We start from the raw sequence: 72089 nt of genomic DNA on the forward strand, positions 1-72089 counted from the left end.
CAAGATGCTCAAACTGGTGCAGCATATCAGAATTTGAATTCTAATTTTTCTACTTATTTACTCCATGGCTCCCCATGGCGTAGTCAAATCCTAAAAGCAGTAAAAGATATATACATACCTCTTGGACAGCCCGGCAAGCTACCGAGAGTATCCTGCCTGCATGGCAGAGCCTGGCAAGCTATCCAACGTGTATTCGATATGCCAAAACCAGTAACAATAGGTTTCATTCCCTTGGCCCTGAAAGAGCCTCCAATTGTTGGGAAAGATGAGTAAGGAGAGGCTGCTAAAATCTCAGGACTGAGTGTAATAGAGATGTTACTGGTGCCTGCTCGAGTAAATTGATGAACAATGGGATGTCAGCAATACAGAGATTCACTCAATAACCTCATTCAAGTAAACTATGCTTTCTTAAGTTCCCTTATCTATGAAAAAGAATAGTAGGTCAGAATTGACCTGCAAGTCAATAATGCTTATATTTCAAGTGGTAAATATTTAACAAAAATACTTAGATGCGTGGGGCTGGAGTGATAGCACAGTGGCTAGGGCATTTGCCTTGTACGTGGCGGACCCGGGTTTGATTCCCAGCATCCTATATGGTCCCCTGAGCACCACTAGGAGTAATTCCTGAGTGCAAAGCCAGGAGTAACCCCTGTGCATTGCTGGGTATGACCCAAAAAAGAAAAAAAAAGTTTAGGCGAACAACTATATTTTATGTTAGTCAAACTGGAACTGATTTTGAGAATATCTTGAATTGATCATTTTGTCAGAAATAAGGACTGTGGCCTCCAAAGCAACAATAATCAAAAGTCCATCTCTGGGGCTGAAGAGAGAGCTCAATGGGTTGAGCACATGCTTCACTTGCAGGAAGCCTGGGTCTGATCCTGGCACTAGTCCCCAGAGCACTGCTGGGGCCCACCTGCTGAGCACCAATCTTCGGGAGTTGGGATGGGGGGTGAGAGATAAGATCAAACGTAAACAAAGATAAATGTCTTCCAACATTTCATTATGAAAATATGCAAACACAGAAAAGAAAATCTGAGGAATATAATAATTGTATCACGACTGCTAGACCTAATTATTAACATTGATATATTTGTTGCATCTGGGTAGACAGATGTAAATGGGTGCATAAACATAAAAATTATATTGATATACCATTGATATCAACCCCTTATCTGATGGGTATTGTGTAAATATCCTTTCCCATTCTGTGGATAGTCTTTGGATTCTGGTCACTGTATCTCTTGCGGTGCAGAAGCTTTTTAGTTTAATGTAGTCCCATTTGTTGATCTCTGTTTTTACTAGATTGCTTAGTTCCGTGTCACCTTTGAAGATACCTTTATCTTCAATATCGTGGAGGGTTTCGCCGACCTTGTCTTCAATGTACCTTATGGTTTGTGGTCTAATGTTGAGGTCTTTAATCCATTTTGATCTGACTTTTGTGCATGGTGTCAGGTCAAGGTCTAAACCCATTTTTTTGCATGTGGTTGTCCAGTTGTGCCAGCACCATTTGTTAAAGAGGCTTTCTTTGCTCCACTTCACATCTCTTGCTCCCTTATCAAAGATTAGATGATCATACATTTGGGGTTGTGTGTAGGGATATTCCACCCTGTTCCATTGGTCTACGGCTCTGCCTTTGTTCCAGTACCATGCTGTTTTAATTGTTACTGCTTTGTAGTAAAGATTGAGGTTGGGGAGGGTGATGCCTCCCATCATCTTTTTCCCAAGAATTGTTTTAGCTATCCTTGGACGTTTGTTATTCCATATGAATTTTAGGATTGCTTGATCCATTTCTTTGAAGAATGTCATGGGTATACTTATAGGGATCGCATTGAATCTGTATAATGCTTTAGGGAGTATTGCCATTTTGACAACATTGATTCTCCCTATCCACGAGCAGGGTATATGTTTCCATTTCCTCATGTCCTCTTTGATTTCATGGAGTAGCGTTTTGTAGTTTTCTTTGTAAAGGTCTTTTACTTCCTTGGTTAAGCTGATTCCGAGGTACTTGATTTTCTGGGGCACGATTGTGAATGGGATTGCTTTTTTCATGTCCCTTTCCTCTGCCTCATTGTTTGCATATATGAAGGCCATGGATTTTTGGGTATTGATTTTGTAGCCTGCAACTTTACTGTATAAGTCTATTGTTTCTAAGAGCTACAAGAAGAAAACATCCAACCCCATCAAAAAATGGGGCGAAGAAATGAACAGAAACTTTACCAAGGAAGAAATACGAATGGCCAAAAGGCACATGAAAAAGTGCTCTGCATCACTAATCATCAGAGAGATGCAGATCAAAACAATCATGAGATACCACCTCACACCACAGAGATTAGCACACATCCAAAAGAACAAAAGCAACCGCTGTTGGAGAGGATGTGGGGAGAAAGGGACCCTTCTTCACTGCTGGTGGGAATGCCGACTGGTTCAGCCCTTCTGGAAAACAATTTGGACGATTCTCAAAAAATTAGATATTGAATTCCCATTTGACCCAGCAATACCACTGCTGGGAATATATCCCAGAGAGGCAAAAAAGTACAATCGAAACAACATCTGCACATGTATTTTCATTGCAGCACTGTTTACAATAGCCAGAATCTGGAAAAAACCCGAATGCCCCAAAACGGATGACTGGTTGAGGAAACTTTGGTACATCTATACAATGGAATACTATGCAGCTGTTAGAAAAAAGGAAGTCAAGAATTTTGTAGTTAAGTGGATGGGCATGAAAAGTTTCATGCTGAGTGAAATGAGTCAGAAAGAGAGAGACAGACATAGAAAGACTGCACTCATCTATGGTATATAGAATAACAGAGTGGGAGACTAACACCCAAGAACTGTAGAAATAAGTACCAGGAGGTTGACTCCATGGCTTCGAGGCTGGCCTCACGTTCCGGGGAAAGGTCAACTCAGAGAAGCGATCACCAACTACATTGTAGTCGAAGGCCATGTGGGGGAAGGGAGTTGCGGGCTGAATGAGGGCTAGAGACTGAGCACAGCGGCCACTCAACACCTTTATTGCAAACCACAACAGCTAATTAGAGAGAGAGAACAGAAGGGAATGCCCTGCCACAGTGGCAGGGTGGGTTGGGGGGGAGATGGGATTGGGGAGGGTGGGAGGGACGCTGGGTTTACAGGTGGTGGAGAATGGGCACTGGTGAAGGAATGGGTTTCCGAACTTTGTATGAGGGAAGTATAAGCACAAAAGTGTATAAATCTGTAACTGTACCCTCACGGTGATTCTCTAATTAAAAATAAATAAATTATTAAAAAAAAATAAAAAAAAATAATAACTTAATGTCATTGTCTTTAAACTCTTCCTGTAGTAGCAATAATTTTAATATTTTAAATGTATTTTATGATATAAAGACATTATATAAGACCCTCCAAAATAATATAGTTTTAAAATAAACAACCCAAACATAATTTATACTTTGTAATAAAACTATAGTAAAAAAAAATTATATTGATATATGTGAAATATTTGAAAGTATGTTGTTGCTTAAAAATGCATCCCAAATAACTTCAGCACAGAGTTACTAAAAATAATTGCAATACCACATTAGACCTTAGAAAACTAATAATTTTCTTATAGGCAGATTATACATAGACTTTAATTAGAGAATCTAGTTTTTTAGTAAATTGAAAAATTTAGATAGTTTCCAGTGTCCTCTTCCTTGGACACTGGGCCCTTCTGCCTCTCACTGTGGAAGAGTCTAGTGTTGTACTGTGTTTCTTGCTGAATCAAGTCTTTAAACACTCAGGAGTCCAGCCAAGGTTTTGGTGATTGACTGAAACTCATATCACATTCCTGGTCTTCCACATCACATTCCCACATGCATTTATGTAACATTTCTTGGTGTTCCCACCTTCCACTCAGGCTTCAGAGGTGCCCTGATTGGTCTTCGAATTATTTTCCAAGGGCTCAGAGGATGAGCCTTTGCAGGGAACTGCAAGAGTGAGGGAATAGCCTGAAGAGAAGTTTATATAGCTCCCAGTTTCCGCACTACCATCAAGAGAAATTACTGTTATCTATTGCTTCAAAAATGATTTTACGAGCCAGAGCAGTAGCTCACCAATATGGAGCACTGCTTTTCAGGCAGAAGGCCAGGCTTCAGTCCCTGGTACCAAATAGTTCTCCAAATATTGCCAAGAGTAGCCCCTAAATAATGCTGGATGTGTCCCCATAAACCAAAAGTCCATTTTCTTAAGGGAATTTTTTAAAAGTCATTAATTAAATTCAATAATAATAATTTAACAAAAGAAATGGAACCAGTATAATGACTCAATTTACTCATCAATATAAAAGACACATTGGGGAAATGCATTTACTCCAGGTTTATTTTGCTCCACATGTCCCTGCCTTTGGAAAGACCCAGCCTGTGTGACAGGCCCCTGAAGCTCCCTGCCTCATACTGCTCCGGTAATAAATAAACAGCAGTTATGTTTTTGCCCATTAACTTGCCCCACAGCTGCTCTCCTAGAACTTTTTTTTTTGTTGCTTTTTGGTCACACCTGGCAATGCTCAGGGGTTACTCCTGACTCTGCACTCAGGACTCATTCCTGGCAGTGCTCAGGGGATCATTTGGAATGCTGGGAATCGAACCTGAGTTGGTGGCGTGCAAGGCAAACACTCTAACTGCTGTGCTATCACTTCAAGAGAGCACTAGTAATCTCAAAAGGAGGCAAAACTAAAGCTCAAATAATGAGACCAATAAAAGACTCCACGTTATAAAAGTCAAATGTATGCATTCAGACTTAAAAAGTTCTACATTTGACTTTTATAACGTGGAGTCTTTTTTTGGTCTCATTATTTGAGTTTTAGTTTTTCCTCCTTTGAGATTACTGTGCTCTCTTGAAAGTCAGGAGAGCAACTTAGACTTTTAATCTAGTCCATGGAAACATTTATAGTGGCCACTCATAGATTAAGGACTTTGTACCAGGCTACAGGTAAGTGCTTTAGAGCAGCTTTTCTCAACTTTTTCTTTTCTGACTTTGGCCCTCTTCTAAGCTGTCAACTGCCTCCCCCTACCCCTCACTCCCACCCCAAACCTACTAGTTGGCTGTGTAGTCTCATGCCACAGCCCTCCATTTATGCAGTTTTCACCTGTGGCCACTTTGGGATAATTGGGGGCTGACAGGGATCCATACAGCTCTGGCTTAGAAAGGCTGCTTTGGGGAACATAAGGATGAAAACCTTGCTTGAGAGGCCCAATTTCACTGAGGAAATATATAAAGAAACATTTTTTTCTTGACATATATATGCATATATATATGTCAAGGAAAATGCTAAGAGAAAAAGCAACAGGAAAGACTGGTTAAGTTCCTGTTTTCATTTTCTATCCACCATGAAGCATAGGAGACATTATCCAGTGGTTGACTAAGGGAAAATTTCCCTCTGTCACAGGTTTGCTGAGCCAAGACTCAACTTGCTCCTCATCTCCCCCACACTACACACACAAAAGAAATCCAGAAGTGCTTATTTTCTAAGAACAAATCTCAAAATGACATGTCTTCTTGGGGTTCTTATTGTATCTGCAGCAAAGCTCTCAGAACACAGTAGCTGCTTAGCAGTCCCCAGTTAAATGAAACTCATGGGACTTGGTTTTAGCTGAGCAAACCAGGTTTTTAAAAGTGTCATTCTTTACTAATTTCTTGAATAAAATCCTGTCAAACAGAATAGATGCAGAGACTGTGGAGGTGGCTCACTGGGATGCATGCCGCATGCAGGATGATTGGATTTAATCTCAGGTACTTCAAGGTCTCCTGAGCACACTGCGATGGAATCCACATGCATCATTGCCTACCTGCACTAACCTGGGTGCAGTTCCTCAGCATCAATGGGTGTGCCCCAAATAAAAATTTTTTTTAAATGAAAGAATTAAATATACTGATTTAGAGTTTCCTAATAAAAGTGCTCAACAATTTCACAGGAAAAAGGGAGTGTTTTATTTTTTTTCCAAAACTACATCCAATCTAATGGGGGGTTCAATCTCAGTTCTGAGACTTTTTGGCCTGAAGCCACCAGATTTCTAGCCTCCACTCCCTGAAAATTCTGTTCTATTTGTTGAATAGTTCAAATTCCACAGACATTTGTGTGATAGGCTGGAGTCACTTACTACTAGAAGATATCAGTGCAAGAACCAGAAAAAGTGGCTCAGGATCAATTGTTGCTTAAAAGTACAGCCGAATATCAATCATGCCAAGGCAAAAACAGTTATTATTATTATTTTTTATTCAGTAAATCTCCCCCCTACCCCAGCCCCCCCAGCTCCCCACCCCGCCTGTGTAGCTGATAAATTTCACTTTACTTTCACTTTACTTTGATTACATTCAATATTTCAACAAAAAACTCACTATTATTGCTTGGAGTTTCTTCCAGCAAAGTCAGACCTGCTGAAAAGGAAGCATTTGATAATTTGTTTTCCATTCCTGAGAATGAAGAAATATGAGCACACTGGGATCGAATCCATATCCCTCATTGCCTGGCTGCACTAACCTGGGTGCAGTTCCTCAGGATCAACGGGTGTGCCTCAAACCAAACATTTTTATATTTTTCTCTGCTACTTTATATTCCACATATGAGTGCGATCTTTCTATGTTTGTCTCTTTCTTTCTGACTCATTTCATTCAACATGATACTTTCCATGTTGATCCACTTATGTGCAAATTTCATGACTTGATCTTTTCTAACAGCTGCATAGTATTCCATTCTATAGATGTACCAAAGTTTCTTAACTAGTCATCTGTTTTTGGGCACTCTGCTTTTTTCCAGATTGTGGCTATTGTAAACAGTGCTGCAATGAACATAGAAATGCAGATGTCATTTCTACTATACCTTTTTGCCTCTCTGGGATATATTCCCAGGAGTGGTATTGCTGGGTCAAATGGAAGCTCAATTTCTAATTTTTTGAGAATCGTCCATATTACTTTCCAAAAGAGCTGAACCGGTCGGCATTCCCACCAGCAGTGAAGAAGAGTCCCTTTCTCCCCACATCCACACCAACACCGGTTGCTTTTGAAAAACAGTTATTTTTATAAGCACCTTATAGCAACTACGTGAATAAAACTTTTAAAAATGTGAGTGAATACAAGCAAGGTCCAGGTATGTGGGTTCCAGAACTAAGTCTCCAAACCACATGATGGCAGCAGAGCTGGGCAGTCCCTCCCCAGATCCCCCCACTCCCCTTCCTGATGTCATGCCCACAACCCGCCTCCAGGTGTCATCTTGGTGTACCAGCAGCCTGGGTCCAAAAAATCCCAATTGAGTCCTAAAATGGATTAGCTCCCTACAGAGATGTCTCTGGAACCCAACCATTTATAATCTTAGAATTTCAGAAGCATGTGGCCGTTTTTGTAGCCGCTCGGTCACTAATGATCTGCAAAATGAACAATGGAAAATAAATGATCTAGCGTCTGCCCCAAGAGGGACGGAGGAATTCCTCCATCCCTCTTAGAGAGCCTGGCAAGCTACCCAAGAGTATCTTGCTCGCACGGCAGAACCTGGCAAGCTACCAGTGGCGTATTTGACATGCCCAAAACAGTAACAAGTCTCACAATGGAGACGTTACTGGTGCCCGCTTGAGCAAACTGATGAACAATGGGATGACAGTGATACAGTGACAGCATCTGCCCCTGGCAGGCAGGCTTGAATGGTGGTGGGAAAATTCGAGCAAACTATAATGCCCAAATGTAGAGAGAGAGTAGTGGGGAAAGAAATTGTTTGCCATAGAGGCAAGGTGAGGACTGGGGTGGGGGAGGGGGGATAATGGGGACATGGAAAGTTTGCACTGGTGGAGGAATGGGTGTATGATCATTGTATGGCTGAATCTCAAACTTGAAAGCTTTGTAACTGTATCTCATGGTGGTTCAATTAAAAAAAGGTGAGTGAATAAATTATTTTCTGTGGCCTTGTTGGTGACTATTCTCAGAATGAATCCATGAGAGAAATTTTGTAAAAAGTTTACTGTAGAATAATGGTAGGTCTGCCCTTCCTCCCTGACTGCTGGTAGTCTGTGTTTGTTGAGTGCCTCCCAACCTGTCAATTACCTTTGTCTCCTGATCAGACTCTGACTTGTAAATATTGTCTTTCTCTTCACCTTTATGTCCTTTTCATAGTTAGCTATTTCAGAGCAATTTCTTTTTGTATAGATACAGGAAGACAGTTAAAAAGACAAGTGTGTGGCTTGGGAGTTGATTGACTCAAGATAGTATTACTTCCTGGATATCTGCTCTCTCGACTAAAGCCTCAGTTGCCATTACTTCCTAGATCCCCCAAAGCAGGGTCACGGCAAGGGACTGGATGGACCCAGGGCAAGCAGTAGCCACCCTGGCATTGAAATGGGCCAGGCCAACGTGCCATAATGCTTAACTGTAAGTTAAGAGCTTGGTCATGGACAAATTCCTCCATGATCCAAAAGTAGATATGGACCCTGCTGGGGTTAGGAATGATTGATCTGACCTGAGCACTACAGTCTGAGTCTGTGGTGAGATGTCCCGAGGAGAATCACCCTACAAGCCTAAAAGTGTCTATTACTGTGTCCATGGTAAATATAGGAAGGAGAATTAAAGATGTTAATCAAGTTGCAGGTCTAAGGAGAAGAGAAACACACCTTAAGGGCTGTTTTGCCCCTGTGGGATGCAGGTGGTCGAAGACCAGAAAAACATTTTGATTTGCATTTCCTGTGGGGAGGTGTGGTTGGGGGAAGAGTGGTGAGAGAAGAAAAAGAAGGTTGCTGCTGCAGGGATAGAGAGAGGCAGGAGAGATAGTGGAGATGGATGCAGCATGAGGAAAGACAGACGGTTACAGAGAGACAGAAGGGAACAGGAGACTGCAAGAGACACTGAGTTAGAGAGAAGGCTGAGAGCTGTGAGTAAGAGTCGCTGGGGAGATTGGAGAGGAATCACGGAGAGAGTTGTAGAGATAGTTAGAGAGAGGGCTGGAGAGAGCTGGGAGTGACTAGAGATTTAACAAATGGCAACTAATCAGCAACCAGCTTGGCCCTTGTTCTTCTGCTGTCCATCCAAGGCAACAGCCGTTGGGGGTGAGGAAGCAGTTTGAAAGCACCGAACACGGGTGGAGAACACGGGTGGCGAGAGAGAGCACCCTCCCCCCCCCAGTATGCGAACATCCTTTAATGTGTAATCCCTGAGCGAAGGAGTTCACACAGCTCTGCGAGAGGGGTTTTCACAGCCTGAGAGTGGGGAATTTTACAATTTACCATGAAGAGTTTAGTATTTGGTAATGGTTTGCAAATATTTATTTTCACAAATGAATATTAATGTTGGCTTCCTTCTCACTAGACTTCAAGTACTTAAGAGCTGGGACAGTGACCTTACTACCTTACTACCACTGTATTTCAACACTTTGCAAATGTCCAGCATTTTGATATTCAGTATATTTTGGATGAATGGATGAACCTGGAAGACAGACTTTGGCACAATGCTAAAGTGCTTTACTTTTCCCCAAGAAATATACTTATGAAAAGTCAAGAGGGATGCACATAAGAAAGCCTCATCAAGTTTCCAGAAGGGTTTCAGAAAATAGAGAAAACTGTAGGTTGAACCACAAGGAATTGCTGTTTTTTGAATACTTGAAAGGAAGAATAGGCATTTCATGTAATTCAACCTCACATAAACATTTTGAAGTTATCTTCTCTGATTTCTCAATCATCTAACATTATGAGAGAAATTCTCTCTTAAAAAAGTGTTTGGTAGGAATGTCATCTGGTTCAACCTCTATGGAAAGCAATATGGAGGTCTCTCAAAAAAGTAGGGACAGGGGCTGGAGTGAGATAGGGCATTCGCCTTGCACGCAGCTGACTCGGGTTCGATTCCCGGCATCCCATATGGTTCCCCCAGCACCGCCAGGAGTAATTACTGAGTGCATGAGCCAGGAGTAACCCCTATGCATTGCTGGTGTGACCCAAAAAACAAAACAAAACAAAAAGTAGGGACAAAAATTTCATATGACCCAGTGATAGCACTTCTGGGCATCTATCCACCAAATACAAAAATATTAATTCAAAAAATATATGCATACCTGCTTATGCATAATCCATTGCTTAGTAGATAGCCAAGAATCAAAAACCACCCTAATATCCCACTAGAGATGAATGGATCAAGAAGTTGTGGTATATGTCCGTAATAGAATACACTGATGCCTAAGACAGGACAGAGTCATGAAATTTTCTATAATGCACAAAACTAGAGGGTATTATGATAAATGAAGTCAGAAGGAGATAAATACAGAATGACCTCATATATTGGGCTTGCTTAAAGATACACAGAAAGATAGCAGCAGGGGACCAAAGACAATAAAACTGGAAAGGAGGTTCACAGAACTGTTTTTGCGGTTGGGGAGACAGCTTGAAAAAGAGGGACCTTTGGGACTTTGGGGGAAGGAAGTATGTTCTCTGGTGATGGGTGTTGCATTGGAATGATGTATGCACTAACAATCATTAATACTATTGTAAATCACAGTATCTCTATAAAGGTATTTGTAAAAAACGGTCTAGGACCTATGATCATAATTATAAGGAGGAGTGAGAGAAAATGAGACATATCTGAGGGAATGCAATAGGTAATGGTGTTGCCATACATTTGAGGGACAACTGAAGGGAAAATATGAAGAACGTTAATCTAGAAAGATGACACAAATCAGTGCAATTTTATTTAAAGAAAAGTGGAGTCGGGGCTAATCTTAGAATATACAGATTGAACATGTTGTCACAAGAACAATACCACAACCACAGAAAAAGTTCTTGCAGTTGAACCACACCCACATTCCGCCGTCACCACCATGTAAACTCATCTACCGGCCCTGCTCCAGAGACTCATAATTAAATCTCAAAAGAGATCGGCTAGCTGCAAAAAATTTCTCGGATACGCAGGACCCCAGCTGAGACCTTTGGGATGATCTGGGGAGGGGGGCAGGCTAAGTTCCTGCCGTGCCAAAGCCCTGGCAGCTGCATGCACACCCAATCAGCTGCTGCCACACCTACCAGGAGACTCCACCATCTCACAACTGAGCTCTACAGAGATGCAAACTGCCAAAATTTCAGGTAGACCAGGGTTGTTGGGTTTTGTTTTGTTTTGTTTTTTTTTGTTTTGTCTAAAAACTCCATGTCCCTATACTTCTGGAAGCCCTGGCAATCTCCCCCATGTTCCACCACTGTCCCCATGTAAGCTCACTGTCAGTTAAATATTCTAGATTTTCTGGAATGACACCCCCAAACTCTATAATACTAATATCTCAATAGGAGCACATTAGATTGACTAGATAGGATGGAAATTTAATATAGAGGCCAACTAAGCTCAACTAAAAAAATATTAACACAGAAGGTTTAACTAGCAACAACAGCTTAGTGAACCCTCAGGCAAGGACTTAATATCCCCATGGTAAGATACAACAATTTTCACAATTTTTCTTTTACTGAAGTATTTTTTTAATCATTCCATTAAGCATTTAACGGTAACAACACAAAATGAATTACTGTGAGCCTACTACATGGGCATAAGGGGTAGTTGGAAAGTGGAGACATATGAAGGGAAGGTCATAGTGGTAGTGGAGTTGGTGTTGAAATACCATTCAATATAACAAATGCATCTGAACAATTTGTAAACCCCACGGTTTAAACAAAGTGAGGGGAAAAGTTCTTAAAATTAATGCTTAAAATTAACTAAAATTAATGCTATTGGTTGGTCCCAGAGAGAGACAGTAGAGGGGTTAGGGTACTTGCCTTACACATGGTGTACCTCAGTTTAATCCCAGTGATTGCATATGGGTCCCCAAGCTCAGCCAGGTATGACCCAAAAAAAAAACAAATAAAAAGTTATCATACTAGCTATTTTAAAAGCTTTAGCTCACACTATGACTTATATGTTAGAGCTCCACCAGCCAATAGCTTACTTGGAAGCCATATATAGCAGTGGTCTGTCATGATTTTGGGTCTTCCATACCTATTAGGTCTCTACTATATGTCATAAGAGGTTGAGACCATGTTACTCCATATTGTGAGGACTACTTCATAAACACTTGTGTCATATAACATTTATAAAATCCTATAAAGAAGAATTTTATTGAATTTCCAACCGATGGGAATTCTAAGATATATAAAATAAGGATCAAGCAACTTCTCATGGTCATATGGATGCTAACAAAACATGATTTGAATACAGGTGGTTTGTTTTTACAAGATATAAACTTAAGTATTATATAACATTCCCTTTTAATGGAAATGAAGGACAATTCTTCCTTTTTCATTGATCCACTTTGACCTAGGCTGACGGCCTGTGATACACACATGACATATACTCATCAGAGCATACCTTCACGGTCTATTTGTATTCATGCAATTTCAACTCAATCGGCATTTATGGGAAAAGGATAGTGTTATAGATACTGCACTAGTTGGTTTTATAGTGGCTCTTATTCAGTCCTAACAGCTTGGTCAACTGATATTATCTCTATTTTAAGAATGAGAAAACTGAGAGGCAGAAGTTAAATGACCTGCCTAGCTTCATATAATTAGTAAAAAATAGTGCAGAGATCTAATCTCAGGCCTCATCATTTTAAGTCCTGTGCTTTCAGTAGGCTCATAAATGTCATTTACAAAAGTGTTGTGAGTTTTTAATATAATCCAAAAGATTAAGTAACCATCACCACCATTCCAGGACACTTTCATCATCCCCTCAAAGAAACTCCATATAACTGTCATTCCCTAGTCTTTCTTCCCTCAACCCCTGACAACCATAATTGTACTTTTAGTTAAAGCAAATTTTCCCATGTTGTATTTCATATAGGAGTTATGTGTTTTCTGTGTATGCTGTCTTTCACTTACTGCGATGTTATCAAGGTAAATTCATGTGGTATCAGTACTTTATTCCTTTCCATAAATGAATAATAAATATTATGTTGTGCAAATGTACTCTCTTATCTACTCATCAGTTAATGGACATCTGAATTATTTTCACATTTGGTTATTAATGTTATGAACATCTCTGTACAAGTTTTTATATGAACATGTTTTCATTTCTCTACAGCATATACATGAAAATGGAACTGATGAGTGGGAGCTGGAATGATAGTACAGAGGGTAGACACATACCTTTTACGCAACTGACCCGGGTTCAATTCCTGGCACCCCATATGGTCTCCTGAGCCTGCTAAGAGTGAGTCCTGAGTGCAGAGACAGGAGTAAGCTCTGAGCATCACCAGGTGATGCTCTCCAATACAAAAATAAAACAAAAGTGGAATTGGTGGGTTTTATGGTAAATTTAAATTTTTGAGGTGCTTCCAGAAGACATTTCCCCACCCCACCCCCCAAGAGAATATACCAAATTATCATCCTACTTGTGGTGAATAAAGGTTCCAGTTTCTCCATTTCCTCTCCAACACTTGCTATATCCCTACCCTTTATATTTGACTTTCCTAGTGGGGCTCAGAGGTCTAGAGGCAAACCTGTGATTCTTGGCTAATGTGATACTTCTCAGCCCTGCACTTTTTGGGATACCCCAGACACCCTGGGCTAGAGGCCTCCAGGGCTGCACCCAGCAGTGCCCAGGGGACCACATGGTACCAGAAACTGTGTCCAGGTTGGAAGCATCAAGCCACATACCCAACTGCTGTACTATCTATCTCCCAGTCCATGTTCTATTTACCCCTTTTTATTTGATTATAGTTAGTAGGGTTACAATAGTGTTCAAGTTTCTGGTATTGATGTACATACAGTTGCTGCACACCCACTCTACCTAAGTGCCTGTGACCCTCCTCCATCCCTATCTCAACTTCCCTCTAACCTTCTTTCCCGCTCAGCCATCCCCCCATTATTTATGGATTAACAGTTATGGTGCAGACTGTTCCCTTCCTCAGCACCACCGTGTGCTTGAGCCCCTGCATCTATGTTCCCCCAACCTCCTAGATCTGAATTCCAGTACTCAAGGTTTATTATTCACATTAGCCAAAATTGCTTATTGTCCATACCCTTGATTTGTTTCTCTTTATACCACAGGTGACTGAGATCATCTTCATTTGTCCTTCTGCCTCTGATTTATTTCACTAAGCATGGTGGCCTCCAGTTCCATCCAAGTTGTACAAACTGAAACATTTTCCATTTTCTAGTAACTATTGCAGTGTGTGTAAAGTTATAACTTACTATGGTTTTCATTTGCATTTCTCTAATGAGTAATGATGTTGCACATACATTAATTTCCATCTTAGCTATGAACATGCATTTAGGTAAAAGTCTACCAAAATTCTTTGTGCGTTCAATTTATTTGCTGTTAGGCAACACCTGCAGTATTTTGAGGGGCATACTAAAATGCAGATCGAATCCAGGGTACTTGCATGCAAAGTGTGCATCCCAGTCCTCTGAGATATTCTGATCCAAACATTATTTTATTTTAGGAAGTTGTTTATTATTGAGTTTCAAGATTTCCTTTTACAATCTAATCCTAGACAGATAATCTAATTATTAATCTAATCTTCAGACATATAATATACAACTATTTTATCTTATTCTGTGGCTTGCATCTTGAACTTCCAAGTTTTGATGTTCAGTTTTTGACTTTCTGTGCTTTTGGCAACATCTCTTAGAAGCTACATCCTAATTCAAAATTATGATATTTTCATGTAAATATCATTCTAAAACCTGGATTTCATCTTTTTCCAAGAGTGAGAGATATATAAGGACAAAGTGAACTGGGCCTCTTTTTGGCACTAGAAAATTTAGCTTGATTTTTATAGAGCTTAGGAATACTATATTAATGCAATTTATAAATTTTCTCCAAATTAATTTATAAAGAGGGGCCTATGGTATAATGGATAAAGCATTTGACTATGGACCAGAATAATTTATAAAAGTGTCTATTATAGGAAATTATTAAATTGTCGTTATTATTATCTGCATCATTAAAGAGCTTGAGCGATAGCACAGAGGTAGGGCGTTCGCCTTTCACGCAGCTGACCCGTGTTTGATTCCTCCGGCCCTCTCGGAGAGCCCAGCAAGCTACCGAGAGTATCGCGCCTGCACGGCAGAGCCTGGCAAGCTACCCGTGGTGTATTGGATATGCCAAAAACTAACAATTAGTCTCACAATGAGAGACGTTACTGGTGTCCGTTTAAACAAATCAACGAGCAATGGGATGACAGTGACAGTGACATCATTAAAATTATCTGACATTGACTTCAACTCAATTTCTGGACAAATAGGGAAAAAATTTCAGAATTCATAATTAATCAAAAAACATTCAAAGAAGAGGCATACGAGCATATGTGATCATTATAAATTGAGGTGCCCTTCTCACACACCTGCTAGGATTGGCAATCTGAAGGCAAAAGTGAAGTCCTCTAAAATTTCTGGACAAAAAAACAGCTGTATTTTGTAAATGTACTATATGTAAATGTAGATGTACACATCTATAAAATGTGGCATTTTATAGAAAAAATAACCCATATATAATTTTTTGCTTCTGTTTTTGATCAATGGATCTTGAATTTAGTTTTAATCATCTTTTGATAGAAACTGAAAAAGAGATTTCAGGATAAACACTTGTCTCTCACAGCCCAAGGTCACTTTCCCTAAAATCCAAGGCAGTCTCCAGGAAGAATTTCAGGACCATACAGATTTTATGAGCAGTGCTTCTTTCAACCATGGAGCACCAACTGCCCCAGAGTCACTGTAGATTCACAGGGCTATTTTGTTTGTCAGCAGTTTCACTTTCAAATGTAGTTAAATTGACAACTGGGCAATAATGTGGGTTCCCAAATGTCTATTTGTTTTCAGGCACTGGATCCATGAACTCTTTATGATCTGGTGAACCAATCTAGGTCACTTAGGTCATTTTGGTTGCTCTCTATTCTGGAGCATTCTTCAAAGATAAGCCACATTTTTTGTTTTGTTTTTGTACCACAGAGCTTACTCCTGGATCTGTGCTCCTGGTAAGGTTCAGGGGACCCTATGAAGTGCTGGGCAGAGAGTCTCTTGCCCGCACGCCTGGCTGTCTTCCCCGGGGCCCCTCGGAGGGGATGGGCTCCTGCTTCCCTCCCCGCCCCGAGCAGAGCTCCCGGCGGCTGAAGACCACCAGAACCTAGCTACAGCCATGCTGGAGGCCCCTCTCCATACGTTCAAACAGGCCTCATGCATGAAGGTACCAGCAGAGGAACCCAGGAGTGTGTAATCCCATCAACGGCCAACATTCAGAGAGACTTAAAAGCAAGCTCTCAGAAGCTTTAGCCTTTATATCTTTAGCCTACTTCTCCCTCTGGGAGAAACTGGCAATCTTCTGAGAGTTTCCTGCCCACATGGGACAGCCTTGCAAGCTTCCCATGGTGTATTCATATGCAAAATCCAGTAACAAACTGGATCTCATTCCCCTGACCCTGAAGAGCCCCCAGTGCAACATCGTTAGGAGGGCCGAGTCGAGATGGACTTCTAAGATCTCAGGGAAAGGACGAAATTTCTTGAACCCGCCCAAGAAATAGGTGATTAACTGGATTTCGTAATGAAGTGCTGGGAATCAAACCAGTGTTGGCTGCTTGCAAGGCAAGTACCTTACCTGCTGTACTCTCTCCAAATCCAAGCCATAAAATTTTCTTTTAACATTCTTTGTGTGATTGAAGTAAATGTAATGGCATCAATGATCATCATAAAATCATAAATAATGTTTAAAACATATGTACTCCCTATAGTAGAAATGATATATGCACTTGTATTTTTATTGCAGCACTATTTACAAAAGCTAGAATCTGGAAAAAACCTGAGTGTCTGAGAACAGACAACTGTTTAAAGAAACTTTGGTATACTATACTACGTAGCTATTAGAAAAAAATGAAGTCATGAAATTTTCATAAGTGGATCAACATGGAGAGTATCATGCTAAGTGAAATGAGTCAGAAAGTGAGGGATGGACATAAAAGGACTGCACTCATTTGTGAAATATAAAGTAACACAATAGGAGACTAACACCTAAGGACAGTTAGAATAAGGGTCAGGAGTACTGCCCCATGGCTTGATAGCTGATCTCATATGTTGGGGGAAAAGGTAGCTGGGATGAAGAGAGAAGCACTAAACAAATGATGGTTCGAGGGATCCCCTGGCATAGTAAATGCATGTTGAAAGCAGACTATGGACCAAACATGCTGCTTCTTGTTACCTGTACTGCAAACCATAATACCCAAAAGGACAGAGAGAGTAAGAGGGATTGTTCCTGCCACAGAGGCAGGAGGTGGGAAGGGGTGGGGGCGGAGGAAGGAATACTGGGAACATTGTGGGTGGAGACTGGTGGAGGGATGGTTACTTGAATATTGTTTGACTGAAACGCAATCATGAAAGTTTGTGAGTCTGTAAATGTTTCACCAAACATGATAATCTTTCAGTATCTGCATTGCAAACCATAATGCCCCAAAGTAGAGAGAGAGGATGGGGAATATTATCTTCTATGGAGGCAGTGGGAGGGTGGGAAAGGTGGGAGTATACTGGGGATATTGGTGGTGGGGAATGTGCACTGGTGGAGGGATGGGTGTTTGAACATTGTGTGGTTTGAACTCAGACATGAAAGCTTGTAACTATATCTCACGGTGAATCAATAAATTAAAAAATAATAAAATAATAAAAAATATACAAAAACAGCAAAACAAAAAACAGGCACTCCCTCTTAGAAAAAAATTCACAGAAAAAATTTAAATGATTATCAAACATAGAAAAAGCTTATTTTTAATTTTACTAACAATGTAGCACTGTAGCACTGTCATCCAGTTTTTCACAGATTTGCTCGAGCGGGCACCAGTAATATTTCTGGTTACTGTTGTTGTTACTGTTTTGGGGATATCGAATACACCACGGGTAGCTTGCCAGGCTCTGCCTTGCGGGCGGGATACTCTTGGTAACTTGCCGAGCTCTCCGAGAAAGGGACGGAGGAATCGAAGCTGGGTTGGCCGCATGCAAGTCAAATGCCCTACCCGCTATGCTATCGCTCCAGTCCAGGTTGCTATATTAATAATTATTAATAAATAAAATCAACTATACTAATAATTATTAATAAATAAAATCAACCATACTAATTGACAATATTGATTATATTATTATCCTGTATTAAGTAGTTAGGTTAAGGCTTTTGTTTACATGATGTTTTCAGTATTTATTGTGTACTGGGGCCCCTGGTACTGGGGCTCTGGTACACAATAGATACTAGCTAGGCAGTAGCTAGGCCGTCACACCCAGAAACTGCCCCTAGCACCATGTAATCCCACCAATGGCCAACATCCAGAGACTATAAAACCAAGCTCCCGGAAGAGAGCGACACAGAGTCTCTTGCCCCTGAGCCTGACTGTCTTCACCAGGGCCCCTCAAAGGGGGTGGGTTGAGTTTCCCTTCTCGCCCCAAGAAGAGTTCCCACAGCCGAAGACCTCCGGAACACAGCCATGCTCAAGGCCCCTCTCTACACGTTTGGACGAGCCTCATGCATGAAGGAACTGGCAGAGAAACCCAGGTGTGTGGGATCCGGGGCTGAGATCTCCAAGCCTGCTGGGATAGGGACTTGGCCTCTTCTGCCCATATCCCCCATTTTCCAGTAGCTAGGTGGTCACACCCAGAAACTGCCCCTGGTGCCATGTAATCCCACCAACGGCCAACACCTGTATTTTTTTTAACTATGCATGTCAATATTTTTATTTGTTTGTCCCATGTATTTTCCTTCTGTATACATGTTTATAAAATGGACACTTGAGATAGTGCTATATATATATATATATATATATATATACATATATACTTTTTAATTTCAACAACATTAGCTTACATGACTGTTTTTGAGGTACAGTTTGATGTGTCTTCAAAGTATGTTTTATCACAGCCACTACCAAAATACCCTCTGTCACAGTCCACTGGGCCCTTCTCCCTCTAATTACTGCAACTCTGATTCCATGGATTTGTCTCATTTAGGTTGGTCTGTTCCCTTGCTTTGTTTCTTTATATCCCACATATGAGTGAGATCATCCAGTATTTGTCTTCCTCCTTCTGACTTATTTCACTTAGTATGGCCCCCAGAGACTATAAAACTAAGCTCCCGGAAGTGTGTGGCCACTTTGCGGCCACATGACATTTTATAGCCTAGTTCTCCCTCCTCGTGAACCTGGCAAGCTACTAAGAATTTCCTGCCTGCATGGGAGAGCCTGGCAAATTCCCCATGGCGTATTCATATGCCAAAACCAGTAACTCATTCCCCTGACCCTGGAAGAGCCTCCAATGCGGCACCATTGGGAAGGACAAGAGAGGCTTCTAAAATCTCAAGGCTAGGATGAATGGAGACATTACTGAGATCACGTGAGAAAATCAACGATCAATGGAATGATGATGATGATGATGATGATGATGATGATGATGATGATGATGATGATTATCCTACCAAATAAAGGTGGAGCAGAGGCACAGTGAACACTGTAGAGAGTGAACTAGGAACTCAGGAATTCCTATGGGGAGAGAACTCAGAGAATGAGTGCTCTTGCACTGGTGTCTGAATTGTACTTAAATCCTACATAGTACCACGAACTTAAAAGAAGAAAAATTGTATATAGAAAGAGTAAGAATTCATATTAAAAATGGCTTTCCCTAAGTGTTGATGAAAAAAAAGGTTTATACACACCAACTAGGCCTTTTGGGGTATCTCGAATGTATGTTTTTCCTTCATAATGCTTCTGATCCCACAAAGAATCAAATTAAAAGCAGCTTCCTTTCAGTTATATCTCCAATGTAACAATGTAATATATGTATATTGTATAATAACAATATATAGTGTATACTAACAATGTATACTAACAATGTAATACACTTAAAATTAAAATATTGAGATATTAAGTGCTGGAAAAGGTCAGAAGAGATTGCTATTTACATACTGTTGAAAGAAGTGGTTAGGTATATCTTTCGGCAATTGTTAAAATGTCAAATGTGCATTCCCTTGAGACAAATACTCCACTTCTAGAAAATTAGTGAAAAAAATGTTTAAATAGGGAAAGTTTTGTGTATAGAAGTGTTTATTGCAGTATCATTGGTAGCATTGCAGTATTAGAAATAGTCTCTGCTTCCAATTAGAGTATATTGATTAAATTAAAAAAGTAAAATATATAGTATGACTCTTTCCTTTAAAAAATCATGTATGTGTATACACAATAGCCATGAAAATTAGTCAACAGTGATTGCCTTTGGGACACAGGAAAGTAGTAAAGGAGAATAGGGTAAAAAATAACTTTGACTATTTGCTTGTTTGGGGGTTCTCAGGAGCTACTTCTGGCTCTCTGCACCTAGAGCACTCCTAGCGAGGAACCATGTGGTGCCAAGGATTAAAAGCATGTCTTCTGCATGCAAAGCGTGAGTTCCAGCCCTTTGTCTGGTGGGGAAGAGGTTGGGCCACACCAGGCAGTGCTCAGGGTTTTCTCTTGGATGTGCTCAGGGACCATTCCTGGCAGTTCTGGGAACCACATGTAATACTGGGTTTGAATCTGGGTTGGTCACGTGCAAGGCAAGTGCTTTAATCCGTATACTCTCTATCTAGCTCAACAGAAAATTCTTTACTTGCTCTGAAACAGTAAGATCAAACAGTCTAAATTTAGTAAAGACACTACTAGGAGGCAGACACTCTGCAGGCGAGAAAAACCTTTTATTTTAAACCATAGTCAGCAGGTGACCACAACTATCCATGTTTCATTAAAATCACATAAAACCCATGTACAAAAACACCAAGGAATTATTGCTCTAGAAAAACAGTGGAAAATTCATGTATGCACAATAAAAACACCACAGTATACACAGGACTAAATTTTTAAAGCAAGTGCATGGAATGCTGAGTCAATTTTACACACAGCTTCCAATATTAAATTGGTACTTATTTCACTTAAACATGATGAAAACTCCAAAATGCATGGCTATCAGAAGGTAAAATGTCCATCCTTATATATTTTTGAATGCTAACCAGCAGAGTCCTAAAAAAATTAGCATTTACAAAATACTTGGTAAAAATAGCTTTTAAAAGTTGTCCCAAGAGGTACATAAAATCAACCCCATTATTTCATGGCAATTCATTCTCCCTTGTTATCTATGTACTCAGTTTTCTGTGCCTGTAAAATGAAAAGGGAGGGGGAAGGGGAGAGACAGTTACTATTAACACTTCATTTTAGGCCAAAGAAAAGTCCATCCCACCAACACAGACATTTTTGAACATCTGCTTTTAGCATCTCTTCTACAAAATGTATTTTGACTTTGGGTGTCAAGCAGACAAGGCTGTAATATGGTAGGCACTTAGCTGCATTTACTGCTTTTTGTTTCACAAACCTCCACAGAAGCTTTACCTGATAGTTCCCACTGTTTAAAGTAAAAGCACCACACAACTATATCTGATTCTAGTCACTGCACACATGCAGAATTTTCTACTGTACCCTTAACGCTCACTGTTTCAATCTGTCCCTTTCCTGACAGAGTGCTGGGTGTGGTACTTCTGGAGGCAGAGACATTAACAGTTGAGCGAGAGAGGTGGATCTGCAATAACATTACAGGCAAAAAAAAAAAGACAATATGAATGTGCTATCACCGGCTGAAAGATTCAGGAATTTCTTTAGAGACACTGACTCGATCAGTGGGAGGCATTTATGGAAAGTACCTCTTCAGCTTTAGTTTCACCATTTTCAGATGGTGCAGTACCTTCCTTTCCAGCTTCCTGCTTCTCCTCCTTCTTCCCTTTAGCACCTTTCTTAACCTTTGTTCCAGGTTCTTTCTAAGAGAGGAGCAAAGCACAGGGAAAGAGCAGTTAGACTGGGGCGCTGTTAGCTACTGTCAGCCAGTCTCTGCACCAACATACAGGCGAAGTCCAACATGACCACATGGCTTTCAGGGGAAAACGGGACTCAATTTTTTGGTTTTAGCACAGTGGATAGGGCGTTTGCCTTGCACACAGCCGACCCGGGTTCGATTCCTCTGTCCCTCTCGGAGAGCCCGGCAAGCTACCGAGAGTATCTGCCTACAGTGCAGAGCTTGGCAAGCTACCCGTGGCGAATTCAATAAGCCAAAAACAGTAACAACAAGTCTCACCATGGAGACGTTACTGGTGTCCGCTCGAGCAAAGCAGTGAACAACGGGACGACAGTGATACAGTGGTACAGTGATACAGTGGAATCTCCATAATTGGCTGCTTAAAGAGCACACGGGACTTTCCCTCCTGGGAATCAAGATAGATCCCTCATGTTTGTTTTCTGTCACACTGAAATGAGATGTGGTTTGACCATAGGGAGGGATGCAACGGCAGGACTTAAAAGATGAAGCAGAAGTCAGGGAAGAATCCAGAAAGCAAAATACTTTGTGTAGAAACACAGGACTTGAGTGACTGCAAAACTAGGAACTATTGGAAAAATGACAGCCCCTAGTCTGACACCAAGCCACAGAAACGAGTTCTGCTTCAGAATCACACCCCAAGACACAGAGTTTCAAACAATGCACAAGAACAGATGGTGTGCTGTGTGTGGGCTGTGAAAAAACCCTTTGGGATAAGTTTCTCGATAATTCTGTACTTCAGTTTTCTCATCTGCAGAACAGGTATTTGCCTTCCTCTGTCCAGTTGATGTGAGGGTTAGGAGTAAAGCAATCAGAAGAGCATCTGGCATGGTAGAAGAAAGGGCCATTAAAAGTTTGCTAGCATTAATGGTCTGCTACCAGTTGGCGTTATGTGACTATTAACTCATCGTCCTGGCCTCTGAGACCAGCTCTGAGTTGCCAAGGCCCTTCTGCCTGCAATGCTGACAGCGCCCAGCCTCCCAGCACGCTAAGAAGTAGTTACGAACCCCCCGCCCCCCAGGGCATGAGGCTACTCTGAGCAACATACTGTCTCTTCCCCTGACCACACAGAAAACACACTCAGGGTTAAGCATCAAATTGAGCTTTAAGCTGTGACAGAATGGTAACAATTTTCAGGTCAGTGCATTCTGCCTACATCATGACATGCTCTTTCCTTGGCTTCCTTTTGGATATGGAGTCGACATTATGCATTTTAAAAATAAACAAGGAGAAGGCAAGGTTTTGGGAGGAAGCATTTCTTACCTTAGCAGATGTTTTTCTTGGTTTAGGTTCCGATTTTGGCGGAGCAGGTTTCTGAAAACATTAAGTTACGCAAATATTGAAAAAGATACTCCTCAGAACTCCAAGGGACATAAAAAGACAGCAAGAGGTAACAGTCCGTTTTGACTATGATTTTGTTCACTTAAAATATATTTTCAGGGCCAGGTAAGATCCTAAAGATCTCTGTATTTCAGGACTGTTTTCATCTTGGGTTCTCAAGTGAACAGCAGGTGAAAGTTAAAAGACTCTGCATTGTTCACTGGTCCAGAATTGCTCTCCGGGAACAGGCTTAAGCTTCAATCTTGATGTCTCTCTGTAGTTCCTTTGATCCCAGTACAGCACGGAGAGGAATGACTCAGTCCTGTGGCCAAATGACTGATGAATTCAGTCATATGGGCCTTCTCAACAGTCAAGACATGGCAGCAGCATCGCAGGTAGAGCTTGCCAGGTAATGAGCCCTGCTGCCCGTTCAGACTTTCAGTATCATTTCCAAATCCTTTCACCTCTGACGTAGAGTTTAAGTTCTGTGGCTAAGCTTCATTTCTATTTCCGCCCTCTCCAATGCCAGTTCAAGGTGACAAGAATGTCCCTCCACCCAGACACCGGGCTCATTTGCCTCTCGAGTTTTCTTTTGAATAAGAACTCAACTATAATGTGAATGGTACATTGGTGACTCCCATAATTATTCTCTTCCTTAAAAATTTTTTGTTATAAATAACTGTGAGATAAACAATTACAAAGTTGTCCATGATTGGATTTCAGTCATACAATGTTTCAACACCCCTCTCTTGACCAGTACATTTCCCACCAGCAATGGCAATGTCCCCAATTTCCCTTCTTCCACTCCCTCCCTCCTCCCCCCTTCCTCCCCCAGCCTGCCTCTAAGGCAGATGTTTTCCTTTCTCTCTCCCTCTCCCTCATACAGGCAGTGTAAGGCTATCACGCATATCCCTTTACCTACTTTCAGCACTCAATTCTTGGCAGAGTGATCATTTCCAACTGCCATTGTCATAGTGCTCCCTTCTCTATCCTAACTACCTTGCCCCTGTCTCCCCACTTGTGACAAGCTTCCAACTGTGAGGCAGTCCTCCTTGTGTAATAGTCTCATATTGTGTGTTTTAAATATTCGCACAGGTCTTAGCCAAAGGGCGCACTGGGCAACGTTTTCTTTCTCACCTCTAGGGCTCTTCTCCCCAGCCTGTGAGCAGAGCCAGTCTGGAGCCCTGGCTGGTAGCACAGACAACCAAGGCTCGGATTCTCTGTGGCTATTTTAGGATAAATAGTCCATTTAGTTAGGAAAGGATGGGTATATCTTTTCTGGAATTAGGGGGGGATGGCGTTTGAATAGAAGACACTAGCCAGGGTCTCCTCCTGTGGAGAAAAATACATGTTCCTTCCTGATGTTTCATAATGTGAAATTGCAGAGCTCAATTCTGGAAGATTGGTTACTTAGAAGTGACCTTCAGATAAAGAAAGAAGATTGAGTTTGAAAACCAACAAATGTCTTTATTAATCTTACCACTCTAAATCTGCTTTCCTGATCAAGTTTACAAGGCTCCAAATCTTCAGAATTTGAAATTTTTTTATTTGGGGCTTTGATATATAATATTCACTTCACTCAGTTTCTCATTTGCATAAAGTCATTTCCCTTAGGGTGTTTTCTGAAAGACAGACCTGTCCCCATGTTCTGCATTCAAGCTGTTCTGAAAGATGTAAAATGATGAGCTGTCAGAGTCTGTAGCTCCACTGGCTTTTAAGTGTGTCAGAGTCAACCCCGAAGGCAATGACCTCAGGGGGGGATGCTATAGTGCTGGATTCAGGGGCTCAGGGGGGAAAAAAACACCTTGTTAAAGCTGGGTTGTATTTGCCTTGCAAGGGCCACTCCCTTAACAGTCCCCTTCTTTCCCCACCCAGTGCAATGGTTTTCAGATCATCTGCAATTAAACCCATACTGGAGCGATAGCACAGCGGATAGGACATTTGCCTTGGATGCAGCCGACCCGGGTTCGATTCCTCCTCGATTCCTCCGTCCCTCTCGGAGAGCCTGGCAAGCTACCAAGAGTATCCTTCCTGCATGGCAGAACCTGGCAAGCTACCGGTGGCGTATTCGATATGCCAAAAACAGTAACAACAAGCCTCACAATGGAGACGTTACTGGTGCCTGCTCAAGCAAATCGATGAACAACGAAAGACAGTGCTACAGTGCTGCAGTTAAACCTAAAAAACTTCAAAAACATTACTTTTGAACCATAGAGACTGTTACTGCTGAACAGGCTGCCACGCCCCTGTTCGAAGGTTGGGCAGAGTCTGGATTACCCAAGAACCCACAATTGCACCTTCCAGTTCTTAATCTCCCCAAACCTCCTTAGTTTGGAACTCACATACACTGACTGGGCCAATTCAACCCTGAATATGCATTGCTCCTCAGCCTTTGGGCTACGATCAAGTGCAACCTTGGATATACTCTGAACTTGCAGGGTTTCTAACACTCATTTTGGTTCCCCCATGCCTTGGTAGGTGTTGGCTGAGAAAGAAGTACAGACCAAATCTTCTGCCAGAGAGCCAGGGTGGCCTCTTGTGGCAGAATGAGAACTGGTACTGGGGCCAGGCAGAAGGGACAAGCAATGAGTGGCAAGAAGAGCAAGAATATCCTTATTGCTGAGACCCTTACAGGGGCCTGGATCCTCCAGGGAGACCGCAAGAGGCAAAGCAGTGTTATCACTTTTTCAACGACCCCATGGTACAGTGTCAGACAACTTGCACAACACTGATTACAGCATGACTTGTGAAGAAAGATGGGAACTCTTATCTACTTGAGCACATAATGTATACAATCAAAGGCTAGGGCTTTGCTTTACATACTCTTGTTTCAGAGAGCTGGCAGTATCAAACAAGCTCCTGATATTTCTATTCTTGGTAATGGGGATGGTCTCTGTTATTCACTGACATATCTGATCAAGTAAAGAATCTGCTTTGAAACTCTGGTCAAATTTGCTAGAAATTGTGGTTCAAGTAGTTTCCAAAAATGGGCAGAAAAAACTCAAGGGAAACATCACTTTAATTTTCCTTTTGCTGTTTTACTCTGGACAGAGGGAGCAGGTAGCAGTAAGTACTAACACCAAAGGGAGTTCTCAAGTACTCACCGCTGACAATCTGGCAGACCGTCTGGTGGGCTACAAAGAAAGCAGAAAAATAATTTTTTGTCACTCTGTAATAAAGTTGATTCTGGACAATGTATTCTTAACAGTCTTACTTTAATGGGAAGACATATGTATGCCTCCCAGTATTCTCTTCAGATTCCACATGCTCTGAACACTGTAATACTGGACAGTTCTTAAAGAAAAAAGTTTAAACTCTTCAAAAAGAGTTTCTAAAGATGATTAGCATACTGCTCAAAGAAATTGCCTCACGTACTTAAGGCCATAGCAAGGAAAGAAAGGGAAGATGAATTCAGTCATTGGCCTAAACCATAATCTATTTTTGTGATAAAATTGACAGCAGGAACACCATGATGTATCTAAGTGTCCAACTAACTTTTGTTCCTTAAAAAAATAAATAAAACTTTTATTTTAATACAAAACTTGTTTAAAACCCAATTAGTGGGATTTTGTTGTCTTGTGATTATGTTAGAAAAGAGAATGACAAAAAATCAATCTCCCTCTCTTCCTCTCTCTCTCTCTCTCTCTTCTCTCTCTCTCTTTTGCTCACTCGCTCACACTCTCTCTGGCAGTGCAGTGGTGGTGGTGGAAATTAAACCCAGGTCTTCATGACACATACAAAGCAAGAGTTCTACTGCTGTTACATTCTAGCCTAGACTACCAATCTTAAGACAGTTAAGAAAAACTTCATACCATAGTCAGAAAAAAATACTCATATATGTATTAAATGCTTAAAGTTTTAAACAGAGAAAAAAGTTTATTCATCTTTTCATTTTAAAGTGCATAAGATTTAGAGAGAAACTGCATTTAGACTGATATTTTTTCAGGATATTTTTTTCTTCAAGGATGGCACAACTTCATTGTGTTTATGACTGCAAGTATATTTTAAGATATCAGAATGGTTTCAGGCATTCAGAAATAAGCACACAGAACTGATCTTCTATTTACTAGCAGCAAAATAACTCTCTCCAAGGGACTTCTCATTCTAAAAGTACAATTACTGTTCTTTAAAAGTGTTCCATAAGTAAATACTCCGAATTTTTGTCAATTTTATTCACAGCTCTACCACTAGCAGAAAAGTGTTCTAACACAGTAGCGCCTTAAAAATATTTGATGAATATATGAAGTCAAGTTTTCCCCTAATGATTCTCTATGAAGACTTAACCTCATACAACAGCTTAACTGTCTCAAATCATTGTTAAGAGGGTCAGCAAAAATGGTCTCTCCATTTCAGGAGTCTATGCCATGACTGCAAGGAATCATGGGTTCTTGAAACAAATCTCAAAGGGGCAACCTAGGTTAGTCGGTCAGGTCAACCTGGAAGAAATATTTTTTGTCATCTCCATTATCTGAGAACATTCTTCCTTAAAATAGCCAGAGTGAGATATACTCATCTTCTTTAACTGATAGACAAAAATGAAGGGCTAGAGTCTTCATGAATAATTTTAACCCCTAGGTCTCAAGAATACATCAGATCTCAATCAGGCCGGCTACTAGAGAATGCCCAGACTAGGAGACTGTGTAAGGAAAGTTCTGGCTAAGATATAGTCAAGTGCAAATGCTGTGCAGCTCAGAACCTGGTCTGAGTGGTTGTGTCGGTCTAAAATACTCCCTAGGAAGCATCACAGCTCCGGCTTGGATTATCATGGGCACACCTAAGGCATCCACAAGTTACTGGGAAGTAGAACAACAATCCTGTGGTCCCTTTTTCAGGAAGCTGATTAAATGAGTTGGGTATCACTGAACAAAAGGCAATAGTATCAATTAATTTAACCTGGTAACCAGTAGGTAGCTTGGCTCCTCAGTATGTCCTCTCAGCACAGAGGAGCAAAGGCACATGTGCCGATTGCCACAACTTGGCTCTGAAGCTTCCACATGGAATTATGAACTGCCCATGCCTTTCTGTATGGAAAGTGACATTGGTAGAAGGATGCTCTTTGAAAGGGACCCCCTGCCCCTAAGGAAGTGGTGGTATCTAGCTATAGATGGTATAGATGGGTCAAGGGCCTTATCATAATCTCTCTCCTCTGTGCCAGCTTGTGTATGCCATGTTGGTCTCACCTCATCTGTCAAGGATCACCTTCTTGGACATTTCTGTAGCTCTAATCTAGCAGAATTTGAGATTATTTCTATTTCCATTTATTTCCATTTATTCCATTTCCAAAATGAAAATAAGTCCCAGGAATACATAGAAATTGTGAACTTGGATTTGGTGGCAGGCAAGGTCACTATTCAGCTACTATCTGGATGGGGACTGACAAAGAACCCAAGTATGCTCATCATTGACCACAAAAATTAATTGCCTCCCTATATATCAAGTCAAGGTCTTGAGAAAACTCTACTTGGAGCAAGGTCAAGTCATGTGAAAATTTCCAGAATTCCTATGCAGTTGTTTCTCTCCTCTCTATGTGAATACCCCAAAATACTGAAGAGCTAAAGTGATGCCAACCCTCTGGGGTTTCCAGAGAGGCATTCCAGGAGCATTGCTCTGGAGGACCTGAAAGCTACTCTGATTCAAAGGACTTATTCCCTTTTAACAAAGGTCTCATATAAGAGCTTTAAATAAAAAGTCTAGAAAATTAGTGCAAAAACAGTTTGCCTCTCTAACCAGTCTTAAAATATCACATGCTATATGCTAAAATCATTTTATAACTTCCTGCCTAAACGTACCAGTTATTTTTTCTATACTTTATATACAGAAAAGGAGGGATTTTCTTAAATTATTCCTTTCTGATAACTACTACAATAGATTTTCATCCTCACTACAAACAGTAGAGGCTGGGATAAAACTTTCACTCACCATCAGCCGTACTGACATGCAAATGTGTAGACCTCCTGGAAAGTTCTTCAGATTTCACAGCCTTCAAAATCTATAAATGATTGGACTATATTTACTGGGTCTAAAATAGATGAGACTGCTATTTTTTCCTCGATTCTCAAGAATTCATTTGAGACTCAGGATGTTAGGTTACATGACTATGAAAAGGAAAAAAAAAAGCTAAGGATTTCTCTCTATGTGTTGATTAAGTGTGAAAACTTGGAAAATGTAGCCAACGGAGTATTTCTCCAGGGTGGGGTGGGTAGGCTTTTATTTTTAAAATATTTTGTGTGTGGTGCTGGGGATCAAATCCAGAACTTTCCAAGGACTGCACTGTAGCCCTCAGTGCTAAACCTGGTGGGAGAGAGAGAAAAGGATCTCCAGTGAGAGACCCGGAAACAATGCCTTAGCACATTTCTGAGCACAATGAAATACATGGGAAGCACTTGTTGAAAACAGTGGATTTGGGGTTGGGGGGCAGTGGTGCAGGAGAGGGTGATTCTGGCCACGGCTGCTCTAAAAGAATTTTAAACTTTGAATTCTAGCTAAAAAAGCAACATAGAAGTCTAAGCTTGAGATGACATAGGACTATGACTATTCAGGTAGGATTGCTATAGTTTGCTGAATTCCTACTGCCTGAAATATAGGGTCCATGCCATTGGAATCTGAAAATATGTTTGTATTTTTATGAGACTTCTTAACAGCCTGACTATGTGCTTCCAAGAACTCAAACATTAAGTTGCTTATAATTCCCCCCTAAAAATATGGAGCTAAGTAGAAATGGCTTTCTTTGAAAAACTGAAAAGGAAAGACATGTATTAGCTCTTCTGGATAAACCGTTCTCTATGATTGCCACAAAAGGGCAGGTGAAAAGATGAATTTGAATCAGATAATTTTCATGGTTTTACAATTTGTAAGTAGCAATACCCAGGGAAAGTAATGAATATTCCTAAGAACTTTGCTTTAGAAAAAAAGGAGATAAAATTAATAGCTTCCTGTTATATTAAAAAAACAAAACACAACACTCCTTTGATGTTCACTTCTATCTTCTATCTTTCCATGCCTTCTTCATAACAAACATCCATTCGTCTTATTTTAGTCTCCTCTTTCTCTCTCTCTCTCTCTCTCTCTCTCTCTCTCTCTCTCTCTCTCTCTGTCTCTGTCTGTCTCTGTCTCTGTCCCTTCCTTCCCCACCAAGGCAAAGATTTCTGTCTTTTTTGTTTTGTTTAATGTTAAGTCCATTGAACTTAGATCAGTCTTTGATGCAACAGAAATGTACAATATATGTCTGTTTAAAAAAAAAAGAATCTTCTCTGCGTTAATTTTAGGGCTACTGTAAAAAGAGTATAAAATGTATGTGAAAGGACTGTGAATTTCCAAGTGAAATGACTATCACATTATTTTGGTATGTCTAAGTTTTACAATCTGTAAATATTAGATAGCAAAAGAGGATTTTCAAAAAAGGACTCGTTTTAGAACTGACATATAACTAGAATCAAGGCTGTGTATACTGAGTAGTGCAACTATTAATTCAGTGGGAAATTTATATATGTAATAAAATATTAAAAATAGAAATAAAAATAAGTAACAGACATTCTGGGGCTAAAATAATATGCATAGATGCCTGTTTAAGAAAAACATTTTATGTATTCTAACCACATATTCTAAACAATCTACCTGTATTTAGAGTAGAAGTTCCCCAAATTTATTTGCCCTACTGCCCTCTTTCCAGGGGAAAAAAATAATTACTTAGCGCTTTCCTGAAATTTTCCCTCTCCTTCCTTCCCTCACTTCCTTCTTTCCTTTCTTGATTTTTGGGCCATTCTCTGCAGTGCTCAGGGATTACTCCTGGCTCTGCACTCAGGGATCATTTTTGGAGGAACTTGGGGGGGCTATATATGATGACAGGGATTGAATCCAGGTTGGCTTCATGCAAGGCGGACAACTTATCTGCTGTACTATCACTTCGGCCCAAATTTACCTTCATTAAAAGAAAATAAAGTCCTCCTAATCTCACCTAGGCTACTACTGTGCCATTTAATTCTTCCAGCACCCCTGAGTGTGTGTGTATGTGTGTGCGTGTGCATGTGCATGCAGGCAATATTGCCCACTCCGATGTAGAAGGACTGCAAAGCCTCTTTCCCTACTCAAGGTGCACCATACATGCAATAATTTCTAGATTTTTTGACTTACAGATCAATTTAAATGGCAGTCCCTAAATAGAAACTCCACAGCATTAGTGCCCAAATGTAAAAATTCATTATTCTCTAGTCCACTGTCCCATAAATAATATTTTGCCTTTTTCTTTGAGAACTTTCAAACACTTATTTTTGGTTAGTTTCAGCATTTATTTATGACTTAACTTTGTATCACAAGTTTTACCTCCCAAGTTCTGTTAGATACTAAATACTGAGTAAATGGATACGGTCGGGGGAGAGACACACTTGGTTAAAGTAGTTTGTTTTTCTTTAAAACTGTTTCCTTAATATAGATTCTGTTAATGATACTCCATTTAGCAAAAAGAATGTTCTCATTTAAATCTGGTGTAAGGGGCTGTACTTGCCTTGTGTAAGAGATAGTACTTGCCTCGCATGTGGTCAACCTGAGCTCAATCTCCCGCACCACCTACAGTTCCCTGAGGCCTGGCAGGAGTGATCTCTAAACAAAACCAGGTGTTACCCCCAAACCAAAAATAAATAAACAAAATGTTATGAAAAATATTAGGGTTCTGCTATCCTTACAGACTTCTCTAAACTATTAACCACAATATGAATCTCCCAATTCAAACAGTCAGTAACTAGAGACTGTTTTTATCTCTTAAGACCAACTATCATTCAAGAGACGAAGTTTCAGTTTTTTCACATGCATTAAAGCTCTCTGCAAAAGATGCTGGGACCACTGGTGGTGGAAAATAGGCACTGGTGGAGGGATGGGCACTGGACCACTTTATAACTGAAATGCAAGCACGAAAGTTTGTAAGTCTATAACTGAAACTCAAGGTTATTCACTAATAATTTTTTTTAAAAAATGACAATATCTGTGATCATAGTCAATACCTCATTCCTGCCTTTTAGTTGGTCTCCTTTGAGAAGCCTGTGATCAGTTACTTATAGAAGATCCTTTATGTATTATCACAGAGGATTGAATGAAAACATCTTTTCCCATTTCTTTGCTTCTGGGAGATTTCTCTGTATTAATATGGAGTTTCTTTGAATAACTGTCTGATTTATTTTCCCAGGCTTCCAAGTGTTTCACTATTTAAACAAAAACCTTCAGTATTCCAAAATGTGTTTGTTCTGCCACAGTTTTAAACTTTAGTAATGAGTCCTTTAACAAAAATATTCAGAACCTAATAAATATTTACAGGAGAGAGTGCTGGGACACATGGCATGTATTGAATCCCTGATGAAATGGAGGTGCCCTTCGGTCCCTAACCTCTCCACATCACAAGTTCCAAGAGCTTAAATGTCCAGTCTGGTTGGCCAAGTGTTGACAGGAGAGGCCCTCAAGTGTCCCATTCACTCTTAAGAGCTGAGAGTTATTAAATTAACACAATTTAATTTCCCCACAGTGAAAATCACACTTTGTTCTTCGTAGATAACTGTTATCTCACTCTGCCCAGAAGGAACTCCAAGTTCCCACTCTAACAGACAACAGAGCTAACAGGTAGAGAGAAAAACAACAACAACATAGCCTGTGGAAAATGCCTCAACAGTGAACCAAATTGAAGTATATATAGACCCGAGAATACCAGACGGTGATACGTTTATCTCTAGTTCACATAGTCTCAACAACCATGTTTAGAAAAGTATTCATTCAGATCCAGAAGACAGAAGGAAAAAAAGAGGACAATCCTGTGAAAATAATTAAATGCAGGATGTCAAAGATAGACATACCTCCTGTTTAGTTACTTTGGATCCATCTTTGCCCTCTGTATTCTCTGGAGACTAGAAAAGAATTAGAAACAGTGAATTACATTCAAATTGAAGAAAAAAATACATTGGAGGGATATTTTAAAAAGAGCTCTTTTAATTCTCTGGACCACATAAATCAACAGATACTTTTCAAGGAAAAGTAAATCTGTAAGAGGATATGATTCAAACACACACACACACACACACACACACACACACACACATACACACACGCACGCACACACGACTGCATAACTACTCACATTTTAAAATTGGCAGAAGAGCTGACAAGACCTGTTCTCCATATGCATTCATTCAAAGAAATTTCCATTGATCTTCCATGATTCCAAAAGTGGCTAATGCAGAATAAGACCCAGCAGTGAGGGTCAGGAGTGCCAGAGAATCATTGCATTGTTCAGTCACTCTGCTTCTCTAAGATTCAGGCAGGACACCAGGAAACTCCAGGCTAAGCACCGAAGAATATTTTCATCCCACACTTTCCTAGTTTTAATTTCCAGCCCACTCCTTGATATGGCCTGCTAAATTCATCAGGGGTTACTAGTCTTCCAGTATCTTTACCCCTCTCTTGTAGGAGAAACAAGGACACTCCCAACACTACAGTGAATTTATTTCCCAACTTTGATCCACCCCTGGGGCAACAACTGTCCCTGCTTGTGATAGCTCCAAGCTGACTCCCTTACAGGTTGCAAATAGTGGAGAAATATACTTATATTTCTAGTGCATACCATATATCCCAATGTATTCTATTGGTCACCGATTTTGTAAAGAACATAAGGCAATTCAATTCCTCAAACTAGTTAAAATATTTTGAAACTATATAAAGCTGAAAGGTGAGTACCCAATCTCTGACACAAATGAAAAGAAGAGATGACTAGAGGTCTCTCAAGATTTAAAAAAACAGAAACAATAAACCAGCACTTGGTACAATGTTTATCTTAGCAGAATGAAACAGGGATGTGACAATGCCTTAACACAGTTTAGTTCAGCAGAAGACACTAAATTGGTAGAATATTTTAAAAAAAAACATTGGAAATATGAAAAAAAAATGTAAGTTTAAACATATAATGACCATGACCACATAATTCCAATTTGGGAACCAGAACTTAAAGAAATGTTTTGTAAAAATACTGTTTCCTCTGCACTACTTCCAATGTGGAATAACAATTCACAGCAGATCAATAGAAAAAAACAAATGTTTAAATGATTTGTGACTGTTAATACAATAACATGAAAAGTCATTTGGTGGGACTGGAGCAATAGTACAGTGGAAGGGCACTTACTTTGCACACAGCTGACTCAGGTTTAATCCCCAACACCCCATATGATCCCCTGAGCCTGATAGGAGTGATTCCTGAGCACAGAACTAGGAATAAGCCCTAAGCACTGCCAGATGTGGCCCTCCAAAACCAAATAAACAAAAGAGCAGTTTTGTTATGTAGGTATCTCCACATAACTTCAAATAAAATGAACAGAGATTAGAAAATAGTGATGTGTAAAACATACTCATACAACACGAAGCTATCACGTCTTTGGTAAAGACAAACACTCTTTTAAGACAAACGACATGGTAAACCTTCACTTCACGTTCAGGCAGTTCATTGTCTCTAGAATTCCCCATGCTGTGATGGTCACTGCTATTTCCCAATCTAACCAACTATGCTTGTTTGAGCATTCTCTCTCATGAAGGGAAACCAACCTCTTATCTGTTCTCCAGTTTTTTGCACAGGACTTTCTGGCTCATAGATTTTGTGTTTTATCTGCAGCTGAGGTAGAAACATCAAAATATTAGATTGCATCTGAAGGCTATCCCTAGATGGGCCACTCAGCTCAGTTCTCTCAGTTTCACAGCTACAAACCCAACCTTTCTGTTATTGTCTATATCTAGGAATGCTGGAATCTCATTCATATTGTGGGACACATACTTGATTTCAACACTTCGACGGGCATATTCTCTCATTGGAACTAAGCATTTAAAGCAACAGAACCTGACTATTGTGTATGCAAATGACATTAAGGAATTTAAACTAATGTAATGACATTATTTCCAGTACTTTTTTTGTTTTTACAGTGGAAGGTGGCAGGAACTATCGTCAAAAGAGCATTCTCTAAGCCCTGAATAAATACTAAACATATAAAATTTTGGATAAGTTGCAAAATACTGAAAAATAGAAATTTGAAAAGATATCATGTAATAAAGCAGGTTACAACTGGAAATGTTAATTGCTTTTAGATGAATAAACATTAAGAATTTAAGCATAAAGAGCTACAATTCTGGGCAAAGCAGGTTTTTCTAGTACTTTCCACAAAGGTTTTGATTAGCAAGCATGTCACAAATTTATAGTCAGGAACAACTTAACACATCTTTACCTTGGGTTCAGTATGGGAGGGCTGGCAGTGTTCAGTGTGGTATGAATACAAGTCATGTCACTAGCCAAAATCTTGGCTCTCTACTCATAAACTGTGTGACCTTGGGGCCGAGACTCAATCCCTGAATGACAGAGGATAAAGATATCTGACATAAATGGTGGATTAAGCAGAGAATTATAGTGAGCATTTCAGATGCTGAAGAGTATATCAGAACTGTTATACAGATGTGATGCAGCAAGAGATATAAAAATTTAGTAAATGGGTCTCCTGGTTTATCATATTATATGATAAATACAGAAAATGAAGGATAACTGGAATAGAAAAAAATACTCTGAAAGTATAAACTAAACCAAGGACAGTGGAAGAATGTGAAAACTGTTACAGATACCTGAGGCACTAGCCTACAATGCAACAAAGAGCTATCACTGTATCACTGTCATCCAGTTGTTCATCAATTTACTCGAGCAGATGCCAGTAATGTCTCCATTCGTCCCAGCCCTGAGATTTTAGCAGCCTCTCCTTATTCATCTTTCCCAACAATTGGAGGCTTCTTTCAGAGTCAGGGGAATGAGACCTGTTATTGTTACTGTTTTTGGCATATCGAATTCACCACATGGAGCTTGCCAGGCTCTGCCATGTGGGCGGGATACTCTTGGTAGCTTACCGGGCTTTCCGAGAGGCATATATATTTATTTCCCTCTAAGAGTAATAAAGAAAAGAACATGGAAAGATAGGTTGGTCAGGAGACACCAAAAACCGAGAAGCCCCACATGATCTACAGCACATTTCAGAAGCAGAAAGCAGGGGTACGGGTAGGAAGGCAATGACATAAGGACTGGAAATTTCCCCACATTTTTTTTTTTTTTTTTTTTTTTATTTTATTTTGAAAGTCATGAGACTGCAGATGAACATATGCACTAGTGAATGAATAAATGAAAACAAAACAAGCAAACACATACAATGAGAGAATGGTAATACAAGTACAGATCATTATGGAAATGTGACAAAATCTTAGAAACAATTCACAAAATATTACTTATTACTAGCCACTACCAAAATAAAAGATGCAGAACAATTTTTTATTTGTGTTTTTGGGTCCCATATAGCAGTGGACAGGGGTTACTCCTAGCTCTATGCTTGGAAGTGACCCCCTGGCATTTATCAAGGGTCCATATGTGATTCTGGAGATCTAACTGGGTGGAATATTATTTTTCAAGGATTGAGAAAACCTGTCACCTAGAATTCAGAGTAAAGGCAAAACAGGTATTACAGAATACAATTAAAAAGTAGTATTTTAAGCACAGCAGCCACACGTGTGTGGCCTCTACTCTGCTGCACGAGCACAATCCTGGAGGCCAACTGAACTACTTTGGACACAAGCAGGTCGCAAAAATGCCTCCAGACTGTGAACTGAGCCACTGCCCCATGTGGCGCCAGTGGGCAAGGGTTTCTCTCTCTAGGCTTTTCCATTTTATGAGCACCACAAAAGGGAAGTAGAATTTTCCCTGGATTTTATACAGAAATCCAAAACTGCGCGGCCGCGCGACCTAATATCTCTTAATTGTCAGCAATGTGAAACAGTTCATTTTTAGCAGGTCTGACTTTGGGAAGAAACTCCAAACAATAATAGTGAGGTTTTTTTTGAAATATTGAAGGTAATCAAAGTAGCAGCCATTTCTCTAGACTGTGAACTAAGCCATAGCCCGAGGCCAGCCGAGGAGAGGAAATATCCTTCTTTCTCGGTTATTTTCCCTTTTTGGGGAGAAACACGGCATGGTGTCTGCCATATTATGAGGTCTATTTAGCAGGCACAAACTTGGTGGCATGGGAAGGGGAAAAAAAAATTATGTACTTGGAACAGTGGGACGCTTGGGCAGTCTTGGGCCGATACCAGCACATGCTCCGCCGAGATTCAACCCGGGTGGCCACTTTTGTGCGGCCACTTTGCTGCTGATCAACCAGAATCCGGAGGCCAACTAGACTACTTCTGGTTACAGAAACTGCTTGCAGCCATGTCTCTAGACTGTGAACTAAGCCATAGCCCCACGCCGGCCAAGGATGGGAAATATCCTTCTTGCTCCGTTTTATTTTTTCCCTTGTCAGGTGGTGTGGCGTCAGCCATATTATGAAGACTATTAAGCAGGCACAAACTTGGTGGCACGGGAAGGAGGGAAAAGAAAAAGAAAAAAAAGAGTTATGTACTTGGAACAGTGGGACTTCATATCTCTTCATTCTCAGCAATGGAAAACTAATCATCAAATGCTTCGTTGGCAGTAGGGCTGTCTTTTTTGGGGGGAAACTCCAACAACAATAGTGAGTTTTGTGTTGAAATATGGAATGTGATCAAGGTAAAGAGAATATGAAGTGAAATGTATCAGTTACACAGGTGGGGGTGGGGGGCGGGGGGTGGGAGGTATACTGGGGTTTTGGTGGTGGAATATGGGCACTGGTGAAGGGATGTGTGTTTGAGTATTGTATAACTGAAACATAAGCCTGAAAACTTTGTAACTTTCCACATGGTGATTCAATAAAAAAAACAAAGTAATACTTTACCACCAATAAAATATTTTCTTTTACATGGATATATTATGAAAGTATTAAATCCAGCAGTAAGAAAAATGAAAATAATTATATGTATATAAAAAGCCACACAAAATAATAGTGGCAAAGGTAAATTATAATCTGTAAATCATACTTACTTTGTGTTTAAAATTTTAATAGAAATTCTAGGCCAGTGCTGTCCTATAGAAATGCTAATGTACAATTTTTAATTGTCTAATAGCCCCATTAAAATTTTTTCAAAAGTGAAATTAATATTTAATTTAACTAAGCATAGTTAAAATTTTATCATGTAAGTGTGTAATGTTTCAAAATCTTTTTTGTACATATTTTTCAAAATCTGGCATGTATTTTAACTATACAACTCCACCCTAAATGTTTTAAATACAGCTTATTTTCAATGCTAAATTTTCACCAGGCATATCTGTTCTTTATTTAGGGTTTAGAAAATATAATAAACTCACATAGCCAAGTTGTTATAAATATTACTTAAAAAGTTCTCCCAAAGGGGTCAGAGAGATAGTAGAACAGACAGTAGAACAGTTCAAGGGCATTTGCCTTGGACACGGCCAACCTGGGTTCAATCCCAGCATCCCATATGTTCCCTCAAGCACCGCCAGGAATAATTACTGAGCATAGAGCCAGGAGTAATTCCTGAGCAATGCCAGGTGTGTCCCCCCCCTCAGGTCCCCCAAAATAAACTTCTCCCAAACTAAATCTCATGCTAGCTTTAAAATTTATATGGATTAAAATAATTCACCTCCTTTTAAAAAGCGCTTAACAGATTCATGCAACTAGTATCTATCACACTGGACAGTATAGTCTAGAAAATGGCAGTTTAAAAAGATGAGAATCGAGTGTACAGATCAGAAGTTAAAGCATATTAAGGTTCTGGTTTTGTTCTAGAGGATGAATAATTTTAGGTTCTTAAAATAAAATTTAAAGATGGTCATTAAAATGTTATGAAAACATAATAAACTTCCTAACCTGGAGGAGTGGAATAAAGTAAATTGTGCTAATAAAAGGCAGGGAATCATAGAATACAACCAAGGAAAATACATCATTAGAAACTACAGTGAAAACATGAAAGTTCATAAGTTTGTAACTGTAACTCATGGTGATTCACTAATTTAAAAAAAAGAAACTACAGGATAAGCCACTGGAAACAGTCTATATATACAAGTATAAGAATATGCATATATATTCATTCATAATTATAGGAAGTGAGAGAAGAAAAAAAGATATATTTTTCCATTTTTATAAATTGTCATACAAAAATTTATATTAAAGACATAGATATGCACTGGTTGAACTCTACAAGAAGAAAACATCCAACCCCATCAGAAAATGGGGCAATGAAATGAAAAGAAACTTTCTCAAGGAAGAAATACGAATGGCCAAAAGGCACATGAAAAAATACTCTTCTTCACTAATCATCAGGGAGATGCAGATCAAAACAACTATGAGATACCACCTCACACCACAGAGACTGGCTCACATCCAAAAGAACAAAAGTGTTGGTGTGGATGTGGGGAGAAAGATACCCTCCTTCACTGCTGGTGGAAATGCCAACAGGTTCAGCCCTTTTGGAAAACAGTATGAACGCTTCTCAAAAAGTTAGAAATTGAGCTTCCATTGACCCAGCAATACCACTTCTGGGAATATAATCCCAGAGAGGCAAAAAAGTATAGTAGAAATGACACCTGCTCTTGTATGTAGAAATGACACCTGCTCTTGTATGTTCATCGCAGCACTATTTACAATAGCCAGAATCTAGAAAAAACCCGAGTGCCCGAGAACAGATGACTGGTTAAAGAAGCTTTGGTACATCTACATAATGGAATACTATGCAGCGGTTAGAAAAGACGAAGTCATGAAATTTGCATACAAGTAGATCAACATGGAAAATATCATGCTAAGTGAAGTGAGTCAGAAAGAGAGGGACAGCCATAGAAAGATTTCACTCATCTGTGGAATATAAAGAAACAGAATGGGAGACTAACACCCAAGAATAGTTGAGATAAATACCAGAAGGTTTGCTCCACGGCTTGGAAGCAGGCCGTACATGCTGGTAGAAAAGGCAGTTCAGATAGAGAAGGGAACACCAAGTAAAGGGGGTTTGGAGGATCTGCTCGGGATGGGAGATGAGTTCTAAAAGTAGACTATAGACTGAACACAATGGCCACTCAATACCTCTATTGCAAACCACAGCACCCAAAAGGAGAGAGATCGAGAGAGAGCAAAAGGGAATGCCCTGCCACAGAGGCAGGGTGGGTTCAGGGGGGTTGGGGTACGGGTGGTGGGAGGGATACTGGGATCATTGGTGGTGGACAATGGGCACTGGTGGACGGATGGGTACTCGATCACTGTATAACTGAAATGCAAGCACGAAAGTTTGTTAAGTCTACAACTGTACCACATGGTGTTTCACTAATAAAAAAATTTTAAAAATAAAGACATAGATATTATAAAAATATAAAGTTGTAGAAAAAAGGACACACACCCAGTTCATGATAATGGTTACCTCTCAGGACACTGACCAGCAAAAGCAACCAGAAGGTGTTTGGAAGCAAGTTTTCACGTTTTTATTTTACTTAAAAAAGTACACCTGAAACAAAATGACAAAATGTTCAAATTTGTGAAGGATTATGAATGAGTTTTAAATTAAGTTAAATATGCCCTATGACTTCTTACATTATTTTCTATAAATTGTTCCCAAACATAAAATTTGCCAATATGGTCAATGAAAAATTAAGGCTAAAAGCAAATGTAACCCACAAAGCCCAGTCTAACAGTCGCACTTCTGTTCTCAAACACAAACTCAACGGCTGGGTTTACTCAGAGAATTTTCTGTATTTTTTAAATGGCTTATAACTCTGTTTCATCCATGGCCTCTTCTTTTCCTGTAACACATATATAATCCATAATCACTTTCTTTGTGCTGCTATGCAGAAAACAGTGTTGGGCAAACTTGAGGGAAGAGTGAGCCCTCCAAACCAGGATTGCCAACTGTTGAGAGGTGTGGGAGTGGGCGGGGGGTTTTGGGTGGGTGCGTTGGGGTGTGGGGACAGTGATGTTGGGCCAAGAATTCCTCCAGCAGCTGAAGTTGGACTCATCTATCTTCTTTACACTAAGACACTTGCCTAGATCCTACACCGGCCACGGACACAAACAGATGGGCATAAGTGCACTTGCTTTCAGACTCAAAAAAGATCCATGATTCCTTGATAGGTAACCAAGAACTTTGGTTTTATAGGGCTTTATAGGGAACTTTCTGGAACACACAGAAGGAATAAATGGGGAAATTTATCCAAATAGTGGGTTTCTCTTGCAATAGTCATTATTGCCTTAAAAAAAAGCAGTACCTTGGGAGCCATCAGCCCAAGATATCAGGTAACACAAAAAAGTCCTATCGTTAATGACCACATTCTTTTGTGGTATATAAAAATAATATATAATAGAATGGTTGAAGACTGATATCTATGGCCAGGGAAAACAGGGGCTAGGAGGACTGGTCAATGGTTGAAACTAACCATAAATGTGTGTGGGGCTGAAGGTAGGTAAGAGACCAGTATGATAACAATAGCAGGGAATGGTCACGCTGGGAAAGATCTGAGTTTTAAAGTAGGTGAAGGGATATTCTTGATAATCTTTCAATATCAATATTGCAAACCACAATGCTGGGAGCGTAGAAGAGAGAGAGGGAGAGAGAGAGGGAGGGAGAGAGAGAGAGAGAGAAAGAGAGAGAAGAAAAGCACCTGCCATAGTGCCATAGACACAGGCAGGCAGGGGGTGGGGGTGGGGGGTGATGGGAGGGAACCTGGGACACTGATGCTGAGAAATGTACACAGGTGGAGGGATGGGTGTTGGAATACTATATAACTGAAATCTAATCATGAACATCTTTGTAATGGTCTATCTCACAGTGATTAAAAAAAAAATCCTATCACCTCTCAAAAATTTCTTGTGGACATTGTTAGCAGAAAAAGATATTTGAAGATGTGGCAGGAGTCCTCAGTGGTCCCTGGTGGCCCTTGGTGGCACGCTTGTTAGCCATACTCCAAGGAAACAGAGAGGGCTTAGAATTCACAGCAACCAGTGCTGGGCCTTGAAATAAGAATTTCAAGACACCTTTTGCCAGCAGATATAGAACACACCAAATTTCATCTCTTGGGTTACCTGTACTAATGTGTGAGAGCTGGGAGTGGCTATAACACTGCAAGGAAACTAAGCAATCACTTCTTTTAATCCAAGGAACGCTTTTGTTTTCTTTTGTTTTGTTTTGTTTTGTTTTGTTTGCGGGCCATACCTGTTAGTGCTATGAGCTTACTCCTGGCTCTACACTCAGGGGGTGACCCTAAGAGGGGCTGGATATTGAACCTGAGTCAGTGGAGTGCAAGGCGAGTGCCTTACCCACTGTACTATCTCTCCTGCCCAATAAAGGAAGATGCATTATTTTGTTTTGAGGTGACTTTTCTCTAACTGTTGACCAATTTTTGTTATTGTTTTCATTTGTACTTCTTAATTTGAATTTCAAAATTAATTTGTGTTTTTGTTACAAACCCAACATTGAGAAAATAAAGCAGTCGAATGGCAAACTGTTTAGCAGAAGAAAACTACTCTGAAAATTCCAAGTAACACATCTGGAGATAGAATTATGAGGTTTTGAAAATGAGAGGTAGTTTCCTTAAATTCAAATATTCCCACAGCACACAGATGCTGAAAATTTGATTCACAGTCACAAGACCAGCAAGACTGCTTTTCATTTCTTCTACAGGAGCATGTTTGGCATTCTCCAATACTACATTGTAAAATAAGTTTTAACAATTCAGCACTTGGAATTAAGTCAAAACAACCAGAAGATGTCAAATACCTACTCCTTTGTGCCTACTGATTTTCTCAATTCTAGAACACCAAGTTGCATGGAAATTAAGGTCATTTCTGGGGAGCTTGTCTTCCCAAAATATTTCGTTGCTTAAGATAAAAGTAATCAAGTAAAAAATCTTTAAAATTCTGTGGATGAGTTAAAATAAGTAACAAGTCCTCTTTTCTGAGGGGTACTTTCAGGGATAAAAGTTTACATTGCGTTCTGGAATAAAAGATAACAAACTGAAGTCCATGTTCAAGTATATCCAGTGAAATTTTATTGGAGTCACTGTTACTGTCATCCCGTTGATCAATGATTTGCTCATGTGGGCCCACTAATGTCTCCACTCATCCTAGCCCTGAGGTTTTAGCAGCCTCTTTTTACTCATCCTTCCAAACCATGGCACATTAGAGGCTCTTCAGGGTCAGGGGAATGAGACCCATCATTGTTACTGTATTTAACATATCAATACACCACAGGGAGCTTGTCAGGCTCTCCAGTGCAGGCAGTAAACTTTCGGTACCTTGCCAGGTTCTCCAAGAGGGAGAACGAGGCTATCAGATGTCTTCCAGGGGCATGGTTTTATAGTCTCTGGATGTTGGCCATTGATGGGATTACACAATGGTGGGGGCAGTTTCTGGGTGTGACTGCCTAGCTACTGGAAAATGGGGAATCTGGGTGGAAGAGGCCCAGTCCTGACCCAAGCAGCCTTGGAGATCTTGGCCCCGGGTCCTGCACACCTGGGTTCTTCTGCTGGTTCCTTCATGCTTGAGGCTCATCCAGACATGTGAAGAGTGGCCTTGAGCATGGCTGTGGCTGGGTTCCGGAGGTCTTCAACTGCCAAAGCTCTGCTTGGGGTAGGGGAGGGAAACTCAACCCTTATGTTTATTGGAGTAAACATACATAATTCAATAATGGGAGTAAATTTTTAATAAAAATTAAGTAATTTATGTATTTCACACATACCTATGATCTGAATTGTCTCTCATCTGCTTTAGCTTTTTCATTTGTTGTGGGTTTTATATGAATGGCATTAATTAAGAAGTCCCTGGCAGAAGGCAGAAGTCTGAATTCCAGCAGCTGTTATTTCATGTCTCTGGATTTGAGTTTTTTGATGAGTTAAGACTAAGATGGGGTTAAAGTTATCACTTGTGTTTACTTATCTGCCCATATACTTATTAATCACACTACAGAATTATCATGTTAATATTATAGGGACTGAGGTCTTGGAAAAAAAGAAAAGGGAAGGATACCTAGAGGGAAAATAATAATGAATTATGATCTGAATCATTTTATCTTTTTTACAATTCTATGTAGTTGGTAAAATACACAGAGCCCCATTTTATAAAGGAGGAATTATGATCAGAATTGTTCTGTCACTTGCCCAAGACTACTCAGATGACCAGGAAGATTACCAGCAGTCTTTTTATTTCATTTTATTTTTATTGAGTCACCATGAGATACACAATTACAAAGCTTTCATAATCTAGTTTCAGTCATACAATGTTCCAACACTCATCCCTCCACCAGTGTACATTTCCCACCACCAATGTCCCCAGTATCCCTCCTGTCACCCTCTCTCCCCCAGCCTGCCTCTATGGAAGGCACTTTTATTCTTTCTCTCTACTTTTGGGTATTCTGGTTTGCTATACAGATTCTCAGAGGCCACCTCGTTTAGTCCTTTACCATTGTCAGCACACATCTCCCATCCAGAGCTATCCTTTCTAACCATAATTGTCATAGTAGTCCCTTCTCTATCCCAACTGTCCTCTCCCCCAGCCCTTGAGGCAGCCTTCCAACGATGGACCAATCCTAGTGGCCTTTTTTTATATTGTCCTTGGGTGAAGGTTAGTCTCATACTATGTTTTTTTATATCCCAGAAAAGAATGAAATCATTCTATGTCTGTTCCTCCCCTTCTGATGCATTTCACTCAAAATGAAACTCTCCATGTGAGTTATCTATAAGTGAATTTATAAGTTATTTGTATGCAAATTTCATGGCTTCATTTTTTTTCTAACAGCTATATAGTATTCCATTGTGCAGATGTACACTGTTTGTTTAAACAGTTGCCTGTTCCTGGACACTTGGTTCGTTTCCAGATTTTGGCTACTGTAAACAGTCCAGTAGTCTTGGTGGGATTATGACACTGGGAAGCCGGACAGCGTTTCCCCCACCACTGCACCACTGGGAGACTGTACTTGTTTCCTGAGTTCAGACTTGGGGCATATCTAAGACACTTGAAGAGCTAAAGCCTTAGTCTGGGAAATACTTTAATTTGTAGGTCAGACAAGTAGTTTAATAGGTTGGAGCATATACTTTGCATGTAGGAGACCCTTGGTCAGTCCCTGACACATGGTCTCCCAGAACCCACGAGAATAGAGCCGGGACTAGAGCCCTGAAACAACAGGATGTAGCCCCAATCCCACAAGCCTAAATTATCTGTAGACAGAGCCAAGGAGCATATAGCATGTTTCTTAGTTTCTAAGAAGCTAAATGTTTTTTAGTCCCTGAATATTAGCAAGTTCTTGAAATAACCATAAACAATGTCCTATTAAAAATTATATGCCAAGGGCTGGAGCTATAGCATAGTGGGTAGGGTGTTTGCCTTGCATGCAGCTGACGCGGGTTCAATTCCCAGCATCCCATATGGTCCCCTGAGCACCTCCAGGAGTGATTCCTAAGTGCAGAGCCAGAAGTAGCCCCTGAGCATCGCCAGGTGTGACCCGAAAAGCAAAACAAACAAACAAAAAAATTATATGCCAAGTTGACCATAAGTGTATTATTTTTAATATTTAAACAATAACAAAGATAGGTGATCCTTATCTCACTATTAAAATTAAAGATGAAGCCCAAACCTCTAAATCAGTCTATTTTTATAGCACTTTATATTTTTCAATGTTCTTTTATAAAGGAATACATTTTTTTTCCTCCAAAAAGAAATACTCTTGTGAGGGGTCAAAGAAATGATCCTGGTTAACAGAGCTTGAGTGGGCTGACCTGGATTCCATCCTTGGCACCACATGGTCCCCTGAGCATCAAGTACAGCCCTGGACACTCTCAGCACTGCTGAATGTGGCCCTGGAGGCTTCCAGGCACCTGCAGGCTGGCCTGGGTAACCCTTGGGTCCTTGCACGAATAGCTGGCCAGGCTGCCTGAGTTGCTCGGAGAGGTGTCTGTGCTTCTTGAGCACCACTTGGCAAGTCTTTGCCACCACCTTAACCCCCAACAAGAACACTGTGTGGTATTTGATATTTTTCAATAGCACTAGAGGGGAAGTTTTAATATTCTTATGTTTAAGATAAAGAACAGAGAGTCAAATTGGTCCCGTGACCTTCCTCCAACAAAGACTGGTAGAGTCTACACTTTGTATGGGGTCCAAAATAATAAAACTCTAATTTTAAAATACCACTTTGTACTCCTTAAAAAATAAGTTTTGTTATAAATCAACGTGTAACTCAGAAAATTGAAATAAAAAAAGTCAGTCAATACTTAGGTTCAACAGATTTTCCAAGCTAAAAAGTTACAAATGCAAAAGCACTCATTTAAAAAACTCATGCCTAGGTAATCATTGCTCAACAATATAATTTTGCAATATGGTGTATGCCTGTATATTTATGTATTCCTGATCACAGGAGAGTATCTTTACTATTTTATGATGAACAAAGACAATATATCATGGAAACAGTTAATTCAGCGCTCATGGTGGAATTAGAAAAAATACAGTCTGATGTAGTACTCAAAGATACCAATATTTGGGTGAGAAAATTGCTTGTGCATGTCTAATTTGCTTGCAACACTATAATCCATTAGTTACTGAAGTACCTGGAATGCTCATGATAATGTGCCCTTACAGGAAGCAAAGTCTGGCCTGAGGGCCTGATCACAGATAATAGCAACATGCTGGGTAACTTTCTATGAGTGCACCTAGAAGGACAAGGCAACCTCTATATTAATAAAGACAAAAGTTTAAATATACAAATGCACAACAGATAACTCTTGGCTCTGTTGCTTCATTCACCCTGCACCTTGGTTTTAAATAAAAGTACGTGAAGGTAGTAAAATAATTTATGGGAAGTACTGTCATACAATGGCTAAAAGCAAAATTCTTGAATGAGAGAAGGGTGAGTTAAAATCCTGGTTCTAACCGTTTCTAGCTGAATTATCCTAAGAAAATGAATCCTTAATCTCACAAAATTTCAAAAATCTCACTATGCAGAAGAAAGGCCAGAAACCTCAGTAGATAAGAGGACAGGCTTGCTCCAGACTGCGTGAATCAACTCCTTGCTGGGCTTCCCTGAACACCACGGTTTGTGTTAAATGTGTTCATGAAGAATACACATCTTACTAGGTGGTTGGATAGATTCCGTTTATAAAAACCAAAGTTCTCTGAATGACACCAAAGTCATGGAAAGCCACCTAAATATAATTTATTTGGCTACCTGCAAGATGAGGCTAGTTGACAGAACTTCCATGAGATATGAAATAACACAAAATAGCACTATAGTATTTCCCAAGTTTACTTCCAGTAACTTCATTGATTTTTAAACTAAGGTGCCCAATGGACATAAAGCACAGACATCTAGTGTAGCCAGGGAGTCAATAAATGACAACAATGAAAAAATTCAAAATATCAAATTACTTGATAAAACTTTAATGTTAAAATATTGGTTCAGAACCAACTGTGAAGCCTAAACCATTCCTTTATTCTTCTACTACTTGTTTGTTTTCTTTGCTTTTCAGTTGCTGGGGTCACACCTAGAGGTCCTTGGAGTACTCTGGGCTCTGTGCTCCGGGGTCACTGTAGGCAATGCTCAGGAGACAAGAAGTGTCTGGGGAACTTAGGCGTCCTGCATGCATGCACTCAGTCTTTTGAGTTCTTTATCTGGCCTCAACTCTATGCTTCTAAATATGGAAAACACTTACTTTATGTGTGGTCAAACATGCAAACAACTTGGAAACATGTAAATATTCCTAAAAGAGTTTTTGGACATGCCCACTGACATAAAAATGTAGGACTCAATAAACACCTTGACCAGAAACCAATATGTGATCTGGTTTCTAAGAACACTGTGAAATGTACACAGTAAATAAGCAGGCCACGAAAAAGAATTCAATATTTTTATTTGGTTTGTTATCTTCAACACTGATTTTTAAATTACTCTGGAGACTAACATCATATTTTAATATACTAGGTACTGTGAAAGCAGACAGCTTAAATGGTATTTATTTCAGTCACCATTTTCAAATTGCACCCTGCAGGAAAGTGGAATATATTTAACTATGGTGTAAACAAAAGCAGTGTTATAGGGGAAAAATATAGGAAAAGAAGATAACTTGATAAATGATTTACGAGGGGGAATTTTTATGCTATATGGAGATGTTTTTAAACATTTTCTTTTCTGTGAGTAAAGCTCACCTGTGAAAATATACCAGATTAAAGCTTATGTTCTTTCAAAACCACATTCTTTTTTTGGTTGTTAAACATTCACTTTGATAATTAATTGCACTTAATTAGATATGGAGGGTTACATCAGCTCATTCTGATATGGCATGCCTTGTTTGTCCTCCTGCAAAATGGAAGCTTGGGGCTTACTACAAAGCTATTATTCCACCATAATTCTCTTAAACATTAAAAATATCAGCACAATAATAAACATCCACTGACTCTTTTTTTTTTTTTTTTTGCTTTTTGGGTCACACCCAGCGATGCTCAGGGGTCACTCCTGGCTCTGCACTCAGGAATTACCCCTGGCCATGCTCAGGGGACCATATGGGATGCTGGGAATCAAATCCAGGTCGGCCTCGTGCAAGGCAAATGCCCTACCCGCTGTGCTATCACTCCAGTTCCACCACTGACTCTTCTAAACATGCAAGGCCTAAAAACTAAATACAAAAACATGTTGGAGGAGTAGTACAGGGGTTGATTGCTGCTCAAGGCTTGGGAGGTCCTCCCTTCCCCCCTCCCCCCCAAATCATGTTGGTTATTCTACTAAGTACTTTGCATTTACCACCTCATTTAATTGTACCAGAAATCAAGTGAGGTAGAAAATATACACATAATACATATAAATATGTATATTCAAATTTTATTTTAGTCACTGTGCTTACAATACTGTTAATGACAGAGTTTCATGCATAAATATTCTAGAATCCCATTCTCCACCAGTATCTGATTCTCTCCACTACTACCATTGCCATAGTGCTGTTTTCAACCACCACTTCCCACAAGTTTCCAAATGAAGGTAAAAAGTATCTTTTTTTAATCCCAGTTTTATAGATGAAGAGATTTGTTGTAGAGACTTAGGAATTTAGAATTTATTAAGCATCTTATTCCTCATTAAGGAATTTATTAAGTCATTTGCCCAAATCATATAGTTATTAAAAATCATATAGTAAATTAAAAATGCCAGAAGGACTATATTGGACTACCCTTAACATATGAAATAATTAAACTTTCTAGTTTCTTTCCTTAAAAAAAATCATTCATGCACTTACTTGTTTAACAAATTACAGTGCCTGTGTTAGGTATAATGGGAAAAGGCATCAAAGATTTCATGATCTAGCTGAAATAGAAGGATTATAGTTCACTTAATTAGACAATCAATCAAATAACTGGTGCCAATTTAGAAACACAGAGTCAATCACCTGTGAAACTCAAGGTAACTAGAAGGAAGGCAAAGGGACCCAGAAGTCAAGTCACCGAACCTTTGCAGAAGAGGTAGTGGACCTACCACATAAAATCTGATGTCAACTCACTTTGATTTTAACATCTTCATACTTCACAGAAAGTACTTCACTGGCCTAGAGCGATAGTGGGGGAGGGTTGGGGGGAGGAGTAAGGCATTTGCTTTTCACACTGTGGATTCCAGACTCCATTCTGATCCCTAGCACTGCATTTGGTCCTCTGGAGCACATCTAGGAGTAATCCCTGAGGGCACAGCCAGGAAAAAGCCCTGAGCTTTCTCCTTTTTCCACTACCCTCCCCCATAAAAATAACAAACAAAAAGACACAATTAATTCATCAAGATGGGACTTCTGAAAGGACCAGTGACAGACCACCTCAGTACAAAGAAAGAATAGCACTGATCTTACTGAGGTGAAAACAAAGCAAAATATAGCCTTCCCCAAGGCACCACTGGGGTGGTTCTGGTGGTCACTAGGATCACAGGGTCAGAGAGCACCTCATCATCAGACCCTCAGATTCCCTGAGTGGTCCCCAGATTCCCTGAGTAATTATTAGAAGCCTTCCTAAACCTCTTAAAACTAAAAAAAAATCTTTAATTTCTTTAAGGGGTGTGGGACACACTGACAGTGTTCGGGGCTTACTCCTGACTCTGCCCAAGGATCATTTCTGGAGGGGCTTAAGGATCACATGAGGTGCCAACAATCAAACCCCATCAGCCATATGCAAGGCATGCACCTTACTCACTGTAATATCTCCCTCGAGGCCTCAATTCTTCTAACCAAACAAAGTTTCTTTTTTTTTCCTGAATTTTTTTCTCTGGACATGCTGCTTAGTCAAACCTTTGAATGCTCATAGCTCATCTTGTGGCTCTCACTTCTTGCCATAAATGATAAATACTTACGTATGTCCATTACTTATGCTGTGTTAGTGAAAGATCTTAAATATAAAGGAATTCATTAATTCATTTCAAAAAGAATCGAAAAACAATAATCTTCCATTTAATCTCCCAAGGTGATGGGCAAAGTTTGATGTTCAAATATTTAATAATGAGAGAGTGAATGAACAAAATGTCTGACCCTGAAAAGTATAGCAGTCCTTATTTAAAAATACGTTCCACATCAATATTAACTCAATTAATTTTAGTAGGCATTTATGTATACATAGAACATGCCAGATCCTGTCAAAATCAGACTAGAAAACTCAATATGTCTAAGAAGGCAATTAATTATATGCATTAATTATATGCATTAATTGATTTATATATTCACCTGAATTCTTATGAAAATAATCACAGGTACTTTTGCAGAAATTTAAACTGATTCTAAAATTTAAATGGATATGTAAAGGCTGTAACAGTCAAAAAATTTTGCAAAATAAGTAAAGGGTAAAGAAAGGGTTGGCAGTAACAAACTTCAAATTTCAAATAAAACTATCATAGCACTGTAGCACTGTCGTCCCGTTATTCATCAATTTGCTCGAGTGGGCACCAGTAACGTCTCCATTGTGAGACTTGTTGCTACTGTTTAATCAAAGTAATGTGGGACTGGAATTAGAGTGGATAAGTAGATAACAGAACATAACTCAGAACCTAGAAATAAGTCTTTACAATTATTATGAAGTGATTTCTGCTCAGTTCCAGATAATTCACTGGAAAAAGGATGGTCTTTTTAATAACTGGTATTTAGATAACTGGATATCCACATACAAAAAATGCATGTAAACCAATTTCACAGAAAATGAATTCAAAATGGATTATAAAACTAAAATAAGAACTAAGTGTACAAAACTTTAAAGAGAAAATATCTGTGACTCTGATTTATGTAGGACTGAAGCAATAGCACATCGAGTAGGGCATTTGCCTTGCACGAGGCCGACCCGGAGTCGATTCCTTTGTCCCTGTCGGTGAGCCCAGCAAGCTACCGAGAGTATCCCACTTGCACGTCGTGGGAAGCTACTCGTGGTGTATTCGAAATGCCAAAAACAGTAACAACAAGTCTCACAATGGAGATGTTACTGGTGTCCGCTCAAGCAAATCGATGAACAATGGGACGACAGTGCTACAGTGCTACAGATTTATATAGAATTATATCCGATATGACACTAAACAGACTTCATCAAAATCAAAAACTTTTTCAAAGAAATTAAGTGAAATGTTTTAAGTCACAGATTCAAAGAAAATATCTACAAATAAGATGTCTGATATAGGACTTCTATCCTGAATATATGGAACTTTTATAGCTCAATAATAAGACATACCAATTTTGATATGAATATGAATATCTTTCAACTAAGTTATACAGATGTTACAGAGAAATAAGCTAGTATGCACATGAAAAGACATGCATCATCACTCATTATTATGTACATGTAAATTAAAATTTACTATACTGCTAATAAACAAAATTCCTGGCCTGAGCAAAGATGTGGAGAAACTGGAAGCCTCATGTATTCATAGTACAATCACTTTGAAAAAGAGTTAATAATTTGCTTGGCATCCACCTTCCTACTCTAGGAAATCTTTAAGTATACTATAGCTTTAAGAATTTATACTGTATATGCTGGAACATACACTCAAGCTTAATGTTATTCAATTGTTTTTACCGCTACTCTTGTCACTGAATTAAATATAAGCTCCATGAGAGCAAACTGCATATTCCTACAGTAGTAAATTGCTAAGAATCCAAGTATTCCCATTATTCTTCATTAGTTCCACTTTTTGCTTTAAGAAACAGGGTGTGCATTAGAAAACATTTCATGATTTTGGGGGAAAGAAAAATAAAAGAGGCCAACATTGGCCAAAATTGTAGACGACTTAAAAATTATTTTAATGTAGATCAATCAATACTTTTGTCAAGAAAAATACCTGGAGAATACCTAAATGCTTTGGCATTTGGCCGAACTTAAGTGATCATAAAGAGCTATGCAAATTAACAATTCTTCCCCCTCTCCCGCCCCCATTTAGGAAGGCTTTAGCTGTATGGATTCTAATGTAATCTTCAGTAAATTCCAAGATTCTATGAAGCAGTTTTAAGATTTGTACTATGAATGAATGGGACGGCCATAGAACCATGTTTAATCGGTGGCTGCTCTTATTCAAGAAACAAATCAGGTCATCATGAATGAAGGCATGAATGAATTCCCATGAGGGAACCAGAAGAAGAGGTTCATCTCTGAAGAGCAATGGCACTCAGATACCTTACTTGGATCTGCTCTGGTCCTCAGATGCCTGAATAGCTTATTCATGTGTACTTACTCATTATTCATTTATTCCACGGAAATGATAATCAAAGGCCAATTCCGCTACCATCCTTTTCATCCCTCCTATCTCCTTAAGAAAGGTGGACAGTGAGGGAAACTCTCCATTTCACCAATTTTGGTCCATCCAACAACAGCAAGGAATCTACTAAAGTATGGTCCATTATATACCAAGCATTTGCACACACGTAACCTACTCCTTACCTGAATTTGTTACTAATTCGCAGGAATGGAAATGGTACCAAACCCCTTTGCAAACCATTTCTTGATAATTAGTTACTCTGACATCTGAAATTCCCATCTTCATCATTAAACCTCAAATGCCAAAAATTCTCCTGAAAATGGTGGTATCGTTTTTACATCCTTGTATTAGTACAATAGGGTTGGAAAAACAATAATTTCATAAAAATCAAGCTTTAAATAAGGGTGTCAATTCTTATTTTTTGAGTTCTTTTTAACAACCCACTCCTCAATGAGGGGACCTTTATTTTTTCAACTTGTTAAACGCCTGGGCTAGGCTGACATCTATTAACGGCCATTGGTTGGTGAGATATATTTCTCTTATGATTTGAGTTAATAATAGAAGTCAAATTCTTCCCACAACATAAGTGCATAATATATGCACCAAAAAAATTTAAGTCCCTCCCCCTTATAATACTTTTAGTTTTTACACACACACACACACACACACACACACACACACACACACACACACACACACAAGGGGAGACAGATTCCCACCAAATTCTTAGAAGTGGCAAATTGTATCTTTTAGAAACTTAAGTATTTTGAAATAATGCATCCATTCACAGTCGTATATTGCTAAAACAGGCTGTTATTTGTAATCCGGGGTCAAACATAAGAGCCACTCTGGCTGGTACAGTAGAAAAAAACAGGTGGTGGGAGGGTGAAAAATCATCTTTTAATATTTTTAAATTTTTTATTTAAAAAATCATTAAAGGACCGTGATTTACAAAGTTATGGAGAGTTGAGGTTTAGGCAAATACTGTTCAGGGACCAATCCCACCAGCAGCAAATCATTTAGGAGCAGCTACGGGGACGCCATGCCATCACCTCCTACCCTGGAGCAATGACAAGTGACAGCCACACTCCGCAGGGGGCCTGCGTCCTCGTGCCGGACTCTGGGTGTCCCATAGCCTAGCGGACGAGGAAAAGGGCACCGACAGGGCCCATTTCCCTCCAGGCCTCGGAGGGCAAGCGAGAGCGCGCCCACCCACCTCTCCCTCCTGGGCCGGACTGAGGTCTGCGCCCCAGAGTGGTCTGGGCGGCCAGGAGGTTCCCGCCGCACCGGCCTGCGGGGGGTCCCGGCGGGAGCCGGGCGCGATTCCATTCTCCTGGCCCTGCGCTTGGTCCCACCGGAGGGACCCCTGGGCCAGCGCACACTGACCTGCAGCGAAGGCGCGCGGGGAGCTGAGTGCACTTTTAAATATAGCTTTTCCTCGGCGCAATCAGAGCCATCGCGGCCGCCCAGACACCCGCGCACCCGTCCCATTTAATGTTTTCCGTCTTTTTATGCATTGATTAGTCCCCCAGCCCCTGCCAGGCATCTTTGCCACACCGATCACACGCCACAGTTTGCAAAGAAAAACTCCCCAAACAGCAAGCAGGGAGGAATAGAAAGCGCTTTCACTGAGGGAGGTGAAAATCGAGGAGAGAGAGAGAGAGAGAGAGAGAGAGAGAGAGAGAGAGAGAGAGAGAGAGAGAGAGAGAGAGATGAGAGAGAGAGAGAGAGAGAGAGAGAGAGAGAGAGAGAGAGAGAGAGAGAGAGAGAGAGAGAGAGAGAGAGAGAGAGAGAGAGAGAGAGAGAGAGAGAGAGAGAGAGAGAGTCGCTGCAAAGTAACAGAGAAGGATGAGGACGGTGGGAGGCAGGGCAAAAGCGAAGGGACATCTGCAACAGGCATCTGAAAACAAGTGTGGAGCAGCCAAGAGATCCACCAAGCCCAACTACGTTCCGCACAAAACCATTTCCCAGCCCAGATTCGCTCCGAGCACAATGTGAAGGCCTTTGAAATCTTTTTCTGCTAGGTCTTACCTTTCTCTTCGGCATAATGATTACGGTCGTTGTCAAATAAAAAAAAATAGTAAAGCCACGAGCCGGACGTGCTGGCCCCACCGCGGGCTGCGCCGCCGCCGCTGCAGCTGCACGGGCGCTGGGCTCGGCCTCTCGGACCTGCGCCTCCGCGGCTCCCTCCAGGGCTCTCTTCTCGCTCCCCTCAAGTTCCACCAATGAGCGAGCCCAGTCGCTGGCCGCGAGGCCCCATTGGCTGCGACAACGCTGTAAATTCCACGAGGGCACGCCCACCTCCCGCGCCGGGACGCACTGTTGTAGTTTCCACTTGGGCGAAAGAAAAGAAAAGAAAAATCTGCCTGGCGACTGAGCATGCCCAGTTCAACTATGAACCCCCACCCCCACCCCAAACTCCCAATCACTGGGTCCTAGAGTTGTATTGTTTTGCTACTCCCTCTTTGGATTTTATCAGTGGGAACAGCTTTCTCCGGGAGGAAACGGAGGAGGGATGGACATGTTAATTTTATGATACAGGCAGCGGGCACTACGTTTCCCACCCATAACGGTTTGTTATGAATATTATGTGATGGAAAGAGTAGGAAGGCATTCATTCTGTTCTGGAAGAGTCTGGCAATCTCGAAGGGTTTCGATTCCCCTTCTGTCTAGTGATTATAATTCCTAAAATTGTTTAGCTATTCATTTCCTAAAATGTATGAATACGCATCACTGATTCTACAACATAAAACCAGGGTCGGAGGTGAATATATATTGCGATAGTTTTTTTAAAAAAGTCAATTCAGATTATTATATATTTTAAATATTTAATTGATGTCCGTTATGCATTATTTCTCAAAAATATTGCAAGGCATTGAAAAGGACATTGTTGAACTGCTGTCAAATTAATTTTATTAGGTAGTTTTATTTTGAACCCTAATCTAGTGAAATAACTCAAAAGAAGACAAGTACAGACCTGATAAATATGACACATATATCTGGAAAAGTCTTTAATAAATCAAAACCAATGCTTAAAAGAATGATACGTTGTGTTTAATGCCGTTTGCAAAGTTGGTTTAAGATTGGAAATAAATAAGTGAAATTAAACATATTAATAAGATAAAGGAGAGATGAGTATGATCATTTTAGCAGATAGAAGAAAAGTTATAGTGAGTGGGTAAGCAAGATGTAAATACTTATAATGTATTATTACTCAGCTATAAAAAGGAACAAAGAATTCTACACAAATGAATATCAAAACCAAAATGCTGCATGAAAGAAGTAAAATATAAAAGACCATATTGGTGACTATACTTTACTGCAAAATTAGGCAACCATAATCATATTGGAAGACAGAAGCTCACATCATAAGAAAATGTATTAAAGTCTAATTTTTCACAATTAAAGTTTCACAATTTCAACTTTTGTCACGTTGTGAATGTTGATAATGTATGCAACAATGTTAACAAGAAATTTTTGATTCTCTATTTTTAAAAAATTTTTTAAAAATTCTCGATATCTAGAAAAGCTCCAGAAATTGTCAATAACTTTAAAAACAATCTTTAGGAGCAGAAGGAATTTACATATTTCATGTATTTCGATCTTTACCATTTTAACATTATTATTGCTCATTAAGAACATTTCCCTCTTCCTTCCTTCTTCCCTCCCTTTCTTCCTTCCTTTTGTTTTGGGGCCACACCTAGCAATGCTCAGAGATTACTCCTGGCTCTGAACACAGGAATTACTCCTGGTGGTGCTCAGGGGACAATAAGGGGCCCTGGAGATTAACCCCCCAGTTAGCCACATGCAAGGTAAGCACCCTACTCAATGTAGTATCTCTTCAGCACCAAGAGAGCCCTTTCTAATACATGCCTATTCCCTTTGGCATCATCACAGTTGTATTTGACAGATTTCTTTTGGTTTTCAGGAACTTAATAAATCATAATACAATCAGAATTGAAATAAAACCAGTTCTTTGCTATAGAGCTGGATTAAAAACTTAAAGATCACTTTTGTGTGTGTGTGTATATATATATATATATATATATATATATGATAATGAGGATATCTTAGAAGAGAGCCAAGTTGCAAAATCAGATACAAAAAATTTGCAAATTATTTTGATGGAGTAAGATAAAAGCCATTGGAAGATATTTTTTTTTATGGCGGCTTATACCCAGTGCTGTGGTGCAGTGTGGGCATTTCTGGTTTGGTGTTTGTACTGCATTGCTGTATGGGCTAGGTTGTGTTTGGGTAGAGCTTAGCATGTGCTCTACCTCTTGAGCTTATTTCCTACCCCAGTGAAGGCATTTTCAGCAAGGGATCTGTGATAAGGATGTAGGGTAGCTCTTGAAATCTGTTTGAGTAGTTTGTGTTTATGTAGCTAAAATGATGTCCCAGAAAAAAACAGGGCTAAGATGATTCTCCACCTTCTGTGATGAAAAGTAACTTGCGAATTTGATTTCTTTAGTTGCTATATTTCAACTTTAAGTAATTAACTATCAATATCAAATAAAATTGAGAATATTTTTACTACATAATAAAAAGGTATCAATGAAAGTGAAGCTTGTCAGCTGGTTAAAGAAACTTGATTGACAGGAAGGGTGGAGTAGATCCAATAGATGGTGGTGAGGTATTTCAAAATTTTGGGACAGCTTTAACAGCTGTGAAAAAGTACTTCTGAAACGCATGCAATAATGTGAATCAATGTTCTATTAACAAGAAAAAAGTTTTCCAGGGGCCGGAGCGATAGCACAGCGGGTAGGGCGTTTGCCTTGCACGCGGCCGACCCGGGTTCGATCCCCGGCATCCCATATGGTCCCCCAAGCACCGCCAGGAGTAGTTCCTGAGTGCAAAGCCAGGAGTAACCCCTGAGCATCGCTGGGTGTGACCCAAAAAGCAAAAAAAAAAAAAAAAAAAGAAAAAAAAAAGAAAAAAAAAGTTTTCCATAAAATTAAGAAGGAAAATAAGAAGAAGCTTGATGGGAAGTCTATGGTTGTACATAGTTAGCATCTGCCTTCCTTCACACTGTATCTGGAAGTGTTTTTATACATCTAAAACTATTTGAAAATAAATAGCTGATTAAATAAAAGAATATTGTGGATAGGTAACTGAGTCATATGAGTCTCGGAGTTTGTTTCAAGTAAGGGAAATAGTTCTTTTATTGTTACATGTTATTGCAGCATCAGTTTGTGGTTCTTTTGGAATGGATTGCATTTGCCTAAACAATACAGGGAGGCACAGAGATTTTCTGATAGTGTCAGTTACAATGTAAGTCAAGGGGTGGGGCGTGAAGAATATGCTTAAACTGGCAATGCTGTTGTAATCAGAGTAGGCGAAATGAATGATGTGGTGAGGGGTTGAAACTCTAGATTTCAGACACCTGAACATGCATGAATGTGCCACATGTAAAACACAGTGAAGAGTCAGCTAAATAAGACGGTCAGTGTCACCAGCGGAGTGCTTCTCTTCCTTGGCAAGTGCCACTTTTAAAACAATATAGTCCTCTATAGCAATGCTCCTTAAACTTTTTGTCCACTCAGGAGCCCTTCTCACCTGAGACATGTTTATGTGACCCAAGGTATATTGGTGTATGAAACAGGAGTAGAGGAGCTGGAGCAATAGCACAGCAGGTAGGGCATTTGCCTTGCACGCGGCCCACCCAGGTTCAATTCCCAGCATCCCATATGGTCCCCTGAGCACCGCCAGGGGTGGTTCCTGAGTGCAGAGTCAGGAGTAACCCCTGTGCATCGCCAGATGTGACCCAAAAAGCAAAAAAATAAAAATAAAATAAAACAGGTGTAGAAATCAAACAATGACTAATGATAAATTATAAAAATTATTTTAAAACAATTCTGTAAGATTTTTAAGGAACCCCACTTCAGTTATATGACCCAATATAGCCTTCACAGCATGTAGAAACGATCTTAGCCAAGGCAGGCAATAGATAAGTAAGGGGAATTTCTATTTGAGAAAAATAGCTAGTGAACAGATTCCTCCTTTCTCCTACTCACTCAGGTTGAGTGTCGAAATCTTGCACTTACCCAAGTGTTTTTGAAGCATCAGGGCAAAACCATTAATGGTGACAGGATGGTAACAAGGAGAGGTTTGGGGGTGTGAAAGACAGAGAAAGAGAATGAGAGGCAGATTATGGAAAATACCTGAGTGCATTCCATATGATAAAATGTTTCCATTTCCCAAACACTCTCACATAAGCACACATATATAGTGTATTCAGGCTATCTTGTATTTTTAGGATATCTCTTGATCAAAAATTTTAAAGTTACAGCATAATCCTATTGTCTCCTGTTAATCTTTGGAAATCTAGCAGTTTATCTTGAAGAAGAGTGTGTCATCTTTAAAGTTTGAAAGGAACTTTTGAGAGGACAGGATTCCTTGCAATAACTTGCAAATCACTTGCACCCTTCATTTATTTCAGAGAGATAGTCGTTCATGCAAGTAGTAGTAATTTGCTGGAGAAGTCAGCTCTAGAACCCACATACTGTTTTTTCAAATAGCTCTTGTAACTGGAGTTAATTATTTTCTCCAGTAAATAGGTTAAAGGTGCAGGAACTCAGGAGTATTATAAACAATAAATAGAGGTAAGGATAAAATAATTTTCTTTGTGCTTGTGTCAATCTAATCTTTAATTTTAGTTGATGCTGTTTGAGGAAACCATCCTTAGCATTTACAGCGATTATCACAAAGAAATACAGATCTTATTATGAACAGTTTTGTAACTATCTATCTCATGGTGACTCAGTTAAAAAATAAATAAAATTGAAAAAAAAAACCCCTACAGATTTCAAATCACACTGGAGCTGCCTGATAATAATGCAGATTTCCAGACCCCAACCCAACCTCCTGGCTGAATAACTATCTTTTGGGTCTGGACACAGCAATATGTTTGAAATACAATGTTCAATATGTTTGAAATACATATTGCTAGGTCCAGACCTAAAAGATTTTCATGTGCTTCTTATCCTAGAATTTGAGAATTCTAGAATACTGGTGTATCTCTTAACCAATATTTAAAGAATACTCATACTTAAATGTTAATGATGTATATCTATAAAATTTGGTTAATTTCTGCGCACACTCCTAAACAAGAGAATTTATTTCTGAGTAACCTCCCACCAACACACAGACTTCCCTAGCCTTACGCTTATAATCCATCTCTTCAGTTCTGTTTGGCATTACCCACTTATTTCACATTCTTCTTTCTCTTCTTGGCAAGGACTTTGAAAGGTGGTTAAAAACTAAATACCTAGAAGAGTGCCTCCTCCCATCTTCCCAGGCAAGTGCTCTAGGTAGTTCCTTGAGCCATTGGCAAGATTACATTCCCGTCTTCACATACTTGAAGGGAACCTAACTTCTACAGTCAATCAAGTCACATTTTTTACAAAACATCATTATTTCAGTAATTGTACTAGCATGCCTGGTAATTGCATTGACAGTAAGGGGGCATTCTGTGATCTTCCAACTGAAACCCATTTTTCGTTTTTCTTGCCCTTCAATCAAATTTCATCTGTGTGCTGATTCTTTACTCCAAATATGCTTTACACACCACTCATGCCCTTAATCCCTTTTAGGTTCAATCCCTCTGTTATTTATCTCTCCTTGTTCCTGTTGCTGTTGCTTAAACTCACAGGAGTGCAATTAATTTGCTCTTTGTAGTTCCCGAATGACTATTTGAGGATGAATTAGCCATGCTCTATGGCTAGAACCAAGGATTGGGCTGCATTTGTTAAGTCACTCCTTCCTACTAGATTTAGCATGTCTAGTGCCCAAAGCAGACAAGTTCAAGTAGTCAAAAATTAAGGAAGAGTAATCCCCAAGATTTGTGGCAAGGTCATTAACAAATTAAGGATATACCGTGTTTTTAGGGGAAAGGCCTCAACTGCAAGATGCCAAATACAAAGAACTTGGTGCAGAACTCTTAGATTGCTATGTGAAGTTATTTTTTCTAGTGAACCCACTGTGTCCTCAAAGCTGGATATCTTTGCTGAAGTTTTCTGCATTTTCTTCAAATCTCAGAATCCTGAGAAATTAAAAACAAAACAAAACAAAACAAAACTTCCCAGTCACTCCCTGTCATCATTCACAGTGGTCCAGCATTTCAGAGTAGATCAGAGCATTTTTTTTTCTCAATGAAAGAAAAGAGTTTAAATTTTTGGGGGGAAAGTCTGGAAAATACCAGATAGCAGATGAAGATGATTTCCAGATTAAGTTGGTTAATAACTATTTTTTAAATTTTATTGAATCACTATGAGATAGTTACAAGCTTTCATGTTTGGGTTATAATCACACAATGATCAAATACCCATCCCTTCACCAGTGCATATTCCCCACCACCAAAATCCCTGGTATATCCCCCCTTTCCCACCCTCCCCCTGCCTCCATGGCAGACAATATTTCTCAAGCACTAGGTAAGAGTTACTAGAGGAAATACACTTAATTTTGTCAGGCAAGATTAAATTCTAGCTGCAGCACAGTAAATTTTTTACACAGATGGAAAGCTAGCCTGAAAATATGCTATAATTGTTATGGCTACTTTTAAAAGTAGCGTTTTTGTTCAAACATAGGAGTGTGTTATACGCACAGCAAATATCAATCTATCCCTCCCTTCTTCATTACTTTTACCACTTCTGCTTTCCAGAATCTTTAGCAATGTGTTTATTTTTGTTTTCTGAATAGTACCATTTACTCTATTTTAAAAATGGTTGTCACACATCCAACCCCATCAGAAAATGGGCCGAAGAAATGAACAGAAACTTTTCCAAGGAAGAGATACAAATGGCCAAAAGGCATATGAAAAAATGCTCTGCATCACTAATCATCAGGGAGATGCAAATCAAAACAACCATGAGATACCACCTCACACCACAGAGAATGGCACACATCCAAAAGAACTAAAGCAATCGCTGTTGGAGAGGATGTGGGGAGAAGGGGACCCTTCTACACTGCTGGTGGGAATGCTAAATGGTCCAGCCCCTTTGGAAAACAATATGGATGCTTCTCAAAATATTAGAAATTGAGCTTCCATTTGATCCAGCAATACCACTTCTGGGAATATATCCAGGAGAAACAAAAAACTATAGTCGAAATGACATCTGCACTTATATATTCATCGCAGCACTATTTACAATAGTCAGAATCTGGAAAAAACCTGAGTGCCCAAGAACAGATGACTGGTTAAAGAAATTTTGGTACATATATACAATGGAATACTATGCAGCTGTTAGAAAGGATGAAGTCATGAACTTTGCATATAAGTGGATCAACATGGAAAGTATCATGCTAAGTGAAATGAGCCAGAAAAAGAGGGACTCATTTGTGAAAAGATTGCACTCATTTGTAGAATATAGAACAACAGAGTACAAGACTAATACCCAAGAATGGTAGTATATATCACTAGGATGTTGGGTCCATAGCATGAAAGGTGGCCTCACACGCTGGGGGAAAGTCATCCCAGACAAAGATGGGAACACCTAATAATATGTGACTGGAGATCCTGCATGGGAAGGGAGATGCGTGCTGTAAGTAGACTAGAGACTGAACAGGATAAGCATTCAATATCCCTATTTCAGGCCACAATACCCAAAAGGAAAGAAAGATATCAAATTGGAATGCCTCGCCACAGAGGCTGGGTGGGGTGGGGGGATAGGACTGGGGGGTGGGAGGGACACTGGGTTCATTGGTGGTGAAGAATGGACACTGGTGGAGGGATGGGCTCTTAAACATTGCATGAGGGAAAAACAAGAACAAAAATGTGTGAATCTGTAACTGTACCCTCACTGTGACTCACTAATTAAAAATAAATAAATTTTTTTTTAAAAAAAGGTTGTCACAAACTCTGAATATTCCTGTTACCACTTAAGAATAGAATTCTGGATTTGTCAGTTGGTCTGGACGAATTGAAATGAAAACTTAGTTTTCTAATTCCCCTGTGGAGAGAGGCTAAAATGTGCTGACGTTCTGGTGATAAGATGTGGGGAAGCCATAAGGCAGCAGTGTAACTACCACCAGAACAGGGATACCAGCCTGTCATTTTCATTCTACCTTTGTTTTTTTTTTTTTAAATCTGGGAAGTTACTGGAAAAGTCTGGAAGTAGAACAATTATCTTATATCTCTGAAGATGGGAACTACAAAGTCAGGATGAAAGAGCAGAAAGAGGGGCTGGAGCAATAGCACAGCATGTAGGGCGTTTGCCTTGCACGCGGCTGACCCGGGTTCAATTCCCAGCATCCTATATGGTCCCCTGAGCACCGCCATGAGTGATTCCTGAGTGTAGAGCCAGGAGTCAGCCCTGAGCATCTTTGATTGTGACCCAAAAAGCCAAAAATTAAAAAATGAAAGAGCAGAAAGATAGGCATTTAAGTGTCTGTACTGATGCTGCATTCTCCCACTACAGCCTACATATTGGTATGGAAAATTTACTTTATGCATGATTGGATCACTAAAGGTGGGTATCTGTGACATGATGTTGAATACCCTTAATTCATACTACTTCAAAGAATTAATGTGAATATTGATGCTGATAAACTATGGGAATACACACAGACCCAAATCATAGCAATTAGCACATTTCTTTGATGAATATTTATTAACTATAAATTAAAAAGAAAGCATAGGAGTATTTCAACTTTTCACAAATTTCTGATTAAGAGCTCTTACGCATCTTAAAGTTAAAGTAGAAAGTCATTAAAATGATAAAGTATTATTGTTATTGTAGTATTTCTGCCCTACTCTATGGCATACTGCCATGTGTTAAGGGACAAGTATGTTGCTGCTCAGTTCTGTCCTCATTCATGTGCTTCCCTGCACTGTAGATACCACATCCATGCCACACACTCTCTTGTGACTAGGGTTCTAGGTGTGGTTTGAATATGGTCAGTTAGATACGTTAGTGTGAAATTTGGGAAATGAGACTCAGAGGAAGCCACACTTCACCACAGCTGCCATTTTTGCTGTCCGTACTTTCTTGTGACAATCTTAACAGAGATACCACATGCTATGTATGTGTGATAGTGGCTTTATCACTGAAATAATTCTATTTTCATAGATTCCAGAAACTGTCGTTTTTGTTTTGATTTTTGCTGGAGTTGGTGGGGGAAGTGTGCTCAGTGGCCCAAACGCCATTCTCAACGACACTCAGCCAATCAGACCAGATGATTCCAGGGATATGGTGCTATTCCTGCACCCACTGTTGTACTGTCATCCCATTGTTCATCAATTTGCTTGAGCAGGCACCAATAACATCTCCACTGTGAGACTTGTTACTGGTTTTGGCATGTCGAATACGTCACAGGTAGGAACAAAATGAGAGTCATGCGCACACAAAGCATTTGACTCCTGTGGTACCTCCCAATTTCACTAGTGGATTTGTTTGTTTTACTTTGGGTGGGAGTTTGGGCTACAGTTTGGTGAGGCTCAAGGCTCTGTACTCAGGGACCACGTCTGGTGGTAGTGCTATGTGGTATATGAGAGATCAAACTGGGATCAATATGTGCAAGGTAAGCAACATAATCCCTGTACTATTTCTTTGGCCTTGCTAGTGGATTTTTGATTGCAGAAGAGGAGAATCTCCTTTGATGGTCTGGTCCAGGGTGTGAGTTTGGGGTATCTTTCTGAAGAGTGTGTCTGCATCGTTAGTCTTCCCAACTGCACCATCAACCATTGAATCTTTGAATGAATCACTTCCTTCCAATATTACAGTGGGTTTTATTCTCTATAATTAAAACCAGAGGCAAAGAGCTATTAGTCTCTTCCCATATATTTTCAGATTTAAGGGTATCTGCTTTTCTCCCTGAAGCTATAATTATGGAAGCAGATGTTGAGAAGGAAAATTATGTGTGTCTCTATGTAACTAGTGAAGATGCATCTGATGGATATGGGGCACAAATACTTCACTTAAACTATTGATTTGGAGAAAAATTTTACTACCACAGGATTACCTGTCATATTATGAAATGATATAGAATCTTAGAATGTGGTATTGGTTTAATAATAAAATTAACCTTAAAATATGTAGCATTGTCTTAATAACTGATCAGAGGTAATAAACAATTACTAATGACCATAGAAATATAAATTCATGTGTTCTAGTGGTGGAAAATATGCTAAATGTTGCCTGAAGTAAATTGAAAGTACAATCAATTTTAGAGAAGAGGTTTAAAAATATAATTACTACTGTTTGATTAGTTGTTATTAACTGCATTGAATCAGGTATTAGAAGAAACAGGTATGTTCAGAGAAGAATTGGTCAATTTGTAAAGACAAATAAAAGAAACTACAGAATCTACAAACTAAAGAACTTACAAGTTTTGAAAAGACAACTACTTCTCAATCCTGACAGTAAGAGATAATACATTGAACAAAAAAGTATTAAAATCATTTTAAGTAGAACAGATCACTGAATACCCGTAGGGCATGGGATCCCCAAATTCATTTTAGTTCGGTCAAAGGGCTCAGAATAACTTAAAGTGATCCAGAGTAAAGGTATTGTTAACACTGCTAGGCTCAAAGAATCTATAATTAGAGAAGGAGGAAGCAGAGTGGAAAGAATGGGGGAGAGAGAAGAATGGAGAGATAGCCAGAGGGGCCAAGAGTACAGACATATGGCAAAGCAATATATTTAGAAAGAGACATAGGAGCAGGTGAAAAGTAAGTAAGATGAAGTTTGTAAGACACTTTTACTACAGAAAGAGGTACAAACATGAATTTAATGATTGTGGCTATTTGATACTTAAGTAACTTGTGGGCTTCCTACAATCTAGAAATTAGAGGAATTAGACTGAGAAAATAGACTGAGACTACTCCACATTGAAGAAACAGATTCCTCAGGGCCTGTTCCCATAAGTTCAAAAGGGCAGTGGAAAAGGAGAGTTCTTTCACAGGAGGCTGAGTCATCCGGGGCACCCCAGAGTGGGGCAAATGAACCCACCCTCTCCGAAACAGAGACCTGGCAACTGAAAATATCCACACTCCATAATCCTGCCATGCTCACAGCTGGATTCCACTGCTCAGACCAGCCTCATCAGAAATTGATCTGTTGAAAAAATCAACTGTGCATATTTTGTGACTGAAATCTCTGGGCTCTGACAGAGTCAGGGATGGACTACCTCCCTCCATCTCCGTGTTATTCTGAAACCTGCCAGTCACGCCCACGAACTGCCTCTGGCACCAAATGTTCTCATTAGCTGGCCATGATCCAGAGATTTACAAATGATCTCGAAAATTCCAGAGATGCTTCTAGACCCCTGACCAGGCTCTGTTATCTGAGGCACCCAAAGTCACCATTAGTTGACTTTAGTTAAGAATTTAACTCCAGGGGCTGGAGAGATAGCACAGCGGGTAGGGCGTTTGCCTTGCATGCGGCCAACCCGGGTTCAAATCCCAGCATCCCATATGGTCCCCTGAGCACGGCCAGGGGTAATTCCTGAGTGCAGAGCCAGGAGTAACCCCTGTGCATCACCAGGTGTGACTCAAAAAGCAAAAAAAAAAAAAAAAAAAGAATTTAACTCCAGCTGTTAAAAAAGAAAAAAAAAAGAAAAGAAGAGGAGGGGAGGGGGTGGGGGAGGGGAGGAGAGGAGAGGGAAGAGGAGGAGAGGAAGGGAGGGGAGGGGAGGAGAGGGGAGGGGAGGGGAGGGGAGGGGAGGGGAGGAGAGGAGAGGAGAGGAGAGGAGAGGAGAGGAGAGGAGAGGAGAGGAGAGGAGAGGAGAGGAGAGGAGAGGGGAGGAGAGGGAAGAGGAGAGGAGAAGAGAAAGGAGGAGAGGGGAGGGGAGGGGAGAGAAGGGGAGGAGAGGAGAGGAGATGAGAGGGGAGGGGAGGAGAAAGGAGGAGAAGAGAAAGAAGGAGAGGGGAGGGGAGGGGAGGGAAGGGGAGGAGAGGAGCGGAGATGAGAGGGGAGGGGAGGAGAAAGGAGGAGAGGGGAGGGGAGGGGAGGGGAGGAGAGGAGAGGAGAGGAGAGGAGAGGAGAGGGGAGGGGAGGGGAGGGGAGGGGAGGAGAGGGGAGGAGAGGAGAGGAGAGGAGAGGAGAGGAGAGGAGAGGAGAGGAGAGGAGAGGAGGGGAGGGGAGATTAGGGGAGGGGAGGGGAAGGGAGGGGAGGGGAGGGGAGGAGAGGAGAGGAGAGGAGAGGAGAGGAGAGGAGAGGGGAGGGGAGGGGAGGAGAGGGGAGGAGAAAGGAGGAGAAGAGAAAGGAGGAGGGGGGAGGGGAGCGGAGGAGAGGGAAGGGGAGGGGAGGAGAGGAGAAAGGAGGGGACGGGAGGGGAGGGGAGGAGAGGAGAGGAGAGGAGAGGAGAGGAGAGGAGAGGAGAGGAGAGGAGAGGAGAGGAGAGGAGAGGAGAGGAGAGGAGAGGAGAGGAGAGGAGAGGAGAGGAGAGGAGAGGAGAGGAGGGGAGGGGAGGGGAGGGGAGAGAAAAAGGAGGGTCCTCCCAATAGAAGAATCCATGGACCTCGGAGATTCACAGATAGGGGAACCTTCCAAGTAATTCTCTGTGGAGCTCACCAGGGAACATTACCAAGTTCAGTGTAGAGCTCCCAAAATTTCTGTTCAGTTTAATATCAGAATTGCAACAGATCAGTGAATGCCATGTTTCTAATTTTTATAACTTTCAGTGATTTTTGATAAAATATATTCCAGAAGTTTATTATTGTTGGTGGTGGTGGTTGTGGTGGTGGTGTGTGTGTTTGTGTGTGTTTGTTTGTGTGTGGTTGTGTGTGTGTGTTTGGGAGAGCTGGGGTGGATCTCTGGAAGAAGAGAAGATGCACACAGACCTAATATAGTGGTTATTTATTCATCATATCCTTTTTTTTTTTTGGTTTTTGGGTCACACCTGGCGATGCACAGGGGTTACTCCTGGCTCTTCACTCAGGAATTACCCCTGGCAGTGCTCAGGGGACCATATGGGATGCTGGGATTAGAACCCGGGTCGGCCGCGTGCAAGGCAAACGCCCTACCCGCTGTGCTATCGCTCCAGCCCCTCATCATATCCTTATAGTGTAAAGAAAACTCTACTAACTCAGGGCCCTGGGTTTTCAGTACGATACCATCACTGAGACTTTCGAATTATTATTCCTGGAAAAGGAGTGAATGTGATTGAATCTTGCATGCAAGAAGGACTGTGAAAATATGTTTTATTCCAGGTAAAGGATACTGTTGTAATAATTAGTAATCTTATCTTTACTTTATGAGTCCAGGCTAGGATTATGCTAGCTCTTCCCTAAGCTGAATACTTTTATGAATAACTATGCAAAACTTGCTTCCTCTAAATGTGAACTGAAATAACATTTTTTTTCCTGAGCACCAATATTTTTATTGTGGTAAAAATCACACAACTGAAAACTTGACGTTTTAACCATTACTAAATGTACAATTTTGTAGTATGAGACAAGTTTACATAAATGTGACTATGAAGTGCCTCTGAACTTTCTTTTCTTTTTCCAGTCAATATAGCACATATCCTAGTATTTCTAATAAAACTCTAAAGAAAGAGGATTTTTTTAACCACATGGAACTGGCTATCAGCACAGTACCCTTTAAGTAAATGTACCAGAACTTTTTCATATTGCGGAACTGAGACCCTGCGCCCATTAACAACATCTCTTTTCTCCCTCCTTTTAGCCCCTAGCAACTACCATTCTATTTTCTGTTTTCATTAATTTTATTGCCTTTATACTCCACTGATAACAGTTGTCTTTTTGTGATAGTTTCTTTTACTTAATGTGGTGTACTCAATTCCATCTATGTTGTTCCTTGTGGCCAGATGTTCTATATTTTTAATGTTGAATAATATTTCATTACATGAGTGTACCACACAAGTATACTACTTTCCCCATCCCACTTATCCACCACTGCCTTCAACCAGAAATTAGTATTTGATATTTTGAAACCTTTTGGCTATTGTGACTGGTCCTGTTATGCTGAACACAATTTTTAAAGCCTAGATACACATTACCATACTCATTCCTTTTCCTGCTGCTGTGAAGAAGAAATCACTTTTAAAGACAAGAGTCCCTCAATCCACCTGTGTTCTCACAACTTTATAATAAACATAGCTTTTCTCTGAACTTTGTCGGTTATATGAATAAGAAACAATATAGATATTGTTTTAAGGAGCACTGATATTTTAGCTGCTTACTACCCCTCCCCTCCAGTGAAAACTGATATTTCTTTTCTTTTTAAAATGTTTTTGAGCATTTTATTTTCATAGAAGTGATACCATTTTAAATTATTAAAGGCAGTTCATAGAGGATGTGCTTCCTATACATTAATGACAACATAAATTTAAAAAAAATAACATCCATCCTTATTTGTATGAGATGGCGTTTCATTGTGACTTTCACAGCAGGTAGGGTGTTTGCCTTGCACGCAGCCGACCTGGGTTCAATTCCTCCATCCCTCTCAGAGAGCCTGGCAAGCTACCCATGGTGTATTCAATATGCCAAAAACAATAATGACAAGTCTCACAATAGAGACATTACTAGTGCCCGCTCAAGCAAATTGATGAGGAACGTGATGAAAGTGACAGTTGCTTGTTATGACTAATCTACAAAAGGTTTCCTTAGAGGAAAGTGTGTGAAAATTATTGTATCTCACCTTGGAGCCATTAAGTCCTTGTATAAAAGATTATAAACATGTTGTTGCAGGGTGAACCTTGTATCCTATTATATATATATATGCATGTATATATGTGTGTGTATATATATATATTTTTTTTATCAAGATCGGTTGCCTTCTACTTTACATCCCATCAAATGTGGTATGTTACTCGGTACAACAGTGGCATAAAGTATGAGATGTTGCCCTCTTCAAAAATTCTAAAATTTAAAATAGGGTGATAGAGCTGGAGTTAAATTTTTAATTGGATGGTAATTTGGGGGTCTGGAGGCATCTCTGTAGTGTGTTGCTCTCTTCCAAGATTTATTTGTGAGTCTCTGGATCATGGCTGTTAATGAGCTTATAGGGCTCCCAGAGGCAGTTTGTGGGAGTGACTGCTAGATACCCAGAAGCACAGGGAGAGTGGGGAAGCCACCCATCCCCAACTCCCTACGGGTCTGGAGATTTCAGTCGCAAAACTCATACCTGGGCTTTTCAGTGAACTCATTCTCATGTGAGGGCCTCATGCCGAGCTTGTGAAGACTAGCCATGAGCATGGCAGCAACTGGGCTTTGGAGGTTTTTGGCTACTGGGGCTTTGCTGGGGCAGGTGGGAGGCTCACCCATCCTCCTCTGAGGTACTCTAGATAAAGTCAGCCTGATGTGGGATGAGGAGGCATCTCTGCAGCATGTTGCTCTCTTCCAAAATTTATTTGTGAGTCCAAAGACTGATAATAGTTTTAGCTGACAAAATAAACTTTGACTCGTTCAAAATTGTCAAAAAAAAAAAAAAGCTTTGATCAGAGACTTCAACCGTGGGGAAGACTGTTTTTGAGTTTAATGCTTGTATTTTGTCCACCTTCTTCTTGGGATTTTTCTTATTTAGTTTTAGGGTTTTTAGTTTGCTATTTTTTTGTAGGCATGGGCATATCCGTGATTTATTAACCTTGTGGCCAAAGATTGGTGAAATCCCAAATCTCCCTTTCTCATTCTCTATCCATTTATCTCATGGTTTATCCTTTGCATTGCCAGCATCCTGGTAGAGCCTTGAATATTCATTTTGAGTAGGTTTAACTATGAGCATCAAGGTCCTCTAATAACAGAAGATAAAAGTATTAATGTAAGGGAGCTGAAGAAATAATACAGCAGGTAAGGCATTTGCTTTGCATGTGCTCAACCCAGGTTTGATGGCAGAGACCCCATATGCCTATACTAAGCCCTCCAGGAGTGATCCTTGAATACAGAGCCAGGAGTAAGCCCTAAGCACGGCTGGGTATGGCCCAAAATATAGAAAAAAATGGTTGAAGTTAATAATTTCCCTGACATTAATAACATAGCATTTATTTTGTACCTCTGCAGTGGAGAAGTGGAATACAATTTTTAATCTCAATACTCTCTCACATTTTGAAGTGTCTATGTATATCATGGTCTAGGAGGGATCCACTTTCGTTCCTCATGTGTACATTTTAGAAAGTGGAAATAGTAAAAGAGAAAGAGAAAAAAGGCTCCTGCTCTTTTATAAACTTATATACCACAATTTATTTGTTTATTGCAGAACTGTACATAACATTCTCACCTATATTCTATGGTAGACTTTTTGCCTCATAAAGTGTTTCAAAGGAAGTAGGTAAAACTTGAGTCTTATTATGGATAGTTATGTTCCCTACTGTCAGTAAATAATATGGAGCTTCGAATTTTGAATGAAAGAAAAACAGTTACTGAGGTATAACTAGCTATGGTAGTCAGAATAATTGTCTTTTGACAATGCCCACAATTTTAAGAATGTTCTTATAAATATGATACCTTTAATAGGAAAAGAGTTTTGTCAGCGTGATGTCTAAGAAAGAGAGATTATTCTTGATTATCTAAGTGGCCCAAATGAATTACAGATTCCTAGAGGCCTAGAACACATTCCAGTTGTAGTTATAGGCAGATGTGACTAAAGAATGGTTAGAGAGCGTTTATGTGTAAGGCCTTAAGCCACCACACAAGGCTTTGAAGATAAAGAAAGTGAACCTAGAGCTAAGTAATGCAAATAAATTTCTGAAAACTGAAAAGAAGTAAAAGAACAGATTTTACCTCCAACTTCCAGAAAGGAGTGAACACAGACAATATTTTAACCTTAGGCCCACGAGATTCATTTACACTTTTAATTAAAGAACTCTAATAGAGTTCTGTTGTCTTAAACCATGAAGTTTATGGCAATTAGTTATAAGCAGTATCTTGATGAATATACTAGTTGTCTCAGATACAGTGCCCCTTACATTCACCCAATCTCTGTGTATGCTCTGCTTCACCACATAAAACAGGCTAGCCTTCTCTTCAAGATAGAATCCCCTCAACTCATAACCATGCCTTCCAGTTACAGGTCAAGCTTAAAGTCCTCTGGGGGAGATGTTCAGTCCTTTCCCTTAGATCTAGAGGAAATCAAACTAACTGTTCCCCAAATACCTCCTATACTGTTATAAGGAAGCATTCACCTACTAATTATTGTATCTTCCAAGGACAACTTAAAATGAAAATTCATTTCATTTGATGCTGTTAAACTTTGGTATCCCGCTGCTTTTTGGTCTGAAAGCGAGTGCCCAAGCATTGCCTCACAAAATGAAGAATTTTGTTTTTTCTAAGTTCCAATTTCCTTGGCAATATATTTATCCCATATACTTGATAAGTTTCTTTCAATTACATATGAAAATAACAATATCCACAAGATTAAAAATAATTG

At 40.0% G+C, this 72089-nt stretch overlaps 1 protein-coding gene across 2 annotated transcripts; it reads right to left on the reverse strand.

Moving 5' to 3' along the window:
- Window positions 1–20633: 20633 nt before the first annotated feature.
- On the reverse strand, window positions 20634–55062 carry HMGN3 (high mobility group nucleosomal binding domain 3). Of its 2 annotated transcripts, XM_055135363.1 has the most exons (7): window positions 54795–55062; window positions 32969–33019; window positions 29055–29124; window positions 26240–26269; window positions 23079–23129; window positions 21649–21762; window positions 20634–21527 (listed from the first exon to the last, which is right to left on the reverse strand). In XM_055135363.1, exons 3-7 carry the CDS (start codon window positions 29070–29072, stop codon window positions 21396–21398), a joined length of 345 nt encoding a protein of 114 aa, XP_054991338.1. In that variant the 5' UTR covers window positions 29073–29124; window positions 32969–33019; window positions 54795–55062; the 3' UTR covers window positions 20634–21395. The 2 variants fall into 2 exon arrangements, with proteins under 2 accessions (XP_054991338.1, XP_054991339.1); XM_055135364.1 differs by lacking the exon at window positions 29055–29124 and having other exon boundaries at window positions 20634–21109.
- Between the last annotated feature and the right edge of the window lie 17027 nt (window positions 55063–72089).

This window comes from Sorex araneus, chromosome 4, assembly GCF_027595985.1.
Source record: "Sorex araneus isolate mSorAra2 chromosome 4, mSorAra2.pri, whole genome shotgun sequence".
NCBI classification, from domain to species: Eukaryota; Metazoa; Chordata; class Mammalia; order Eulipotyphla; family Soricidae; genus Sorex; species Sorex araneus.

What these genes read in the sequence shown, in the direction of transcription:
- HMGN3 (XM_055135363.1), bottom strand. An exon ending in CAAGAAAAACATCTGCTAAG is followed by an intron (nt 21,763 to 23,078) that starts GTAAGAAATGCT and finishes CTCCTCTCTTAG; the next exon opens with AAAGAACCTGGAACAAAGGT. An exon ending in GTGAAACTAAAGCTGAAGAG is followed by an intron (nt 21,528 to 21,648) that starts GTACTTTCCATA and finishes ATGTTATTGCAG; the next exon opens with ATCCACCTCTCTCGCTCAAC.